Raw genomic sequence first — 72,089 nt, forward strand, 5'->3', positions numbered from 1 at the left:
AAAACCAATGGCAGGCAAACAAAAACACATAGAAACACATAGAAAACACCTTCAAAGGTGTCCAAAAGCTGACAAACTGCTCAGAAGACACAACTAACACATGGAAAAGTGACAAGTACATATAGTCATGAGAAAAGAAAAGAGGTGGAGGAGTAAAAGGAGGGGGAGACACAGATATAGGCATGTCATGCCCCTCTAAAATCCAAAAAGTGAGAAGCCGACACGTTCAGTCCGCTCCTGCCCGTGCCACCTCCTTGTCGCCGGGTTTGTGCCAGAGCCACGGTGAACCCTGACGGCCAGCCCCCCTCTCCCAATACTGGTGCCTGTCCGCTGGTGGGTCGAGCGAGCCCCCCTGTGGTGGAGGCAGCTCTAAGTTTTTTAATTTAAATTGTCTCTCTAATTTGAATGAATACACTTTAAATCCATTTACAAGGATCTATTGGAGGGCAAGTCTCATGCCAGCAGCCGCGTAATTCCAGCTCCAGTAGCGTCCACTAAAGCTGCTGCAGTTAAAAAGCTTTTATAAGGATCGAGCTCGGCTGTCCACCGCAAGGCATCCTACTGCCAGTCCCAGCCCCTATGCCTTGGGGTGCCTCCTGATGCTCTTCACTGAGTATCCCGTGGTCCCGAAGCATTTCCTTTGAAAAAATTAAGTGTCCAAACTACAGGTGGTGTAGCTTGCTTAACAGCCGGGATAATCCGCTGACTAGCAGACACTGCTACTAGGCACAAAGTATTTCCTGGGCTAGATGCAGTTAAAAATTTGTAAGTAGATACTCTCGTTGGATGCTGAGAAAGCATTCCATAGAGTCTCCTGGCACGCCATATATGATTCTCTTAAACAGCTTGGGGTAGGGGTCTAGGGGACCCTTTTATAGCCAAAATCACGGCCCTGTATCACAATACGTCACTTAGGCTGAAGATAAATGGAACTGTAGCACCCTGAGGGCTCGGTTGCTACAGACGTATTGCACCTCACCCAGAGGTGTGATATCTCACTCTCAGGTAAGGATGGAGTGTGGATCAGGACCCGACACCTGCATGCATTACACCACATTGCCGTGGGGCAGGGCGACCAATATGCCCCTGAGATGGGCACGACAGTCCCTGTCCCTGGCTGGAGTGGGGGAGGGAACACTGAGGAAGGGGAACCCTGTAGTGCAGGAGCAGGGAGGAAGCAGTTCCTGGGTGCATTGAGAAGGGAGTATAAAAGGTGGGCACCATCTTAGTTCAGTGCAGAGAAGTGTGAGCAGAAGTGGCAGGGAGCAGGGGCTCTGCATGAGCTCTGCTCCGGAGGCGGGCCTAGTAACAGAGGCCCAGGCCTGCAAGAGGGAGAAGGAAGGAAGAGGAGCGGAGAAGGCTCCAGGAACGAGGAATGAAGGGATCCCAGGGGTGCGGACGGGCGAGTCGCCACCGCACGCCCGAATCCACCTGCGTGGAGGGGTCAGGCCAAAGGGGGAGACCGGTCCCCGAACTAGTGGAGGCAGGAAACGACCCTCAGCTAGAAACCGGAGGCTCTGACATTTTATGTGGCGCAGCCCCTCGCTACACCCGCTAGGAAGGCACCACATAGGGTCAGGGAAACTGGCGCCAAGTTTACCAAGAGGAGGCCCGAGGCAGCCGGACAGAAGTGTTGGTAAGAAAGGCCAGACAAAGGACACACAAAGGGGGTCCTGTGAAGCACTCCAAAGTTATCTGGGAGTTGTCTGAGCCCCTCACCTGGTGAGCACAGTACGACGTGAGCAGCCGTTACCTGCAGATGTGGTCTGGATAATAAGAACTGTGAGTAAAGGCCCTGAACTGCATCACTGACTCCGTGTCGTTACTGCTGCTGCCCTGCACCATCACCCCCATCCTCCGCATACACTGCCCTGAGGCTATACTCCTCCCGTGGGGAGTTATGCTACGCTCTGCTGCACCCACAACACCAGCCTCAGCGGTCTGCCCTGTAGCGGCGGTTCACTCTGACCGCAATCTACGGGTGGCGTAGTCGGACATTTAAACATCAAAACCACATAAATAGTTCCGCCACTGGTTTGACCGCCCTGAGCCACGGAACCGGGTCGCCGCCACGAAGACTACAACCACCAGCATCCACCAAAAAGGGTCCGGCTCCGGGTGTCCCAAGGCCCAGGGGGTGCGTCAGAACATTTTCATCACCTTTCACAATCACCAATGGGACAAGGCAGGGATGTCCTCTGTCCCCTCTCTTATACATCCTAGTGACGGAGCACCTGCTCTCATCAATTCGCCATAACCCCAATATTAGGTGGATTGAGGTGGGAGGCACCGAGTACAAGTGCTCTCTATTTGCCTATTTGCTGATGATGTCCTAGTATATATCACTCAATCACATATATCCATCCATGCTGTTATGGCTGAAATAGATCACTTTGTTACATGGTCAAATTTTAAAATCAATGCAGCGAAGTCTGAGGCCCTCGATGTCTCCCTCCCCAAATCCATATAGGATTCCATCCAGTCCAACTTTCCCTTTGCCTGGCCCTCACAGGGTATCAAATACTTAGGAATTCCTATTCATAGAGACCTCTCCCATCTATGTTATCTTAATTTTGGGCCCTTTATTGAACAACTCCATACAGACCAGGGTTGGCAAGTTAGAACTGTAAGATTCACTACGTGAACCACTGGTGTTTTGTGGAAAAGCACAGGTACACTGCGTTCCAAATTATTATGCAAAAAGTGTTTAGGAGTGATAAGGGAAGAATTTGTTTGTTTGTCAGTTAAACTCATTGATGGTGATGTGTGTCAGGGCTCTTTATATCACTGTAAGCAATTGCAGACACCTGTGCTAATTATTTTGGCAGGTGTGTCCAATGAAAGGCAAGACTACTTAAGAAGGCTCTCTCACATTATTAAGCAGCCTACATTTTCTGCCAAAATGGGAAAGAAAAAGGATGTGTCGGCTGCTGAGAAGCATCAAATTGTGGAGTGTTTAGGTCAAGGCATGACTACAATCAACATTGTGCGATGATCAGGATGAAGTGTCTTGGCAATCAAGAAGTATGTAGCTGATTCACAGTACACACGTGTGCGTGCTGATAAGGGCAAATTGAGGACTCTTTCCTACAGGCAATTACGTCAGGTTGAAAGAGCAGTGGCAAAAAAGCCTTGTCATAGCAGCAGACAAGTTTTTGAAGCTGCTTGTGCCTCCAACCTCCCCCGAACAACAAGATGCAGGGTCCTTCAGAGGTTTGCAGCTGTGCATACGCCATCCTGTCGACCTCCTCTATCCACTTCACACAAGCAGAAACGGCTCCAGTGGGCCAAACATTACATGAAGACTGATTTCAAAACTGTTTTGTTCACGGATGAGTGCCGTGCAGCGCTCGATGGTCCAGATGGATGGAGTGGAGGATGGCTGGTTGATGGACACCCCACGCAAACACGGCTACAGCGCCAACAAGGAGGAGGTGGAGTAATGTTTTGGGCTGGAATCATGGGGAGAGAGATTGTCGGCCCCTTTAGGATCCCTGAAGGCGCTAAAGATGAACTCCATAATGTATGTGGATTTTCTCAAACAGCACTTCCTGCCATGGTTCAAGAAGAAGAACCGTGTATTTCACAGCAAGATCATTTTTCTGCATGATAATGCACCATCTCATGCTGCACATAAAACATCTGCATCTCTGGCTGATATGGGCATAAAAGGGGACAAACTTATTGTGTGACCCCCATGCTCCCCTGACCTCTACCCCATTCAGAACCTTTGGAGCATCATTAAAAGGAGTGTCTATGATGGCGGGAGGCAGTTCACATCTAAGCAACAGCTCTGGGAGGGTATTCTGTCCTCATGCAAAACAATTGAAGCAGAAACCATCCAAAAACTGACAAATTCAATGGACGAGAGAGTTCAGAAGCTCCTTTCGAACAAGGGGTCCTATGTGAAAATGTAACATCACCTAGAATAAAGTTTTGAGTTGAAAACTGTTTGATTTCAGTTTCTAACAACCTGCTAATGCTTATAATTTCAAAAATGACCATTTTTTTGGTCTTTATTAAAATGAAAAGGTTGATCGAAAAGTTTGGGGGATCTAAGAGTGTGGCAACCCAGTAGTCATGATTACTTCGAATTCTGACAATATGAGGGTCATGCTGCAGGTAGTGCAGCAAGAAGGCACTTATGTGTCTTGCGCATCTCGGAGCCCCAAAATTATTTTCCGGGCTAGATGCAGCTAAAAATTATTATTAATTTTAAATCTGGTGAAGCTTTAGTATAGATGGCCTAATAGGATCAGTGCTGCACACTGCTACAAAGCCCAAATTATTTTCCAGTCAAGATACAGATAAACATGATTAGTAATTTTAAATCTGGTGGAGCTTATTATAGATGGCCTAATAGAATCAGTGCTGCACACTGCTACAAAGCCCAAATTATTTTCCAGCCAAGATACAGATAAACATGATTAGTAATTTGAAAGCTTAAAACGGTTGGTAGGGTGATTTTAACCAATCATCAAGCTTTTACTCTCCCCAGGATGACACAGGGGTAGAAAAGTCATTTCGGATCCATGATTTGTTCATCTTTATGAACGTGAGTCTGTCTACATTATCAGTAGAGAGCCGCGTGCGCTTATCTGTCAGCACACCACCAGCAGCGCTGAACACACGTTCAGACAGAACGCTGGCTGCGGGGCATGACAAGATCTCCAAGGCGTAAGTGGCTAGCTCCGGCCATTTATCCAGATTGGAAGCCCAAAAAGAGCAAGGGTCCAGTGACACAGTCGTGGCTTCAATGTTTACTTGGAGATACTCCTGTACCATCGTCTCTAGGCGTTGACTATGTGTCAGACTTCTTGTCTCCTGTGGCCTTGCAAAGGATGGGCTAAAAAAGTGGTGAAATGATTCCGTAAAATTGATGTTACCAGCAGATACTGTGGTTCTGTTACGGTTTGAGTGCTGAACACTTGACGGTCCCATGGTTGGCAAGTTGGAACTGTGAGATTCACTACGTGCACCACTGGTATTTTGTGGAAAAGCACATGTAAGATTCTGCAACAGTCTCTGCTGATACTCCTGCATGCGTGCATCCCTTTCTATGGCAGGAATAATTTCTGCAAATTTACTTTTGTTCCGGGGATCTAACAGTGTGGCAACCCAGTAGTCAGGATTATTTCTAATTCTCACAATTCGAGGGTCATGTTGCAGGTAGTGCAGCAAGAAGGCACTCATGTGTGTTGCGCATCCAGAAGCACCAAGTCCCTGTTGTGTTGGTGGCGAGGTAACAATCATGCTTCCTTCCTCTGTCCTCTCCCCCCAACCTTGCACAACAGAAATGTGATCAAGGTCTCCCTCATCTGATGAGTCTTCCATCAGTTCGTCCTCCACTTCTTCCTGGGTTCCTGCACCTTCCTCACTAGTTTGGCTGCTACCATGCGCCCTGGTAAAACCATCTCCCCCACCCTCACATGCCTGCCGCCTTGGTGCTGCCGACCGTCTAGACCTTGCAGATGTTAGCCCTTCCGCATACAACTCCTCCTCCTCTACTTCCTCCACCTCCTCTTGTGCCACCACCTGACTCCGAATTCTGTTTAACATGTGCTCCAGCATGTAAATCACCGGAATAGTCATGCTGATAATGGCATCGTCAGCACTAAACATCTACGTCGCCATTTCAAAACTGTGCAGAAGGGTGCATAGGTCCCTGATCTGAGACCACTCCTCCAGCGTGATTTGCCCCACCTCTGAATCTCGTTGGCCCAGGCTATACGTCAGAACGTATTACACCAGGGCTTTTCGGTGCTGCCACAGTCGCTGCAACATGTGCAGAGTTGAATTCCACCGGGTAGGCACATCGCATTTTAGCCGGTGAAGTGGCAGGCCCAACGACTTCTGTAGAGATGTAAGTCGCTGAGCTGCGGGATGCGAACGGCGGAAGTGAGCACACAGCGACCGTGAAAGCCATCTACTCTGTGATAGTGGGCTAAAAATTGCTGGACAACCAGGTTCAACACGTGAGCCAAACAAGGCATGTGTGTGACATTGCCCCTTCGAAGGGCCGCACCCAGGTTTGCAACATTGTCGCACATGGCCTTCCCTGGTTTCAGGTCCAGTGGAGACAGCCATTCATGAAATTGGTTCTCCAGAGCTGACCACAACTCCTCAGCTGTGTGACTCACATTTCCCAGACATTTCAATGTAAAAACCGCCTGATGACGTTGAGCCCTACTGCCAGCATAGTAAGGAGGTGTGCAGGATCCCTTCTGCGCAGTTAGAAAGCTTGTGGCATGACCAGACAGGCTTTGGGTGCAGGTGGAGGACCGAGAGGAGGTTGAGGAGGCAGAAGCAGTGGAGGAACTTTGACATAAAGAGCATTTACGCACAACTCGTGGGGACGGCAAGACTTGGACAGCAGCCCCTTGTCCTGCTGTCACCATAGTTACCCAGTGCCCAGTCAGCGACATGTAACGCCCCTGTCCATGCCTACTCGTCCAAGTGTCTGTGGTGAAATGCACCCTGTCACACACAGAGTTTCTCAAAGAAGCGGTGATGTTGTGTGTGACATGCTGGTGGAGCGCAGGCACACCTTTCTTTGAGAAGTAGTGCTGACTGGGCATCTGGTACTGGGGCACTGAGACGGACATAAGGTCTCGAAAATCCTCTGTGTCCACCAGGCGGAAAGGCAGCATTTCTGTAGCCAAGAGCTTGCAGATGGTGAAATTCAACCTCTTAGCTTTCTCATGGCTAGGAGGAAATGGTCTTTTACTTGTCCACATCTGAGGGACCGAGGGCTGGCTATTGTGCTTAGACGGGGTTGATAAGGGTGTCCCCGGCAAACTGCCGGTCTGTGAGGAAGATGCAGGCGGACATGTTAGGTTGCCTTGATCCAAAGGTGGTGCTATCGATGTCGGACAGCGCTCAACACCAGCTGGTGTTACCACCTCCAAAGAAAATGATGACCTGCCAATCACGCTGGCTGTTGCGGGTAAAGAGGTGGCAGGTCTGCGCCCCAAAACAGGTGTGACTGCTGTCCCCCCAGTCACAGAGGATGAAGAGGCCGCGGATGCACAAGATTTGGCAGACGGTGGTTGGCCCGGCCGGCTAGGCCGCATTGTAGCACACTGAGCTTCCCACTGCAACTTATGCTTCATGTCCATGTGCCGGTTCATGCATGAAGTACTCAAACTATGTATTTTTTGGCCTCTACTTAGCTTTTGCTGACAAATGTTACAGATAACACGAGTTGGGTCATCTTTATCGATCTGAAAAAATGCCCAGGCTATGCAAGGCTTAGCACCCATGCGACCTGAAGAGCCACCACGACTTGGGGTGAGAGGCAGAGTTGTGTTTGAGGATGCAGTTGTTGACGTGCTTCCAGTACTACGTCTCTGTCCAGGAAGGCGCAACCTGACCTCGTCGTCACTAGCATCTTCCTCCACCTCCTCTGCTGACCTCATCTCTTGGCTGACTGTGGGTTGACAGTAAGTGGGATCTCCAACCTCATCATCATCACCCTGTGCGTTATCACACCCGTCGTCCTCAGAGCCAACCTGTTCCTGCCCTGACAAAAAACTAAAGTTGTCGCTCCAATCAGGTATTTGAGTCTTATCATCGTCTTCCTCATTGTCTCCACCAACAGGAGTTACAGTTTGGGAATGAGGGTCTACATTATGGTCAGAACCTTCTGCGTCTGGTCCTGGATCCGACTCATAAAGATTCTGGGCATCAGTGCAGATCATTTCCTCGTCTGGATTCACAGAAGCGCTGGAGTCGACCTCTGATTCCCAGGCTATAGTATGAGTAAACAGCTCTGCAGACTCAACCATCTGTTCTACCTCATACTCAGACGGGCAGCTGGAGATTTTGGAGCTGTGAGGAAGCAAGTGCGATTGGGGTGACACCTTTGAGGACTGGAGTATTTGTGATGTTGAAGTTGATGTGGAGGAGAGCCCACTTAAAGGAGCACTTGATATCCGTTGAAGCACCTGATGTTTTTGTGCCTCATCTGGAATTTGTAGCGATTGGCGTGGCCGTAAGAAAGGGATCTTATCACATTGTCCACTAAAAGAAGTAGACATTTTAGTTAGCTGGAAGATGGTCTTTCTTCTGAAGATGTTACTGTTGCTTTAACACCTACCCCACGGACACAACCTTTTTTCCCCTTCCCAACACGCCTATTCCCCTTTCCACCAGCAGCAGGCCTTTTTCCACTCATTTTGGTGGTTAACTAATTCACAACTCTGGAGTTGTTTGCACAAAAAAACAATGGATGGGAACCGAGCAGAGCTGAGTGGCCAAACTGTGGTATTAGGCCAAAACTATTGGCTGGGTTAGATGCAGAAAAAAATTATATTCAGTTTGCAACCTTATGGAGGTCAGTATAGATGGACTAATACAACAAGTCCCACACACAGCTAGAAGCCCAATATTTTTTCAGAGGTAGATGCAGAAAAAAATATATTCAGTTTGCAACCTGATGGAGGTCTGTATAGATGGATTAATAGAACAAGTCCCACACACAGCTAGAAGCCCAATATTTTTTTCAGAGGTAGATGCAGAAAAAAATTATATTCAGTTTGCAACCTTATGGAGGTCAGTATAGATGGACTAATAGAACAAGTCCCACACACAGCTAGAAGGCCAAATATTTTTTCAGAGGTAGATGCAGAAAAAAATTATATTCAGTTTGCAACCTTATTGAGGTCAGTATAGATGGACTAATAGAACAAGTCCCACACACAGCTAGAAGGCCAAATATTTTGTCAGAGGTAGATGCAGAAAAAAATTATATTCAGTTTGCAACCTTATGGAGGTCAGTATAGATGGACTAATACAACAAGTCCCACACACAGCTAGAAGCCCAATATTTTTTCAGAGGTAGATGAAGAAAAAAATATATGCAGTTTGCAACCTGATGTAGGTCAGTATAGATGGACTAGTACAACAAGTCCCACACACAGCTAGAAGCCCAATATTTTTTCAGAGCTAGATGCAGAAAAAAATTATATTCAATTTGCAACCTGATGGAGGTCAGTATAGATGGACTAATAGAATGATGCTATGCCCAAAAGATTTTACTTCACTAGGTGCAGTAAAAAAATTGGTATTCTATACACAGGTGGTATATCTTGCAACACAGATAGGCTACTCCACTGACTAACACACTCTGCAATAGGCCAAAAAGGATTAGCTTTGCTAGATTCAGCCAAATGCTGTGAAAAAAACTTGCACAGCACTGGCACAGACCTGCCTGGCAAAAACTGATAGGAACTGATGTAACCTAGTCTTGAAAAGGACTCCAATTACAATTAGTCTTTACTCCCACAATCTATCTATTTAAGAGCACAGACCTGCCTGATAAAAGTCGTAGGAAATGCTGTAACCTAGTCCTTAAAAGGACTGCAATCACAACTATTCCCTACTCCAAAGCTATCTGTAGATTTGTGCGAAAATTGGCTTGAAATTAACAAGGTATAGCGCACACAGCAACAGCGGTGCCGTCTAACACGCAGCTGCAGCAGTGAGAAAATGGTGGCGACGGGAAAATGGCTTGGTCTTATAGGGCAAGGACATGTGACATACACTGCCAATGACACATGCCCTTGCTTGTATGAAAAAAAGCACTTCGCTCCGTGTGTGCGCTGCTGATAGGCTGACAGATTGCACCTCCCCACTGCAAATGCGGGAAAGAGGAAAAAAAATGGAGATCTTCATTGTTCCTGCAGAGATCCATCCCCTGCTCCTCCCCCCACCCCGCTGTACACTCAAACTGCGTATTAACATTAATTTTCATCATTACTGAGAAAAAATCCAGTTATGATTTTGGTGCACGAACAGTTATCGAACATAACCTCGAACAGCCTAATTTTTCTCAAATTGTTCGTGTTCGCCGAACGGCTCGAACACCGCCCAAAACAGCTAGAATTTGAGATTGGCGAGCAGTTCGAGTAGAACAACGCTCATCTCTACTAGTAACTGTTCCCAAACGGTGGAGCCCGGGGTTGGAGGTGACGGTAGGAGGTCCAGGAGCAGGTCGGCGCACTCAGCGCCAGGGGCAGGGGTTTCACTCTTACCCGCTCCTGGGCTGGACGCGGCTCCTTGGTCTTCCTTCCTTTCCGCCTGGGCTGGGGCATCGCTGGTGGGGCGCGACGTATCTTTGCGTCAGGATGCAAGCTTCCCCAGTAGGTCCTCTCTCCACTCCGTGACCGCTTTCCGCTGGGCCTCCTCAACTCGCCGGGTCAGATCCTGCGTCTCTCTGCGGAGGTACTCGGCCTCCTCCGCTGTCAGGTAAATGCTGCATCCCTCCAGGGTAAGAGAGGTGGCTGCTGGTGGGTCAATGACGGAGGGTACTTCCTCTTCTCCTTCCATCGCGGCTGCCAGGGGTGATCTGTCTAGACTTGCCCAGGCCACACCTTGACTCCCTCTCTTTCTCCTCCTCTTTTGGGGGTGGTTCTGTGGCTGCTCGCAGACGGGCACTCCTTGGGATGTCCCATCCATCTTGACGGACACAACTATGCGGACAGTCTCTAAGGCAATGGGCGGTCTGAGCTTTTGGCGCCATTGGGGAACCTTGCCCACGATGGGAGGGCTTAAGTTGTTGTCTTCCCTGCACATAATGGCGACCGTTCTTCTTGGGCGGGCGCCACATTTAATGTGGAAATACAACCTTTAGGAAAGGCGCACAGTACCCGATGGCAATGGATATAGATTTCTGCCGTTGACACAGGCACGAAATCCTGTTCGTGACGCCAGGAAGAGATGATGCGCCCAAGGGATGGGGACGACTACTCGGCGCCCGGGCCTTGTTGTTGGTTTTGGGGGATGTCGTGGTGGCCGGCTCCCGGGACCGTACCCTGGGGTCACTCTTAAAAGCAAAGGGAAAAGGGGAAAAAAGTGTATGGGAAAGGGGGAATGTTCGTGACGACACCCGTGGTGTCTCGTGAGAGTCACCAGCGCTGCTACAGTACTCTGAGGCTGGTGTTCAGGCAGCTTAGTTGGTGCGGCTCCCCACAGGTGGAGCAGGGCCTCAGGGCAGCGTAGAGAGGGTTTGCAGAATAGAGCGTTGGCGTGTGCAGAACCGCGTAGGAAAGAACAGACAGAGGCAATAGTTGAAGTCATCCAAGTCTTTACTCACGGTGGTGCTTTCTCAGCTCAGAGCTTCTCTCTGCTGTCACACTGCAAGCTGCGGCCACCAGGTGGGGTTCAGCACACTCCAGGTAGTTCAGAAGTGCTTGACAGGACCCCCGGCTCTAGTGTGTTCCTCTCTGGTTAAACTTCTCCCGCCTTGTGTCCCCCACTGAGTCCCGTACGGGTACTGCGATGTCCCTTATGGGTAGCGTGTAACTCCCGGACTGACTGGGTGCCCTTTTTGGTGACTTGTGGTGAGAACGTGGCATAAGGCCGGGTCCTTCTGGATAAACTCAGATTAGGGCATACAGGTGGCGACTCCGCTCTGTCCGTATCCCCCTGGGATCCGCGTAAGCCTCCGGACTTTTCCGACAGAGACGTGAAGTGCAAAGTCAGATAATCGGGGACTGGTACCCCCTCATGTGGCAGGGTCTCTCTGGCAGGACCAGAATAAGGTATGAAGGTGGCGACTGCGCTCCGTCCGCACCCCCCGACATCCTTTCGCCTGTGGAGCCTATCTCCTCTGCTCCCCTCCTGGGCCTTCTTGGTTGGACTCTGACCGGGGACAGAGCCGGTTTTAACTCTGCCCCAATCCCCCGTCTCGAGGCCTGAGACCGGGAACCGTGGACCCTGAGGCGGCTGCAGCCTTGTGCTGACCTGCCGTCCCAAAGATTCTCGACCAAAGACCCGGTTATTAAAATGGCCTCCAGTTATATATGATTCTATTAAGTGCTAAAGTAAAGTGCTTCCTCCACCCTCACTCACTACATGGTTCCCCCTAACTCTGGTTCCCCCCAACTCCTCCATTCAGGCCCGGGGCAGTACTATGATGCTTTTAGGCCCCCTAAACAGAGCTGGAGTGGTGTAGTGTTGAGTGTGTGGTTGGGGTCCTGTGAGGCACTCCATCTTACCTGGGAGAGGAGATACCACACCTCATTCTGAGGTTCAGTACCCCTGTGGCGACTGAACCCTCAGGGGCGCCACAAGTACACCCCCCTGTATTCTCAGTACGTTATACATACAGTGCTCAGCGTGAGTACACCCCCTGTATTTTCAGTATGTTATATATACAGCGCTAAAAGTAAGTGAGTACACCCCCCTGTATTTTGAATACGTTATACATTCAGCGCTCAGCATAATTGAGTACACTACCTGTATTATCAGTACGTTATATATAAACAGCGCTCAGCAAAAGTGAGTACAACCCGTATATTCTAAGTACATAATGTATACACCATTCAGCGTGAGAACACCCCCCTGTATTCTCAGTACGTTATATATACAGCTCTCAGCGTAAGTGAGTACACCCTCCTGTTTTCTCAGGACGTTATACATACAGCGCTCAGCGTGAGTAGACCCCCATGCATACTCAGTACTTTATATATTCAGCGCTCAGCGTAAGGGAGTACACCCCCCTCTATTCTCAGATCACTATATATACAGCGCTCAGCATAAGTGAGTACACCCCCTGTATTCTCAGTACTTTATATATACAGCGCTCAGGGTAAGAGAGTAAAAAGCTCTGTATTCTCAGTACGTTATACATACAGCGCTCAGTGTGAGTGAGAACATCCCCTGTATTCTCAGTACGTTATACATACAGCGCTCAGAATAAGTGAGTATACCCCTGTATTATCAGTATGTTATACATACGGCACTCAGCGTAAGTGAGTACATCCCTCTGTATTCTCAGTGCGTTATACATACAGCACTCAACATAAGTGACTACCCCCCTGTATTATCAGTACGTTATACATACAGCGCTCAGGGAAAGTGAGTACACCCCCATGTATTCTCAGCGCATTATATATACAGCGTTCAACGTGAGTACACCCCCTTTATTATCATTACATTATATATATACAGCGCTCAGCAAAAATGAGTACACTCCGTATATTCTCAGTACATTATATACACAATGTTCAGCGTAAGTGAGTACACCCCCCTGTATTTTCAGTACGCTAAACATACAGGGCTCAGCGTAAGTGAGTACACCTCCCTGAGAGAATCACTGACTGGGTGGATCAGGGATATGCTGTAGATATAGAATATCTTAACTTTAACAAAGCATTTGACAAAGTATCTCACACCATCCTTATTGAAAAAATGACCAAGTATGGAATGGACAAGGCAACTGTTAGGTGGATTCATAACTGGCTTAGTGATCGGACTCAAAGAGTGGTCGTAAATGGCTTCACATCCAGTTGGATGAATGTCTCAAGTGGGGTACCACAGGGCTCTGTCCTGGGACCTGTATTGTTCAACATCTTTATCAATGATTTAGATGAAGGAATTGAGGGTAAACTGATTAAATTTGCTGATGACACAAAGCTAGGAGGGATAGCTAACACTAGAAAAGAGAGAGAGAGGATTCAAAAAGACCTAAATAAACTGGAGCAGTGGGCAGTAACTAACAGAATGGTTTTTAACAGGGAAAACTGCAAAGTACTACATCTGGGCAATAAAAATGAAAAAAGCATATACAAAATGGGAGGGATAGAGCTAAGCAACAGTACATGTGAAAAAGACTTAGGTATACTAATAGATCATAGACTGAACATGAGTCAACAGTGTGATGCAGCAGCAAAAAAGGCAAATACAATTCTGTGATGTATTAGCAGAAGCATACAGTCTAGATCACGTGAAGACATTATCGGACTTTTCTCCTATTTGGTCAGACCTCATCTGGAATACTGCGTCCAGTTTTGGGCACCACATTTAAAAAAAGACATCGACAAACTGGAGCAAGTTCAGAGAAGAGCGACCAGAATGGTGACCGGTCTGCAAACCATGTCCTATGAGGAACGGTTACAGGATTTGGGAATGTTTAGCTTGCAAAAAAGAAGACTGAGAGGAGACTTAATAGCTGTCTAAAAATATCTCAAGGGGTGTCACATTGAAGAAGGATCATCTTTAATTTAATTTGCACAAAGAAAGACTAGAAGCAATGGGATGAAACTGAATCGGAGGAGACACAGATTAGATATTAGAAAAAACTTTTTGACAGTTAGGGTGATCAATGAGTGGAACAGGCTGCCACGAGAGGTGGTGAGTTCACCTTCAATGGACGTCTTCAAACAGAGGCTGGACAGATATCTCTCTGAGATGATTTAGTGAATCCTGCTTTGAGCAGGGGGTTGAACCAGATGACCCAGGAGGTCCCCTCCAACTCTACCATTCTATGATTCTATGATTCTATGTATTCTCAGTACGTCATACATACAGCGCTTACCGTAAGTAAGTAAACCCCCCTGTATTCTCAGTCCTTTATACATACAGCGCTCAGCGTAAGTGAGTACACCTCCCTGTATTCTCAGTACGTTATACATAAAGCGCTAAAAGTGAGTACATCCCCCTGTATTTTCAGTACATTATACATACAGCGCTCAGCATAATTGAGTACACCCCCTGTATTATCAGTACGTTATATATACAGAGCTCAGCGTGAGTGCACCCCGTATATTCTCAGTACATTATATATACAGATTTCAGCGTAAATGAGTACACTCCCCTGTATTCTCAGTACATTATATATACAGCTCTCAGCGTAAGTGAGTACACCCTCCTTTATTCTGAGGACATTATACATACAGCGCTCAGCGTAAATGAGTACACCCCCCTCAATTCTCAGAGCACTATATATACAGCGCTCAGCATGAGTGAGTACGCCCCCTGTATTCTCAGTACGTTATACATACAGCGCTCAGGGAAAGTGAGTACACCCCCCTGTATTCTCAGTACAATATATATACAGCGCTCAGTGTAAGAGATTAGACCCCTCTCTATTCTCAGTCCGTCATACATACGGCGCTTAGCATAAGTGAGTACATCCCTCTGTATTTTCAGTACGTTATTCATACAGCGCTCATAATAAGTGAGTACACCCCCTGTATTATCAGTACGTTATATATACAGCGCTCAGGGAAAGTGAGTACACCCCCATGTATTCTCAGTGCATTATATATACAGCGTTCAGCGTGAGTACACCCCATTTATTCTCAGTATGTTATATATACAGCGCTAAACGTAAGTGAGTACACCCCTTGCATTTTCATTAAGTTATACACACAGCTCTCAGCATAAGTGAGTACACCACCTGTATTCTCAGTACACTATATATACAGTACTCAGCTTAAGTGAGTACACCCCCAATATTATCAGTACGTTATGCATACAACGCTCAGCGTAAGTGAGTACACCCCCTTGTATTCTCAGTACTTTATACATACTGCGCTCAGCGTAAGTGAGTACACCCCCTGTATTCTCAGTATGTTACATATACAGAAATCAGCTTAAGTGAGTACACCCCATGTACGCTCAGTACGTTATACATACAACGCCCAGCGAAAGTGAGTACACCCCACTTTATTCTCAGTACATTACATATACAGCACTCAGCGTCAGCGCGTACACCACCCTGTGTTCTCAGTATGTTATACATACAGCGCTCAGTATAAGTGAGTACATCCTCTGTATTCGCTCAGCGTTAGTGAGTACACCCCCCTGTATTCTCAATAGTATTATCACTACTTTATATATTCACACTCAGCGTAAGTACAGCTCTTGTATTCTCAGTACGCTATATAGACAGCACTCAGCTTAAGTGAGTATATCCCCATGTATTCTCAGTACGTTATTCATACAGCGCTCAATGTAAGTGACGCGCCTCCTGCGCCGTGGGGTACTCGGCAGCCGGGCCTCTGGTTTCTGGGGGATATCACGGTGGCTGGTCCGGTCCGTGACCCAGGGCGGTCAGTGAAAAGGGGGATAGATATGGGGGATTTGGACAGTTCGTGACGCCACCTGTGGAATGCGGCTAAGGGGTGCCGCCGCTGCGGAGCAGTCCTCTGGAGCTGGTGTTACGGCAGCAGGGATGGTGTGGCTCTCCACAGGTAGAGCTAGCTCCAGGGCAGCGTGGGGTGTAATGGATGGTGGTGCAGGGGAGAGACGGTAGGACGGTCCCGGAGGAAAGACGGACACTCACACAGGGGTAAGCTTCAGTACCTTTACTGGTGATGCTGCAGGCATGGTCCACGGTACTCCAGGTGAAGGGCGCACTTTTGGACTCTCCCCAGTGAGCGGGTATAGGGCTTCCTGATCCGTTGTTTTCTTCTCTAAGCTTCTGACCTGCCTGGAGCTAGGCCTAGCTTGGTTACTGTCTCTCTTAGCACCTGCTGACCTGGTGGTAGGGCCTTCTCTTTGGAGATCACTCTCCATGGAGGCTGGGACCTCCGTGACTCCAAGCCCTGGTACTGTAGCCAGCGTTTGTAGAACCTGGGACCTGTAGTCCTCCAGGGGTTCCGGTTGTTCCTACTGAGTATAAATGTCCCTGTAGGCGCAGACCCGGTGTCCGGTATATATATCGGGGTGAGCCTGGTATGCTCCTCTGCCCCCTTGCTACTTCTTCCTTCTCCTCTCGCCTTCTGCCCACTCAAGGTCCTCACTAGGCTTTCACACGTGCTGTAGGCCTTGGCTCGCCTAAGCACAGCAGCCAGCTCACTGCCTCTTCACTGCTCTTTGAGCGTCAGCACACTCTCTGCTCAACTCTGAGCTGTGTTCCTCTCTGTCTCTGAACACTGACTAACTCAGTTGCCTAGCTCCACCCTCCCTTTATATATCTCTAACAGGCTCCCTCTGCTGGTCTGAGGTGGTAGGGTGTAGGTGTGCGAATGTGTGAGGGCCTCTTGTGGAGAAGTCCATCCATGCACTCTTCTGGGTTCTGTGGCACCAATGCACAGCAGGACGCCACATAAGTGACTACACCCTCCTGTATTCCCAGTACGTTACACATACAGTGCTCAGCCTAAGTGAGTACACCCCTTGTATTCTCAGTACGTTATACGAAAGCGTTTAGCGTAAGTGAGTACACCCCCTGTATTCTCAGTATGTTACATCTACAGCGCTCAGCGTGACTACACCCCCCTGTATTCTCAGTACATTATACATACAGCGCTCAGGGTAAGTGAGTACACCCCCTGTATTCTCACTACATGTTATATATGCTGGACGCGTCCTTCTGTCTGAAGCCAGGATGGGTGGGGCCTGCTTAATGAGGCACCAGAATCAGCATGTGTGCATACCACACTACGGAGCCATTTATTGAAGGCAATGTTTATGTGAATTCGCAGACAATGTCTATAAAAAAAAAGTTGCAGCATAGCACGGTATGCACACGTGCTATCTCCGGCGCCATTAATAAAATTAAAATGTACCAATAAAAATGCTTTCCACCCAGGCATATAACGGGCTCAATAGCTAGTGTATTATATTGTACCATAGCTTTTAGTTTTTAAAGTATTCTTACTTTGCAGCATATTATCCACATATTGGCACAGCACAATATACATACATATATATATATATATATATACAGGTGCTTCTCACAAAATTAGAATATCATAAAAAAGTTAATTTATTTCCGTTCTTCAATACAAAAAGTTAAGCTCATATTTTATATAGAGTCATTGCAAACAGAGTGATCTATTTGAAATGTTTATTTCTGTTAATGTTGATGATTATGGCTTCCAGCCAATGAAAACACAAAAGTCATTATCTCAGTAAATTAGAATACTTTATAACAACAGCTTGAAAAATGTTTTTAAAATCCGAAATGTTGGCCTACTGAAATGTATGTTCAGTAAATGCATTTAATACTTGGTCGGGGCTCCTTTTGCATCAATTACTGCATCAATGTGGCGTGGCATGGAGGCGATCAGCCTGTGGTACTGCTGAGGTGTTATGGAAACCCAGGTTGCATTGATAGCAGCCTCTGCATTGTTGGGTTTGGTGTCTCTCATTTTCCTCTTGACAAAACCCCATAGATTCTCTATGGGTTTAAGAGCAGGCAAGTTTGCTGACCAATCAAGCACAGTGATACTGTTGTTTTTAAACGAGGTTTTGGTACTTTTGGAAGTGTGGGCAGGTGCCAAGTCCTGAAATTTCCATCTCCAAAAAGCTTGTCAGCAGAGGGAAGCATGATGTGCTTTCCTGGTAGACGGCTGTGCTGACTTTAGTCTTGATAAGACACAGATGTTATCTGCGTGACAGCGAGGCAAATCAGGGATGTTCATGGGCAGAGCCGATTTTTTGGCTCGAACAAGCCGGAACCATGAACACAAACCCGAATTTGAAATGCCGAACAAATTCGCTCAACACTAGTCATAATGCCAAAAAAAGTTAAATTTTAGTTTCATCAGACCACAGGACATGTCTCCAAAAATGAAGGTCTTTGTTCCTGTGTGCATTTGCAAACATTAATCTGTCTTTTTGATGTTTCTTTTGGAGTAATGGCTACTTCCTTGCAGAGTGGCCTTTCAGCCCATGTTGATACAGTACTCATTTCACTGTGGATATTGATACAATCTTACCAGCTTCCGTCATCATCTTCACAAGGTCTTTTGCTTTTGTCCTTGGGTTGATATGCACATGTCGGACCAAAGCACGTTCATCTCTGGGACACATAACCAGTCTCCTTCCTGAGCGGTTTGATGGCAGGACATTTCCACCTTGTTTGTACTTGTGTATAATTGTTTGTACACGTCCATGAGGCACGTTCCAGGTATCTTGAAATTGTACCCAAGGATAAGCCAGACTTGTGCAAGTCCACAATTATCTTCCTGATATATTGGCTGATTTTTTAGACATTCCCATGATGCTACACAAAGAAGCAGTGTGTTTCAGGTGTGCATTAAAATACATCCACAGGTGTGTCTCTAATTACCTCAGATGTTGCCACGAAACCTATGAGAAACTTCCAAACACATGACATCATCATATGGGCAGTCCAGAATTGTTTAAATGCATAGTAATCTTAGGGCATGTAAACTTTTGACTTTGCAGTAAGTAATAAAAATGCCTTAAAACATTCTATCTCCCTCTCATTATTCTGGCATTTGGCAAATATTAAAAATTATGGTAATCCTAATTGACCTAAAACAGGAAAGGTTTATTCTGATTTCATGTCAGATATTGAGAAAAACAAGCAGATATGTATTTTTATATAGTGTATTTAAACATCTGGTTTCAATTGTATGTTATGGCTATAGCAATATTAGTTTCAAATCTCAAAGCCCCAGAAAACAAAGATCAATATGCCCTTTGAATTGTTATTCTAGCCTCATAGACTAAAATTTTAGGAAATGTGATCTAGGTGACTGAGTTAAACAAACATAACATGGAAGTTGTAGAAAACAACTATACTGTTTGTGCAATTTCATTCTCTGCTGTGCAAAGGTCATCACAGTAGAAACATGCTGGCCTACACATAACATAATTCCTTTTTTTTTCTTTTTTTATGCAATATATATATATTTATAAATATGTATACTTATATATTTTTATATATTGTTGCAGCATGATGCATATGTAATGTCCAGCTAAGTGGTCTAATCAAAAGGAAAGCCGCCAATGTCGAAAGGAAGACAGGTCAAATAATAATAATAATTATATTATAATTTATATACACTGCTCAAAAAATAAAGGGAACACTTAAACAATAGAATATAACTTCAAGTAAATCAAACTTCTGTGAAATCAAACTGTTCACTTAGGAAGCAACACTGATTAACAATCAATTTCACATGCTGTTGAGCAAATGGAATAGACAATAGATGGAAATTATTGGCAATTATCAAGACACACTCAATAAAGGAGTGGTTCTGCAGGTGGGGACCACAGACCACATCTCAATACCAATGCTTTCTGGCTGATGTTTTGGTCACTTTTGAATGTTGGTTTTGCACTCACACTCGTGGTAGCATGAGACGGACTCTACAACCCACAGAAGTTGCTCAGGTAGTGCAGCTCATCCAGGATGGCACATCAATGCGAGATGTGGCAAGAAGGTTTGCTGTGTCTGTCAGTGTAGTGTCCTGAGGCTGAAGGCGCTACCAGGAGACATGCCAGTACACCAGGAGACATGGAGCGGGCCATAGGAGGGAAACAACCTAGCAGCAGGACCGCTACCTCCGCATTTGTGCAAGGAGGAACAGGAGGAGCACTGCCAGAGCCCTGCAAAATGACCTCCAGCAGGCCACAAATGTGCATGTGTCTGCACAAATAGTTAGAAAGCGACTCCATGTGGGTGGTATGAGGGCCCGACATCCACAAATGGGGGTTGTGCTCACAGCCCAACACTGTGCAGGAAGCTTTGCATTTGCCACAGAACACCAGGATTGGCAAAGTCGCCACTAGCGCCCTGTGCTCTTCACAGATGAAAGCAGGTTCACACTGAGCACATGTGACAGACGTGACAGAGTCTGGAGACACCGTGGAGAGCGATCTGCTGCCTGCAACATCCTTCAGCATGACCGGTTTGGCAGTGGATCAGTAATGGTGTGGGGTGGCATTTCTTTGGAGGGCCGCACAGCCCTCCATGTGCTCGCCAGAGGTAGCCTGACTGCCATTAGGTACCAAGATGAGATCCTCAGACCCTTTGTGAGACTATATGCAGGTGCGGTTGGCCCTGGGTTCCTCCTAATGCAGGACAATGCCAGACCTCATGTGGCTGGAGTGTGTCAGCAGTTCCTGCCAGATGAAGGCATTGAAGCTATGGACTGGCCCGCCCGTTCCCCAGACCTGAATCCGATTGAGCACATCTGGGACATCATGTGTCGCTGCATCCACCAATGTCATGTTGCACCACAGACTGTCCAGTAGTTGAAGGATGCTTTAGTCCAGGTCTGGGAGGAGATCCCACAGGAGACCATCCGCAACCTCATCATGATCATGCCCAGGCATTGTAGGGAGGTCATACAGGCACGTGGAGGCCACACACAATACTGAGCCTCATTTTGACTTGTTTTAAGGACATTACATCAAAGTTGGATCAGCCTGTAGTGTGTTTTTCCACTTTAATTTTGGGGATGACTCCAAATCCAGGCCTCCTTTGGTTAATTTGGTTAATAAATTTGATTTCCATTGATGATTTTTGTGTGACTTTGTTGTCAGCACATTCAACTTTGTACAGAACAAAGTATTCAATGAGAATATTTAATTAATTCAGATCTAGGATGTGTTATTTGAGTGTTCCCTTTATTTTTTTGAGCAGTGTATATATTATAATAATAATAATAATTTCCTCCTTCCTCACACCACTTTCCTCCCTCCCTTCTATTAGTATTAATGATATTGTTTTGTATTGGTGTTAGTGATAAGCGAGCACTAAAACGCATGGGTACATGTTGCTCGGGTCGAGCAAATTGGAATGATGGAGTGCTCGGTCCGAGTAACAAGCCCAAGTCTATGGGAAACTTGAGCATTTTTCCGGCAGCCCCACCCAGTGGTCTGCAGAGTGCCTAAAAATTGCCCAAAGCGATGGGAACAGTGCTCAAATGACATGGGAACAGCATGGGAAAAACCCCTGGAAGCATTTCTGACTCCCAGGTCCCTGCTGTCAACAATGTTGTCAGAAGTATTACGTCACTCACAATAAAGCATATAAAAGCATGTTCGTGTCCGGAAGAAAAACGCCGGACACGAACATGCAACCAGAGAACATACTAATGAAAGATATGAAGTGTGACAAAGAAGGTCCAAGACAAGATACTTGGAAGGGAGGTAAGAAAATTTCTAATACAATCCACAGGGAGAAGATTGGAACAAAACAAAATTGTGTAAACTGCGTGCTAGCAAATGCCAGGAGCCTGACAAACAAGATGGATGAACTGGAAGCAGAAATATCTACAGATAACTATGACATAGTGGGAATAACCGAGACATGGTTAGATGAAAGCTATGACTGGGCAGTTAACTTACAGGGTTACAGTCTGTTTAGAAGGGATCGAAGAAGTCGTAAAGGGGGTGGAGTCTGTCTATATGTAAAGACATGTCTAAAGCCTACAATACGGGAGGATGTATGGGAGGGAAATGAAGAGGTCGAGTCCTTATGGGTGGAGATACATGGGGCAAAAAACAATAATAAAATTATCATAGGAGTCTGTTATAAACCACCAAATATAGCAGAAGCCACGGAAAGTCTATTAATGAGACAAATAGACGAAGTAGCAAAAAATAACGAGGTGATTATTATGGGGGACTTCAACTAACCCGATATAGACTGGGAAACCGAAAGCTGTAGATCTCAGAAAGGAAACAGGTTTCTGTCAATTATCAAAGACAATTATTTGTCACAACTTGTGCAGGAACCAACTAGAGGGACGGCCCTTTTAGACTTAATATTAACTAACAGGCCAGACAGAATAACTGAGGTGCAGGTCGGGGGGCACCTGGGAAATAGTGACCACAACATTATACAATTCCACATGTGCTTCAGTAGGGTGCCCAGCAAGGGAGTCACAAAAACACTGAACTTCAGGAGGGCAAAGTTTGATCAGCTAAGAGATGCCCTTCACCTTATAGACTGGGATAGTATCTTTAGTAATAGGAGCACGGATAGAAAATGGGAAATTTTCAAAACAGTCCTACATAGTCACTGTAGAAGGTACATACCTTATGGGAATAAAAGGGCTAGGAATAGGAGGAAGCCAATGTGGCTAAATAAGGAAGTCAAGAGGGCAATGAAAAACAAAAAAAGGGCTTTCGGTAAACTTAAACAAGAAGGCAGCGAGGAAGCGCTAATATCTTATAGGGAAAAAAACAAAATCTGTAAGAAACAAATAAGAATAGCAAAAGAGGAGACAGAGAGACTAATTGCCAAGGAAAGTAAAACGAATCCCAAACTGTTCTTTAACTATATAAACAGTAAAAGGATTAAAACTGATGGCGTTGGCCCATTGAAAAATAACCTGGGTAAAATCATAGAGGGCGATGAGGGTAAAGCAAACCTACTCAATAGCTTCTTCTCCACTGTTTTCACAAAAGAAAACAATTTATCGGAGGAAATGTAGAGTGATAAATTAAACCCTCTGCTAAATATCACCCACCTAACCCAGGAGGAAGTTCAGAAACGCCTAAATAATATCAAAATAGACAAGTCACCAGGCCCAGATGGCATACACCCCCGGGTACTAAAAGAATTAAGTAATGTGATAGACAGACCGCTGTATCTTATATTCAAGCACTCTTTATGGACAGGGACTGTCCCACTAGACTGGCGCCAAGCAAATGTGGTATCAATATTCAAAAAGGGGTCTAAAAGTGACCCTGGGAACTATAGACCAGTAAGCTTAACGTCTGTTGTGGGTAAATTGTTTGAAGAATTTCTTAGAGATGCTATTGTAGAATATCTTAATGATAATAACTGTCTAACTCCATATCAACATGGATTCATGAGGGATCGCTCCTGCCAAACAAACCTGATCGCCTTCTACGAGGAGGCGAGCTCACAGCTGGACCGGGGAGAGTCAGTGGATGTTGTATACCTTGACTTCTCCAAAGCGTTTGATACCGTGCCACACAAAAGGTTGGTATATAAAATGAGAATGCTTGGTCTGGGGGATAATGTGTGCAAGTGGGTAAATAGCTGGCTGAGTGATAGAAAGCAAAGGGTGGTTATCAATGGAGTAAGCTCAGGGGGTGTCAGGGTTACTAGCGGGGTGCCTCAAGGGTCTGTCTTGGGCCCTATATTATTTAATATATTTATTAATGATCTAGTGGAAGGGTTGCATAGTAAAATAGCAATATTTGCAGATGATACTAAACTTTGTAAAGTAGTTAATACAGATGAGGATAGGGCACAGCTACAGGAGGATTTAGATAAATTGGGGAGTTGGGCTAAAAAATGGCAAATGGGGTTCAATGCCGATAAATGTAAGGTCATGCACATGGGAAAGAAAAACAGCAGTCACCCATACATATTAAATGGGAAACCGCTGGCGAAATCTGACATGGAGAAGGACCTGGGCATCTTGGTTAATAGCAAATTAAATTGGAGTGCCCAGTGTCAGGCAGCAGCTGCGAAGGCAAATAGAGTCATGGCATGCATCAGAAGAGGAATAGGGGCATATGATGAGAACATTGTTCTTCCTCTGTATAAAGCGCTGGTAAGGCCGCACTTAGAATATTGTGCACAGTTCTGGGCTCCGGTGCTCAGGAAAGACCTATTGGAGCTAGAGAGGGTACAAAGGAGGGCGACTAAGGTAATAAAGGGAATGGAGGGACTAGAATACCCAGAGAGGCTGTCAAAATTAGGCCTATTTACATTGGAAAAGAGAAGGCTTAGGGGAGACCTCATAAACATGTATAAATACATCAGGAGGCAGTACAGAGATCTCTCCCATGACCTGTTTATACCAAGGATGGTGACAAAGACGAGGGGGCACACTATGTGTCTGGAGGAAAGGAGGTTCCTGCCCAGTATAGAAGGGGATTCTTTATGGTCAGAGCCGTGAGACTCTGGAACTCTCTGGGAGAGGAAGTGGTGATGTCCAACTCACTTAATGAGTTCAAGAGAGGCCTGGACGCCTTTCTTGAGAATAATAAAATTACATCTTATGCTTAGTTAATTAATCCAGGGATTTAATCTGACTGCCAGATTAGTGTCGGGAAGTGAATTTTTCCTCAATGATGTAAATTGGCCTATACCGCATGGTTTTTTGTTGCCTTCCCCTGGATCAACGCTGCGGAATAGCTGCAGTGCACAAGAAATAGGCTGAACTGGATGGACGCTTGGCTTTTTTCGGCCTTATAAACTATGTAACTATATGTAACTATGTTACTATGTAACAAAACCAAAATGAATTTTCCTGGGAAATATGTTAAGGAACATCCTTTCCAGGGTAATGACTTGTATGTAAGGCAAAATAAATAACCAAAGACAAAAATGCTCCTCCACATCTTGGGCTATGCTCACATATAGCATTTTTGATGCATTTCTCCACTTTTGCATTGCTTTCAACCATGAAAAATGCATTCACCAGGAAATGTCATTTTAACATTTACTACCTTATCTAGCCATGTGGTGTTTGAGATATCATCAGACACATTCATACAGTGCTGAAAAGACATGGGAATACAGTGCATTGTGAAAGCATTTCGCCCCCTTGAACTTTTCTAACTTTTGCCACATTTCTGGCTTCAAACATAAAGATATAAAATTATAATTGTTTTGGGAAGAATCAACAACAAGTGGGACACAATCATGAAGTGGAACAAAATTTATTGGATATTTTAAACTTTTTAAAAAAAATAAAAAATGAAAACTGGGGCGTGCATTGAGTTAATACTTTATAGCACCACCTTTTGCTGCGATTACAGCTGCAAGTCGCTTGGGGTATGTCTCTATCAGTTTTGCACATCGAGAGGCTGAAATTCTTGCCCATTCTTCCTTGCAAAACAGCTCAAGCTCATTGAGGTTGGATGGAGGGCGTTTGTGAACAGAAGTTTTCAGCTTTTTCCACAGATTCATGATTGGATTCAGGTCTGGACTTTGACTTGGCCATTCTAAAACCTGGATACGTTTATTTTTGAACCATTCCATTGTAGTTTTTGTTTTATGTTTGGGATCATTGTCTTGTTGGAAGATAAATCTCCGTCCCAGTCTCAGGTCTTTTGCAGACTTCAACAGGTTTCCTTCCAGAGTGGTCCTGTATTTGGCTCCGTCCATCTTCCCATCAATTTTAACCATCTTCCCTGTCCCTGCTGAAGAAAATCAGTCCCAAACGTGATGCTGTCACCACCATGTTTGACAGTGGGGATGGTGTTTTGACAGTGATGAGCTGTGTTGCTTTTACGCCAAACATATCGTTTTGCATTGTGGCCAAAAAGTTCGATTTTGGTTTCATCTGACCAGAGCACCTTATTCCACATGTTTGGTGTGTCTCCCAGGTGGCTTGTGGCAAACTTCAAACGAGACTTTTTATGGATATCTTTGAGAAATGGCTTTCTTCTTGCCACTCTTCCATAAAGGCCAGATTTGTGCTGTGTACGACTGATTGTTGTCCTATGGACAGACTCTCCCATCTCAGCTGTAGATCTCTGCAGTTCATCCAGAGTGATCATGGGCCTTTTGGCTGCATCTCTGATCAGTCTTCTCCTTGTTCGAGATGAAAGTTTAGAGGGACAGCCAGGACTTCGTAGGTTTGCAGTGGTCTGATACGCCTTCCATTTCAATATGATTGCTTGTACAGTGCTCCTTGAGATGTTTAAAACTTGGGAAATCTTTTTGTATCCAAATCTGGCTTTAAACTTCGTCACAACAGTCTCTTGGACCTGCCTGGTGTGTTCGTTGGTCTTCATGATGCTCTCTGTACTTGAAACAGAACCCTGAGACTATCACAGAGCAGGTACATTTATATGGAGATTTGATTACACACAGGTGGATTCTATTTATCATTACCAGTCATTTAGGACAACATTGGATCATTCAGAGATCCTCACTGAACTTCTGGAGTGAGTTTGCTGCACTGAAAGTAAAGGGGCTGAATAATATTGCACACCCCACTTTTCATTTTTTATTTTTTTTTTAAAGTTTAAAATATCCAATAAATTTTGTTCCACTTCACGATTGTGTCCCACTTGTTGTTGATTCTTCCCCCAAAAAATATAATTTTATATCTTTATGTTTGAAGCCAGAAATATGGCAAAAGGTAGAAAAGTTCAAGGGGGCCAAATAGTTTCACAATGCACTGTAGCATGGGGAAGACCCCTGGAAGCATCTCTGTCTCCCAGGGCACTGCCTAAAACTGTGATCATCTCATCAGACATGATCCTATATTACTGCGGTAATAATACAGACATTTTTGGCAACGTAACAAATCTTAAACTCTATGTACGGCATGGTGACCTGGCCCGATTGGACCAATGACATACTATTAGGTCATATGGCGATTGCACCCACACACAAGCGGTGTGGGGCGATCACCACCGGGTGTCAGCTGATTGCGACAGCTGACACCCGGTACTATGTGCAGCGAGTGGTCCTGCACCGCTCCCTGCACATTAACCCCCACAATGCTGCGATCGAAGTCGATCGCAGCATTGCGGGGGCAAGGGGAGGTGATCGCTGATACTCACCTCTCCTGCCGGCATCCAATGCTGTTTGCCGCGGCTCCCGGATGTTGCCATGATGACCCGATGTTGTCATGACAACATGCGGGTCACCAGACAGCAGGAAGATACTTTGGCCATGCGCAGTGCATGACCAAAGTATCTTCTCCCTCTGCAGCAGTGACAGCCTGTATAGCACAGGGAGATGCTGCTGCTCTCTATGCTATACAGGTGATCTGAAAATAAAATGTGAAAATCCTATAGTGGGACAAGGTGTAAAAGTAAAAAAAGAATCAGAATGTGAAAAAAAAATAAAAGAAAATTGTAAAAATATTAAAAAAATCCAAAAAATAAAAATATATTGTACCCATAAATAAATATTATTGTGGAAAAAAAACAAAACAATAAAAATACCCATATATGATATCGCCATGTCCAGAACGACCTGTCCTATAAAACTTTCCCACTAGTTAACCCCTTTAGTGAACACGGTAAAAAAAAAGAAAAAAACAAAGCAAAAAAACATGCTTTATCATCATACCGCCAAACAAAAAATGCAATAAAACGCGATCAAAAAGATGAATGCAAATTAAAATGGTACAGCTGACAATGTCATCTTGTCCCACAAAAAATAAGCTGCCATACAGCTCCATCGGCCGAAAAAAAAAAGTAATAATTTTTTTTTTATAAAATAGTTTATATTGTATACCACTGTAATCATACTGACCCAAAGAATAAAGCTGCCTTATCAATTTTACAACATGTGGAACGGTTTTTGTTTATTCTCCCTCCCAAAAATCGGAATAGAAAGCGATCAAAAAATGTCATGTGCCCAAATATGGTACCAACAAAAACATCTTGTCCCACAAAAAACAAGCCGTCACATAACTCTGTCAGCCGAAATACAGAAAAAATATAGCTCTCAAAATATGGCGATGCAAAAACTAGTCTTTGCAAAAAAAAAGCATCTTTTAGTGTGTGACAGCTGTCAATAATAAAAACATGATATGAATCTGTTATCTCTGTAATCGCACCGACCCAAAGAATAAAGCAGTCTAATCACCCGCACATGGAACGGCGTAAAAAATAAACTCTCGGGTTAGGGTTGTGTTAGGATTAAGATTTTCTCAAAAGTAAAGAAAAAAAATTACAACAATATGGCGACTAATGTTGAGTGCAAGTGCTCGCAACTTGAGTTTGCATCGGGTGATCGAATATGCACCGAGTATCGCGGGTGCTGGAGTGACATGCTCGAGTCTCCTCCCCATATGTTTTGCAGCTGTTATACAGCCAAAAAAAACTCGTGGGGATTGCCTGCCATGCATGAGCAATCCCTGCATATTGTTTTTTTTTGGGTGTCTAATAACTGTGAAACATGCGGGTGGGGACTCAAGCATGTCACTCGAGCACCCGCGATAGATGGTGCATACCCAAATACCCGATGCAAACTAAAGTAGCGAGCACTTGCGCTCAAGACTAATGACAACTTATTCAATATCATGACCTAATGTTATCAAATTCTGTGTCATACCTCTGGGTCCAAAATATTCAGTATACCCCTTGATAAAATCCTTGAGGGGTCTAGTTTCCAAAATGGGGTCACTTGTGGGGAATTTCCACTGTTTAGGCGCATCAGGGGCTCTCCAAAAGCAACATGGCATCCGCTAATTATTCAAGCAAATTTTACATTCAAAAAGTCAAATGGTGCGCCTTACTTTCTGAGCCCTACCTGTTAAGGGGACGGTTGCAAACAACTTTATTATAATGGAACGCAACCGACCCCGGGATCCGCAATGCAGCCTGGTGGACTGCTGCCGAACACTTTCCGGGTGAGAAGGAAAGCAACCAACTTAAATGATAAACCCTTACGTGTTACTGCACACGGGAACGGGTATAGCGGTTCGCTCAATCTCCGTTAACAGCACGGGAGATGTGCAACCGGGAAAGTAGCTGTAGCCCAGTTAATTACACAGGGACTATGCTGTGGGCGCTAGGATGCATGTGTGACTCACGCCGGCGTGTAAGTGCTCTCAGCCGGCATGCTGCCGGACTGAGGAGAATCACACCTCGTGGCTCACAGGCGGTAATGGGAATACGGCATCTGCAGACTGTTCGGGGTGTATGGCGACCCCCTAGTTGGAGCCAGTCTGTACGGCCAAGCTACCTGCCTATTTCCACTAGCCTGCCTATTTCAACTAAAGCACACGTGGCGCTCTATAGGCCAAGCGTCCACACAACAGCATCACTGCTCAATGATCAGAGCGCGCCGCCATGTTTGTGGGTGGGCCTTTTAAAGATTAAGCCCTGCCCACCATTGCACCATTGGTGACGTCACCCGCGACCAATCAGGCAGTGCCAGGTCACCGGATCAGCTGACTCCTAAACCACCAATCACGGTCCGCGATGTCACGGGCATGCTCAGTATGGAGAAACCTGGACTTAGACTTTAACAGCCCTGTCTCCCTCCGCAACCTATGCTTCCTGTTGCTAGGCATAAATGCCCAAGCGATATCCTGTACTTCTCGTGGACCAGCTAGGCGTTGGGACTGACAATGTTTCTGAGCAGCATAAGCTCTGGCTAGACTGGAATGGAAGACCACAGAAGGTTCTGGACCAATTTCAAATCCAGCAAACGCCTGACACCTAACACTACCTTGCGCCCAAACAGTGGTTTTTTCCCCACATATGGCATGCTCAGAGGAATTGTACAACAAATTGCATGGTGCAAATTCTCCTGTTACCTTTATGAAAATGCAAAATTAGAGGCTGAAAAACATTTTTGTTGTGAAAATATTATTTTTAAAGCTCAATGTTCTAAACTTCTGTGAAGCACCTGGGGGTTCAAGGTGCTCAACAAACATCTAGATAAGTCTAGAGGGGTCTAGTTTCCAAAATAGTGTCACTTGTGGGGGGTTTATACTGTTTAGGCACATCAGGGGTTCTCCAAACGCAACATGGCGTCTGCTAATTATTCAAGCAAATTTTACATTCAAAGAGTCAAATGGCGCTCCTTCCATTCCGAGCACTGCCGTGCCCCACATATGGGGTATTGGCGTGCTCAGGAGAAATTGCACAACAAATTTTGGGGTCCATTTTTTCCTGTTACAGCTGCAAAAATAAAAAATTGGGGTCTAAATTAACATTTTTGTGAAAAAAGTTAAATGTTCATTTTTTTCTTCCACATTCCAAAAATTCCTGTGAAGCACCTGAAGGGTTAATGAACTTCTTGAATGCGGTTTTGAGCACCTTGAAGAGTGCAGTTTTTACAATGGTGTCACTTTTTGGTATTTTCTGTCATAAAGGCCCCTCAAAGTCACTACAAATGTGATGCGGTCCCTAAAAAAATGGTTTTGTAAATTTTGTTGGAAAATTTAGAAATCGCTGATCAAATTTTAACCCTTAAAGCTCCCTATCAAAAAAAAATTTTGGTTCCAAAATTTTGCTGATGTAAAGTAAACATGTGGGAAATGTCATGTATTAACTATTTTATGTGACATATCTCTCTGATTTAAGGGCATAAAAATTAAAATTTTGAAAATTGCTACATTTTCAAAATTTTCGCCAAATTTCCATTTTTTTTCACAAATAAACGCAAGAGTTATCGAAGAAATTTTACCACTATCATGAAGGACAATATGTCTCGAAAAAAAAAATCTCAGAATCAGGGAGATCCGTTGAAACATTCCAGAGTAATTACTGTAGCGTCGGCGTCCCTGCCTCCTGCTAGGCAGGGACGCTGTTCCCCTCACCTCTCTGCTCCGTGCCCGGCGGATTCCTCCCACTCTGCCTGCAGCGCCCGCTCTCCCCCGGTCACTATGCTTAGGGCGCGCGCGCGCTCCCCCTCTCTTAAAGGGGCCGCGCGCGTCACCATACGGAGTCCCCGGCCAATGGCCGGAGGATCCCTCCATATATAAGGCACCTCCTCCAAAATGGAGGTGCCCGAGCAATGTTGTTGCACTGTTCACTACTCTGCTTCAGCCCTCAGGTCCCGTTGCCTGTTACCTGCCTGTTACCTGCCTGTTACCTGCCTGTTACCTGCCAGTTGCCTGCCAGTTGCCTGCCAGTTTCCTGCCAGTTTGCTGCCTGATTCCTGCCTGTCATCGGCTTTCCTGCTTGCTAGCCTGAGGTCCAACAGTCTGCCTTCCGACACCTGTCAGTCTGTCTATGGACCAGCTTGCCCGCTCACCTGGGAGCGCTCACCTGCTACCTGTCTGCTAGGCTACCTGGAGGCTCCGCCGTCACGTGCTGTGACCACCTGCCAGTCCAGAGACTCTTGCCTGCTCACCTGGGAGCGCTCATCTGTTACCTGCCTGTTAGCCTACCTGGAGGCTCCGCCGTCACGTGCTGTGACCACCTGCCAGTCCAGAGACTCTTGCCCGCTCACCTGGGAGAGCTCATCTGCTACCTGCCTGTTAGCCTACCTGGAGGCTCCACCGTCACGTGCCGTGACCACCTGCCAGTCCAGAGACTCTTGCCCGCTCACCTGGTAGCGCTCATCTGCTACCTGCCTGTTAGCCTACCTGGAGGCTCCGCCGTCACATGATGTGACCACCTGCTTATCCTGAAACTCTCGCCTGCTCACCTGGGAGCACTCATCTGCCATCTGCCTGCTAGCCTACCTGGAGGCTCAGCCATCACAGGTCGTACCTGCCCGTTTACCCAGAGACTGTCCCGGTCACTTGCTGTGACCTCCTGCCCGTTTACCCAGAGACTGTCCCGGTCACTTGCTGTGACCTCCTGCCCGTTTACCCAGAGACTGCCCCGGTCACTTGCCGTGACCTCCTGCCCGTTTACCCAGAGACTGTCCCGGTCACTTGCTGTGACCTCCTGCCCGTTTACCCAGAGACTGTCCCGGTCACTTGCTGTGACCTCCTGCCCGTTTACCCAGAGACTGTTCCGGTCACTTGCCGTGACCTCCTGCCCGTTTACCCAGAGACTGTCCCGGTCACCTGCTGTGACTGCCTACCTGTCTTCCCTGGTCGCCACCCGCTTCCTTACAAGGACCACCCCCTTGTATAAGTTGCTCAGAGGTTCCGCCTCCCAGTCCCGTTACAGTTTGCTCGGGCCATGGAACCCGGTGGCACCCAAGCTCCCTCGCTCTCGGACCTTTGTCATGAACTGTCCCGACAGAGGTCCCAACAGGAGTCCATCCTGGGTCACCTGTGGAATGTCAATACTCGTCTGGACACTTTGACTGCCCCACCAGCAACCACCGCTAGTGTCATGACTCGCAGTCCGGCTGCTCCGCTGCCCACCAATACCATAGTATCCTGCTCTGGAATCCGGCTTTCTGCACCTCCTCGCTTCGGAGGCGACTCCGCTCAAGCTCGGGGCTTCATTAACCAGTGCACCCTGCACTTTGAACACCAGTCCCACCAGTTTAATTCCGACTGGGCCAAAGTAGCCTTCATCATGTCCCATCTCACAGGAGAGGCACTGGCTTGGCTAAATCCTCTATGGGAGAGAGGAGACCCTCTGGTGTCCGACCTGCCAGCCTTTCTCACGGCTTTCCGGAAGGTCTTCGACGAACCCGGACGGAGGACCTCATCTGCCTCATCTCTGCTACGCCTCCGTCAAGGGAGTCTCACCGTGGGCCAATATGCCATACGGTTCCGTACCCTTGCTTCGGAGCTGGCCTGGGATAACGACGCCCTGGTGTCCGTCTTCTGGGAGGGTCTGTCCGGCCGTATTAAGGATGAACTCGCCGGTCGGGACATTCCTACCACTCTCGACGACTTGATTACACTTGCCACCCGGATTGACATCCGGTTCCAGGAGCGCGCTAGGGAGGTCACCCGTGAGAGGAGGATTCCACGTCTAGTCCCTACCTTCCAGAGACCCGTCACTCCCTCTGTTACTCCCCAGGCACACTCACCTGAGCCTATGCAGGTCGACCAGACCAAGATGGTCAAGACCCGTCAAGACTTACGTCGTGCCGAGGGGAGCTGTTTCTACTGTGGCAGTAAGGAGCACCGGATCCGTTCCTGCCCTGAGAGGTCGGGAAACGCTTGTGTCTAGGATCGCTCAGAGAAGTCGCCCTAGACAAAAGTAAACCCTCTCCATCCCTGATGCTGTCTGTTTCTATCCTCTGCGGAGAGAACTGCTATTTTGAACTGGCTCAACTTGACTCTGGAGCTGCTGGAAATCTCATCTCTCAATCCCTGGTAGAAAAATACCACATTCCCACCAAACCTCTGGCCGTACCTATATCTGTCGCCGCCGTGGATGGGGGTCTCTTACCACATCCCATCCAACTCATCACCGAATCTCTGACTCTACAGGTGGGAATTAGTGTTGAGCCACCCCCGTAGTGTTCGGGTTCGGTTCGGTTCGTCGAACACCGGGATGTTCGAGGAACTGTTCGTCGAACTGTTCGTCGAACACCTTAGAACACCGTCGAACACCGTTAAAACCAATGGCAGGCAAACAAAAACACATAGAAACACATAGAAAACACCTTCAAAGGTGTCCAAAAGCTGACAAACTGCTCAGAAGACGCTCTCTTTAAAAAAGTCGGCCAGCAATTCAGCAGCGGCATACACCGGTACCCGACAATTTAGACAAGAAGGAATAGAGCATCACACATAGATTAGATAGATAGAAACATGTCAGTCACATATATATGAAGTACAGTGACAGTGTTGCTTACTGTACTTGTCATTTAGTGTAAAGGATTTATTAAAAAAAATAATACTGTTTTCGTGCACCGTCTCTTTAAAAAAGCCGGCCGGCAATTCAGCAGCGGTACCCGACAATTTATAACAGAAAGAATAGAGCTTCACACATAGATAGATATAAACATGCCAATCACATATATAATAAGTACAGTGATAGTGTTGGTTACTGTACTTGTCATTTAGTGTAAAGGATTTATTAAAAAAAATAATAGTGTTTTCATGCACCATCTCTTTAAAAAAGCCGGCCGGCAATTCAGTACCCGACAATTTAGAATAGAAAGAATAAAGAATCACACACAGATTAGATAGATAGAAACATGTCAGTCACATATATATGAAGTACAGTGACAGTGTTGCTTACTGTACTTGTCATTTAGTGTAAAGGATTTATTAAAAAAAATATTAGTGTTTTCATCCACCGTCTCTTTAAAAAAGCCGGCCGGCAATTCAGCATCTGTACCCGACAATTTATAACAGAAAGATAGAGCATCACACATAGATTAGATAGATAGAAACATGTCAGTCACATATATAAGAAGTACAGTGACAGTGTTGGTTACTGTACTTGTCATTTAGTGTTAAAATAAAGAATTTATTAAAAAAAAAATTGGCGTGGGGTTCCCCTTAATTTTAGTCTCTAGCGGAGGTTAAGCAGACAGCTGGGGCAGATGTTTGAAGCCTGGGAAGGGGGTAATACCCACGGAGCTTCCCAGGCTACTAATATCAGCCCCCAGCGGAATACCTAGCCTTTACTGGCTATTAAAATGGGGGACCCCCCCCAAAAAAATGACGTGGGGTCCCCCCTATTTTAATAGCTAGCAAAGGCTAGGCAGACAGCTGGGGGCTGATATTAATAGCTCAGGAAGGGAGCCATGAATATTGGCCCCCTCCCAGGCTAGAAACACCAGCCGTCAGCCGCCCCAGAAATGGCGCATCCATAGGATGCGCCAATTCTGGCACTTAGCCTCGCTCTTCCCACTGCCCTGTAGCGGTGGCAGGGGGTAATAGGGCTGGGATTGATGTCAGCTTATAATGCCAGCTGACATCAAGCCCAGGTTAGTAATGGAGAGGCGTCTATAAGACACCCCCATTACTAACCCCATAGTCAAAGTTACAAGAAAACACAAACACCCAGAATAAAGTCCTTTAATTGAAATAAAGACACAATCCTTTATTGTTCTAAATTAAACCATACTTACCACCACTCTCATTCCAGCTGAAGCCAACGATCTCCTGCAATAAAAATAAAATAATAATGCAACATCATCCTTACCTTTCCATGGTTCCCACGACAGCTCCAGCTCTGCTGCATCGAGATGACAGGCTGGACCGCAGCAGAACGCTGCCATGCCGCATAGACTGAGAATCGCAGGCATGCTTGCGCTCCTCAGTGTCTCGCTGTGACGGCATCCAGATGAGCCGACAATGAACTCGGCTCACCTCATGCACGTCACTGACAGCGTGGGAGAATTCTCACGCTGAAGCGCTGAGTGCAGGAGAATTTTCCCACGCTGTCAGTGACGTGCATGAGGCTGATATTTAAATTTGGCGCACAAATCGGTGATTGGTCGCGGGCAGCGTCCGTGACCAATCACCGATTTGGGCGCCACATTTAAATATCGGCCGCGACCAATCAGCACAGCGTTGTTTAAATGTGGATCCAAGATCGGTGATTGGTCGCGGCCGATATTTAAATTTGGCGCACAAATCTGTGATTGGTCGCGGGCAGCGTCCGCGACCAATCAGCACAGTAGTGTTTAACTTTGGCGGCAAGATCAGTGATTGGTCGCGGTCAAGACGGCGACCAATCACCGATTTGTGCGGCACATTTAAATAGCGGCCTCGACCAATTGGATGTCAGCGCCACTCCCCGATCCTCCCTTGACACCCTAGCCGCATGGATGTCAGCGGCGCTGCCTGTGCGGATACTTCCGCTGCGAGAACCCTGGACATGAGCGTCTGCTCGCAGCAGAAGTATCCCGACCCGCAGCGCCGCTCCCCGGTCCTCCCTTCACACCCTAGCCGCTGATGTCCCCACAGTATCCGCATGGTGTTACAAAGGTCCGGACATTTGTGTTAAAAATCGCTGATTGGTCGCTGGCGCTGCCCGCGACCAATCACCGATTTGGGCGCCAAATTTAAATATCCTCCGCGACCAATCACCCATCTTGGCTCCACATTTAAACACCGCTGTACTGATTGGTCGCGGACGCTATTTAAATGTGGCGCCAAAATCGGTGATTGGTCGCGCCCAGCGTCGGCGACCAATCAGCACAGCGATGTTTAAATGTGGAGCCAAGATTGGTGATTGGTTGTGGCCGATATTTAAATTTGGCGCCCAAATCGGTGATTGGTCGCGGGCAGCGCCAGCGACCAATCAGCGATTTTTAACACAAATGTCCGGATCTTTGTAACACCATGCAGATACTGTGGGGACATCAGCGGCTAGGGTGTCAAGGGAGGACCGGGGAGCGGCGCTGCGGGTCGGGATACTTCTGCTGCGAGCAGTCGCTCATCTCCCGGCTTCTCGCAACGGAAGTATCCGACCAGGCAGCGGCGCTCCCCGGTCCTCACCAATACGATTAGCTGATTGGTCGCGCTCTCCGCACGCGACCAATCAGTGATCTTGGCGCTAAAGTTAAACACCGCTCTGCTGATTGGTCGCGGAAACTGCCCGCGACCAATCACCGATTTGGGCGCCACATTTAAATAGCGGCCGTGACCAATCAGCGAGCTTGGCGCAAAATTTAAACAACGCTCTGCTGATTGGTCGCGGACGCCAGACGCGTCCAATCAGTGAGATTGGCGCCAAATTTAAACAACGCTCTGCTGATTGGTCGCGGACTCCAGCCGCGACCTATCAGCGAGATTGGCGCCAAATTTAAACCCCGCTCTGCTGATTGATCGTGGTCGCCGTCCGCGACCAATCAGTAGTATTGGCGCCAAATTTAAACCCTGCTCGGCTGATTGGTCACAGTTGCCTTCCGCGACCAATCAGCGATTTTGACGCCAAATTTAAACACCGCTCTGCTGATTGGTCGCGGCCGGCGATTGCGACCAATCAGCATTATTGGCGCCAAATTTAAACCCCGCTCTGCTGATTGGTCGCGACCGCCGGCCGCGACTAATCAACATTGTTGCCGCCAAATTTAAACACCGCTCTGCTGAATGGTCGAGGTCGTGACCAATCACCATTATTGGCGCCAAATTTAAACACCGCTTTGCTGATTGGTCGCGACCACAACCTATCAGCATTATTGGCGCAAAATTTAAACCCCGCTCTGCTGATTAGTCGCGACCGCCGGCCGTGACCAATCAGTGATATAGTCGCCAAATTTCAACACCGCTTTGCTGATTGGTCGCGGTTGCTGGCCGCGACCAGTCAGCGATTTTGGCGCCAAATTTAAACACCGCTCTGCTGATTGCGACGGGTCTGCCGCATACATATTCTAGAATACCCAATGCGTTAGAATCGGGCCACCATCTAGTTTCATGAAATAATTTAAAAAAAAATTGACGTGGGGCTTCGCACTATATTTGTGTCCAGCCAGGTACAGCAGGCAGGAACGGGCTGCCCCCAACCACCAGCTGCCTATTTGTACCTGGCTGGACACAACAATATAGGGAAGCCCTTTTTTCCTTAATTATTTCATGAATTTCATGAAATAATTAAAAAAAAAATACGTGGGGCTTTGCCCTATTTTTGTGTCCAGCCAGGTACAACTAGGCAGCTGGGGGCTGGAATCTGCAGCGCAGGGAGGCCCAAGCTTTCTGGGTCACCCCAGCTGCAAATTGCAGTCCGCAGCCACCCCGGAAAATGGCGCGTTCATAGAAGCGCCATCTTCTGGCGCTGTACCCAACTCATCCAGGGCCCTGGTGCGGTGGCTCACTGGGTAATAAAGGGGTTAGGGCCAGCTTGGCATTTACAGCTGGCCCTAAGCCCGAAATTCATGGGGTCACGCCAATATTAGACATGACCACTATGAATTTCTACTAAAGTATTTAAAAAAAACACAACACCCAGAAAAAAGTCCTTTAATTGAAATAAACACACAATTCTTTATTGTTCTAAATTAAACCATACTTACCATCACGCCCATTCCAGCTGAAGCCAACGATCTCCTGCAATAAAAGAAAAATAATAAAGCAACATCATCCTTACCTTTCCATGGATCCCATGACAGCTTCAGCTCTGCTACATCGAGATGACAGGCTGGACCGCAGGAGAACGCTGCCATCCAGCCTGTCATCCCGCAGACACTGAGAAGCGCAGGCATGCTTGCGCTCCTCAGTGTCTCTCTGTGACGGCATAAAGATGAGCCGAGTTCATGTCCAATGAACTCGGCTCACCTCATGCACGTCACTGACAGCGTGGGAGAATTCTCCTGCACTCAGCGCTTCAGCGTGAGAATTCTCCCACGCTGTCAGTGACGTACATGAGGTCAGCTGAGTTCAATGGACATGAATGAGCTCACCTCATGCACGTCACTGACAGCGTGGGAAAATTCTCCTGCACTCAGCGCTTCAGCGTGAGAATTTTCCCACGCTGTCAGTGACGTGCATGAGGTGAGCTCATTCATGTCCATTGAACTCAGCTGACCTCATGTACGTCACTGACAGCGTGGGAGAATTCTCACGCTGAAGCGCTGAGTGCAGGAGAATTCTCCCACGCTGTCAGTGACGTGCATGAGGTAAGCCGAGTTCATTGGACATGACCTCGGCTCATCTGGATGCCGTCACAGCGAGACACTGAGGAGCGCAAGCATGCCTGCGCTTCTCAGTGTCTGCGGGATGACAGGCTGGATGGCAGCGTTCTGCTGCGATCCAGCCTGTCATCTCGATGTAGCAGAACTGAAGCTGTCGTGGGAACCATGGAAAGGTAAGGATGATGTTGCTTTATTATTTTACTTTTATTGCAGGAGATCGTTGGCTTCAGCTGGAATGGGCGTGGTGGTAAGTATGGTTTAATTTAGAACAATAAAGGATTGTGTCTTTATTTCAATTAAAGGACTTTATTCTGGGTGTTTGTGTTTTCTTTTAACTTTGACTATGAGGTTAGTAATGGGGGTGTCTTATAGACGCCTCTCCATTACTAACCTGGGCTTGATGTCAGCTGGCATTATAAGCTGACATCAACCCCAGCCCTATTACCCCACTGCCACCGCTACAGGGCAGTGGGAAGAGCGAGGCTAAGTGCCAGAATTGGCGCATCCTATGGATGTGCCATTTCTGAGGCGGCTGACGGCTGGTGTTTCTAGCCTGGGAGGGGGCCAATATTCATGGCACCCTTCCTGGGCTATTAATATCAGCCCCCAGTTGTCTGCCTAGCCTTTGCTAGCTATTAAAATAGGGGGGACCCCACGTCATTTTTTTGGGGGGGTCCCCCATTTTAATAGCTAGTAAAGGCTAGGTATTCAGCTGGGGGCTGATATTAGTAGCCTGGGAAGCTCCGTGGGTATTACCCCCTTCCCAGGCTTCAAACATCTGCCCCAGCTGTCTGCTTAACCTCCGCTAGAGCCTAAAATTACGGGGAACCCCACGCCAATTTTTTTTTAAATAAATCCTTTATTTTAACACTAAATGACAAGTACAGTAATCAACACTGTCACTGTACTTCATATATATGTGACTGACATGTTTCTATCTATCTAATCTATGTGTGATGCTCTATTCCTTCTATTCTAAATTGTCGGGTACAGATGCTGAAATGCCGGCCGGCTTTTTTAAAGAGACAGTGCATGAAAACACTATTATTTTTTTTAATAAATCCTTTACACTAAATGACAAGTACAGTAAGCAACACTGTCACTGTACTTCATATATATGTGACTGACATGTTTCTATCTATCTAATCTATGTGTGATTCTCTATTCTTTCTATTCCAAATTGTCGGGTACCGCTGCTGAATTGCCGGCCGGCTTTTTTAAAGAGACAGTGCATGAAAACACTATTATTTTTTTTGATAAATCCTTTACACTAAATGACAAGTACAGTAAGCAACACTGTCACTGTACTTCATATATATGTGGCTGACATGTTTCTATCTATCTAATCTATGTGTGAAGCTCTATTCTTTCGGTTCTAAATTGTCGGGTACCGGTGTATGCCGCTGCTGAATTGCCGGCTTTTCATGTTTCACTGTTGGCACTGTTCCAATCGATTTGGGCAATCACTGTAATGCCACAACCACCATGGCTGTGGCATTACAGTGAGTGGCAGACAATTCCTGCATGATTGGTGCTCTAAATAGCGCCAGACATTCAGGACACGCTTTTGGTGCACGAACAGTTATCGAACATAACCTCGAACAGCCGAATTTTTTGCAAATCGTTCGGGTTCGTCGAACAACTCGAACACCGCCCAAAACAGCTCGAATTTGAGATTGGCGAACAGTTCTAGTCGAACACCGCTCATCTCTAGTGGGAATGCTGCATTCTGAGAGCATCTCCTTTCATGTTCTGCCTGGACTCTCTCACGCACTATTGCTTGGCCTGCCTTGGCTCCAGAAACATGCACCCGTGCTTGACTGGCAGACCGGAGAGGTCCTTCGCTGGGGACAGGACTGCCATAAGACTTGTCTAGTTCCCGTTCATCCTGCCCGTCCTTCTCCTACCCCAGCCAATCTGCCCGGTCTTCCGGTTCCCTATTGGTCTTATGCTGATGTCTTCAATAAAAAAGAGGCAGAGACTTTACCTCCTCATAGACCATACGACTGCCCAATCGACCTGATGCCCGGCTCTACTCCTCCTCGTGGGCGAATCTACCCTTTGTCCGTTGCTGAAACCCGGTCCATGTCTGAATATATTGAGGAGAACCTGGCCCGGGGATTTATCCGGAAATCTACCTCCCTGGCGGGAGCAGGCTTCTTCTTTGTCAAAAAGAAGGACGGCTCACTCCGTCCATGTATAGACTATAGAGGCCTAAACCAGATTACTGTGAACAATAAATACCCCCTTCCGCTTATTCCTGAATTATTTGACCGTCTGAGGGGGGCTAGAATCTTCACCAAACTGGATCTCCGTGGGGCATATAACCTGGTCCGTATCCGTCAGGGGGATGAGTGGAAGACGGCATTCAATACCCGGGACGGCCACTATGAGTACCTTGTGATGCCCTTCGGTCTCTGTAACGCTCCTGCCGTCTTTCAAGAGTTGGTCAATGACATCTTCCGTGATCTTCTCTACTCCTGCGTGGTGGTGTACCTGGACGATATCTTGGTCTTCTCTCCGGATCTTCCTACTCACCGGAGGGACGTTCGTCAGGTCCTGCTCAGGCTCAGGCAGAACCACCTCTACGCTAAATATGAGAAGTGCATCTTTGAGCAGACCTCTCTTCCATTTCTGGGCTACATAATCTCTCAGACTGGTCTACAAATGGATCCTGAGAAACTGTCTGCCATCCAGAAGTGGCCCCGACCAGAGGGGTTGAAGGCTATTCAGCGGTTCCTGGGCTTCGCCAACTATTACCGCCTGTTCATACCGCACTTCTCTTCCCGGACCGCCCCTATCTCTGCTCTCACCCGTAAAGGTACGAACCCCAGAGAATGGCCGCCCGAAGCAGAGGAGGCATTTCTTTCCTTTAAACAGGCCTTCCTCTCCGCCTCGGTGCTGCATCGTCCGGACGGCAACAAACAATTCTTCCTAGAAGTTGACGCCTCCTCCTCCGGAGCTGGGGCGGTACTTACCCAAAAATCTTTTTCCGGAAGGAAGGTAACCTGCGTTTTTTTCTCCAAACTTTTCTCCTCTTCTGAGCGCAATTATTCTATAGGAGACCGAGAACTGTTGGCCATTAAGATGGCACTGGAGGAGTGGCGTTACCTGCTCGAGGGGGCGCTCCACCCGGTAATAATTTACACTGACCACAAGAACTTGGCATATCTCCAGAGCGCCCAGAGACTTAACCCGCGCCAAGCCCGGTGGTCTTTGTTTTTTGCCCGCTTTGATTTCATTCTTCATTTTCGTCAAGCTGACAAAAACATCAAAGCTGACGCCCTGTCCCAATCCTTTCTGGTGTCTGATCTTGAGGAGGAGCCTAAACACATCATCAATCCCGCCAGAGTAATGCAGGTAGCCCCCGTGGGCCTAAATCGTCTCCATCCTGGTAAGACGTTCGTAACGGAGTCCGATCGGGAAAAGATTCTACAGTGGGGTCACTCATCTAAGCTAGCTGGGCACGCCGGTCAGAAAAAAACCCTCCAGCTTATTACCCGGCACTACTGGTGGCCTGCCCTGCACAAGGATGTAATTGACTTTGTTTCTGCCTGTGTGTCCTGCGCCCGCAACAAAGTTCCGAGACACCTGCCTGCCGGCCGCCTTCTTCCTCTGCCTGTGCCTGCTGCTCCGTGGCAACATATAGCTATGGACTTCATAACAGATCTCCCCGTCTCTGCCGGTTGTACGGTCATTTGGGTGGTCGCTGACCGCTTTTCCAAAATGGCTCATTTTATTCCCCTGCCAGGCCTCCCGTCTGCTCCCGAGCTAGCTAAGGACTTTATCCGCCACATCTTCCGTCTCCATGGTCTGCCTCTCCACATCGTGTCGGATCGTGGGGTTCAGTTCACCTCACGCTTCTGGAGAGCCACATGTAAACTGCTCGACGTCACTCTGGACTTCTCCGCTTATCACCCACAGTCCAATGGTCAAGTGGAGCGGATCAATCAGAATTTGACCAGTTACCTCCGGCACTTCGTTAATGCCCACCATTCAGACTGGGTGGATCTCCTACCATGGGCTGAGTTCTCTTACAACAATCACGAGAGCGAATCTTCTTCTAAATCCCCGTTTTTTGTAGTCTTCGGTCAGAATCCTCGGATCCCTTTTCCTGTCTCCACCTCTGTGGACAACCCGGCCGCGGAATCTCTCGTTAGCAAATTTTCCTCCACTTGGGAGACTACCCGATCCGCACTCCTTCAGTCGTCCGAGCGGATGAAGAGACACGCCGACAAAAAACGCCTGGATTCCGCACAATTTCGTCCCGGAGATAAAGTCTGGCTCTCATCCAAATATGTCCGGCTCAAGATTCCTTCCTATAAGTTAGGGCCTCGGTTCATCGGCCCACTGGAGGTTATCAAACAGATCAACCTGGTGGCCTATAAATTGAAACTCCCGGCCAACTTACGGATCCCTAACTCCTTCCATGTATCTCTTCTCAAACCCGTGGTACTTAACTCCTTTTCCACGTCTACAGGTACGACTCCTGCTCCGGTTTCTGCTGAAGATGAGTTTGAGGTAGAGAACATTCTGGCCACCAAAAGGGTAAGAGGAAAGACCTTTTTTCTAGTGGATTGGAAGGGGTTTGGTCCTGAGGAGAGAACATGGGAGCCCCGGGAGAACATCCATGCCCCTCTCATCCTTGCTAAATTTCTGTCTGGCCTAAAAAAGGGGGGGCCTAAAGGGGGGGGTACTGTAGCGTCAGCGTCCCTGCCTCCTGCTAGGCAGGGACGCTGTTCCCCTCACCTCTCTGCTCCATGCCCGGCGGCTTCCTCCCGCTCTGCCTGCAGCGCCTGCTCTCCCCCGGTCACTGTGCTTAGGGCGCGCGTGCGCTCCCCCTCTCTTAAAGGGGCCGCGCGCGTCGCCCTAAGGAGTCCCCGGCCAATGGCCGGAGGATCCCTCCATATATAAGGCACCTCCTCCAAAATGGAGGTGCCCGAGCAATGTTGTTGCACTGTTCACTACTCTGCTTCAGCCCTCAGGTCCCTTTGCCTGTTACCTGCCTGTTACCTGCCTGTTACCTGCCTGTTACCTGCCAGTTGCCTGCCAGTTGCCTGCCAGTTTCCTGCCAGTTTGCTGCCTGATTCCTGCCTGTCATCCGCTTTCCTGCTTGCTAGCCTGAGGTCCGACGGTCTGCCTTCCGACACCTGTCAGTCTGTCTATGGACCAGCTTGCCCGCTCACCTGGGAGCGCTCACCTGCTACCTGTCTGCTAGCCTACCTGGAGGCTCCGCCGTCACGTGCTGTGACCACCTGCCAGTCCAGAGACTCTTGCCCGCTCACCTGGGAGCGCTCATCTGCTACCTCCCTGTTAGCCTACCTGGAGGCTCCGCCGTCACATGCTGTGACCACCTGCCAGTCCAGAGACTCTTGCCCGCTCACCTGGGAGCGCTCATCTGCTTCCTGCCTGTTAGCCTACCTGGAGGCTCCGCCGTCACATGCTGTGACCACCTGCTTATCCTGAAACTCTCGCCTGCTCACCTGGGAGCACTCATCTGCCATCTGCCTGCTAGCCTACCTGGAGGCTCAGCCATCACAGGTCGTACCTGCCCGTTTACCCAGAGACTGTCCCGGTCACTTGCTGTGACCTCCTGCCCGTTTACCCAGAGACTGTCCCGGTCACTGGCTGTGACCTCCTGTCCGTTTACCCAGGGACTGCCCCGGTCACTTGCCGTGACCTCCTGCCCGTTTACCCAGAGACTGTCCCGGTCACTTGCTGTGACCTCCTGCCCGTTTACCCAGAGACTGTTCCGGTCACTTGCCGTGACCTCCTGCCCGTTTACCCAGAGACTGTCCCGGTCACCTGCTGTGACTGCCTGCCTGTCTTCCCTGGTTGCCACCCGCTTCCTTACAAGGACCACCCCCTTGTATAAGTTGCTCAGAGGTTCCGCCTCCCAGTCCGTTACAATTACCTCATAAAATGACAGTGGTCAGAATTGAAAAAATTGGCCCGGTCATTAACGTGCAAACCACCCTCAGGGGTAAAGGGGTTAAAAGGGCAAGGTATGTGTCAAGGGACGCGGAAGTGGACGTTATGGTGATGGTGATAGTGCATGCAGAGGTCATGGGCAAGATGAAACTGTGACTGCTGAGGGAGCGCAACAAACACCCACGTCATGTCGAACTTCCTGTCCCAATTTCTAGGGGGCTGCGGAACACCACTATTGAAGCCAGAGCAGTGTGAAAAGGTTGTTGGTTGGATAGCACATAAAGTTTCCAGACAGTTTTCCACCACCACCACACTGTGTTCCACATGGTCCAGTCTCAGTAGATGTGAGTCTGGATCAAATTATTATTAATACTTTATCAACATTTATTCCATGGCGCTTTACATGTGAAAAAAGGGTATACATCGTAAAAACAATTACAATAATCTTGAACAAAAATGTGACAGCGAGAGGAGAACAGAGGACCTTGCCTGTGAGGGCTCACAGTCTAAAAGGAATGGGTAAGAATGGGTACAGTAGGTGAGGATAGAGCTAGTCGTGCAGCCGTATGGTGAAGTGAGGTTACTGCAGGTTATACGCATGTCGCAAGAGGTGGGTCTTCAGGTGCTTTTTGAAGGTTTCAACAGTTGGCGAGAGTCAGAAATGGTGGGGTAGAGAGTTCCAGGGAAGGGGGATGCACAGGAGTAATCTTGTATGCGATTATGGGAAGAGGAGATAAGAGGGGAGTAGAGAAGGAGATCTTGTGAGGATAGGAGGTTACGTGCAGGTAAGTACCCGAAGACTAGGTCACAGATGTATGGAGGAGACAGGTTGTTGATGGCTTTGCATGCCAAGGTTAGGGTTTTGAACTGGAATGAATGGGCAATGGTGAGCCAGTGAAGGGATTGACAGAGAGGAGAGGCCAGGGAATATCGAAGGGACAGGTGGATTAGTCGGGCAACAGAGTTTAGGATAGATTGGAGGAATCCGAGAGTGTTAGAAGGGAGGATATGTGGTTTGAAAGAGAGATTAGAGTCCAGGGTTACTCCAAGAGCTGTTCACTTTTCCATCGATAAATTCGAGCCTCTCGACCAGCCAGCTTCTAGCAGGGCAACAGAAGATCGCATGTAGCGATTTCAGCAGCCATGGTCACCCAAATGTGACGGTGGGAAAGTGTAATTACTGTCGCAAGAGGTGGATAATGATGAGACACAATGGACAGAAAGTCAGGAGGAGGACCAGGGTGCGGAAGTGGAATACGAAGCAGTGGACGATGAAGTCACTAACCCAACCTGGCATGGGGACATGTAGAGAGAGGACAGCAGCATACAGGGGGAGGGAGGTGTAGCACCACAACAGGCAGGAACTAGCAGTGTGGTGGCCACAGACACAAGGTGGGCAGCTAGTTCTTTTTTTAAGACTAGTTCTTTTTTTAAGTCTAGTTCTTTTTTTAAGACTGTTTAGATAACCCCAAAAAGGCCATTTGCAACATCTGCCAGGCCAGCATCAGCAAGAGCACCAAAACTACCAGCCTGACCACCACCAGCATGCTTAGGCACATGACAGTAAAGCACTAGACTAGCTGCGCGGAGCACCAAGGTCCAGAAACAATGTCTGCGGGTGACACCACTGCCTCTTCCGCTGTTATGCCTGCATGCCAATCTCCTGTCCATGGCGCATGCGAAGATCCCTCCCACCCTGCAACTGTCATTGCGGACTTGCAACCATCACTGTCCACATTCTTGTCCCTTTGTAGCATTCAGTTGTCCCTACCACAGTCCTTGGAATACAAGCGCAAGTATGCAGCCAGCCACCCACCCACCCACAGACTGCAATACTAAACTGCCACATTTCTGGACTGCTTGCACTTGAAATGTTGACTTTTAGGCTCGTGGAAGTAGAAGCTTTTCACAACCTCATGGCGGCGGCGGCGGCCCGGTGTCCCCAGCCACCACTATTTCTCCCGGGATCATCTCCGCCTTCCACAAGCGCGTGTCCCAGAACATTACCCGTGTTCTCCCCAGTGCACTTACTGGGAAGGACCGCCTAACCACAAACACATGGACAAGTGAATGTGGCCAGGGATGGTACGGAGCCAGTCCACAGTAAAAAAAAAAAAAAAACAGCCATAGAGTGTCTGGGAACCTTCGCACACACTTTTCTTAGCCATGGCTGCTTCTCGGCATGGAAACGGAGGTGTGAGGTTCTGATTAAGGAGGATGTCAGTCTTAGATCAGTTGCACAACGGAAAGCACAGGAGGGGTGATACACAGAAATGAGGGAACAGATATAAGCCAGTGCAAAACTGTGGACAGCTTGGTGGGTGAGAGAGATGAGTTTGTATTGTATTCTGTAGTGATTGTTTAACCTAACCCGTGCAATGACTGGCACTGGTGGGTAGAGGCATTGGTGAAGCGGCTTGATCGAAATACGACCCTGGCTGCTGCATTCAGAAGGGATTGGAGAAGAGACAGTTTGTTTAGAGGGAGACCAATTAGAAGAGAGTTGCACTAGTGAATAAGAGCGACAGTAAGAGTTTTTACAGTATCAAGGTTAGAAAAGGTCCACTTCCGGAGAAGTTTTTAAGCTGCAGGTGACATGAGCGAGTGAGTGATTTTCCACATTGAATAAAGGAAAGTGGTGTGTCAAATATTACGCCAAGAAAACAGGTGTGCCGAGTGGGAGTTATGGTGGCAATACCTAAAAGAAATTGCAAAGTCAAGTATAGGTAGGTCAGTAGAGGGAGGAAACTGAAGGAGCTCATTTTTGGAGATATTAAGTTCAGGCTCTTGTTGAAGAATTCTAACAAAAAAAAATTCCCATCTGACAATGCTGGCGACAGAGGTCACAGTCAGACGGTTCATTGGACAACCAATGAGTACAAGCGAGGCAGACACAAACCTGATGCGGCTGAGGCAGGAGAACGCTGTCAAAGGTATGGGGCAGTTTTCTCAGCCCCTCCCAGCGTCCAGGCCCTGATACACATGGTACTCTGACAGGGAGGGAAAAGATTTGGAAGATGCAAGCTGGACACGTGCCATGATCTGTCTTTCTACGCCTTGGAGATCCTGGCCACTAGCGTTTTGTCAGAGATGGGTTTTAGTGCCGTCGGGGGCATTATAACTAGAGTTGAGCGGTGTTCGAATCGAACTGTTCGCCAATCTCAAATTCGAGCTGTTTTGGGCGGTGTTCGAGCCGTTCGACGAACCCGAACGATTTGAAAAAAATCCGGCTGTTCGAGGTTATGTTCGATAACTGTTTGTGCACCCAAATCGTAACTGGATTTTTTCACAGTAATGCTGATAATCAATGTTAATACACAGTTTGAGTGTACAGCAGGGCGGGGGTAGGGGCATGGGATGGATCTCTGCAGAAATAATGAAGATCTCCAACTTTTTTCTCATTCCCGCATTTACAGTGGGGAGGTGCAGTCTGTCAGCCTATCAGCAGCGCACACACGAAGCGAAGTGCTTTTTTTCACACAAGCAAGGGCATGTGTCATTGACTGTGTATGTCACATGTCCTTGCCCTATAAGACCCAGCCATTTTCCCCGTCGCCACCATTTTCTCACTGCTGCAGCTGAGTGTTAGACGGCACTGCTGCTGCTGTTAGCGCTATATTGTGTAACTGAATTGCAAGCGAATTTTCTCTTAAATAGACAGAAAGGTTTAGGGAGTAGGGACTAGTTAGTAACTGCAGCCCTTTTGAGGACTAGGTTACAGCAGTTCCTAGCACTTTTAGCAGGCAGGTCTGGGCTCTTAAATCGACAGATAGGTTGGGAGTAGTGACTAGTTGTAATTCCAGCCCTTTTGCCAGGCAGGTCTGTTTTAGTGCTGTGCAAGTGTTTTTCACAGCATTTGGCAAAATCTAGCTAAGCAAATCCTTTTGGGGCTCTTACAGTGTGTGTTAGTCAGTGGAGTAGCCTATCTGTGTTGCAAGCTACACCACCTGTGTATGTATTACAAATTTTTTACTGCACCTAGCCAAGTAAAACCTTTTGGGCCTGTAGCAGTGTGTGGTACTCAATCTATTAGGCCATGTATACCAAGTTCCACCAGCTTTGAAATTAATAAAAAATTTTAGCTGCATCTTGCCTGGAAAACAATTTTGGGCATAGTAGCAGTGTGTGGTACTCATTGTAATATGCCATCTATACCAAGCTCCACCAGCTTTGAAATTAATAATAATTTTTAGCAGCATCTTGCCTGGAAAATAATTTTGGGCATAGTAGTAGTGTGTGGTACTCATTGTATTAAGCCATCTATACCAAGCTCCACCAGCTTTGAAATTAATAATAATTTTTAGCTGCGTCTTGCCTGGAAAATAATTTTGGGCATATTAGCAGTGTGTGGTACTCATTCTATTAGGCCATCTATACTAAGCTCCACCAGCTTTCAAATTACTAATAATTTTTAGCTGCATCTTGCCTGGAAAATAATTTTGGGCATAGTAGCAGTGTGCGGTACTCATTGTATTAGGCCATCTATACCAAGCTCCACCAGCTTTAAAATTAATAATAATTTTTAGCTGCATCTTGCCTGTAAAATAATTTTGGGCATATTAGCAGTGTGTGGTACTCATTCTATTAGGCCATCTATACCAAGCTCCACCAGCTTTGAAATTAATAATAATTTTAAGCTGCATCAAGCCCGGAAAATAATTTTGGGCATAGTAGCAGTGTGTGGTACTCATTCTAATAGGCCATCTATACCAAGCTCCACCAGCTTTGAAATTAATAATAATTTTTAGCTGCATCTTGCCTGTAAATTAATTTTGGGCATATTAGCAGTGTGTGGTACTCATTCTATTAGGCCATCTATACCAAGCTCCACCAGCTTTGAAATTAATAATAATTTTAAGCTGCATCAAGCCCGGAAAATAATTTTGGGCATAGTAGCAGTGTGTGGTACTCATTCTAATAGGCCATCTATACCAAGCTCCACCAGCTTTGAAATTAATAATAATTTTTAGCTGCATCATGCCTGTAAAATAATTTTGGGCATATAAGCAGTGTGTGGTACTCATTGTATTAGGCCATCTATACAAAGCTCCACCAGCTTTGAAATTAATAATAATTTTTAGCTGCATCTTGCTGGAAAATAATTTTGGGCATAGTAGCAGTGTGTGGTACTCATTGTATTAGGCCATCTATACCAAGCTCCACCAGCTTTGAAATTAATAATAATTTTTAGGTGCATCAAGCCCGGAAAATAATTTTGGGCATATAAGCAGTGTGTGGCACTCATTCTATTATGCCTTCTATACTATGCTCCACCAGCTTTCAAATTACTAATAATTTTTAGCTGCATCTTGCCAAGAAAATAATTTTGGGCACAATACCAGTGTGGTACTCATTGTATTAGGCCATCTATACCAAGCTACACCAGCTCTGAAATTAATAATTATTTTTAGCTGCATCTTGCCTGTAAAATAATTTTGGGCATATTAGCAGTGTGTAGTACTCATTCTATTAGGCCATCTATACTAAGCTCCACCAGCTTTCAAATTACTAATCATTTTTAGCTGCATCTTGCCTGGAAAATAATTTTGGGCATAGTAGCAGTGTGTGGTACTCATTGTATTAGGTCATCTATACCAAGCTCCACTAGCTTTGAAATTAATAATAATTTTTAGCTGCATCTTGCCTGGAAAATAATTTTGGGCATAGTAGTAGTGTGTGGTACTCATTGTATTAGGCCATCTCTACCAAGCTCCACCAGCTTTGAAATTAATAATAATTTTTAGCTGCATCTTGCCTATAAAATAATTTTGGCCATCTTTGCATTGTGTGGTACTCATTCTATTAGGCCATCTATACTAAGCTCCACCAGCTTTCAAATTACTAATAATTTTTATCTGCATCTTGCCTGGAAAACAATTTTGGGCATATAAGCAGTGTGTGGTACTCATTGTATTAGGCCATCTATACAAAGCTCCACCAGCTTTGAAATTAATAATAATTTTTAGCTGCATCTTGCTGGAAAATTATTTTGGGCATAGTAGCAGTGTGTGGTACTCATTGTATTAGGCCATCTATACCAAGCTCCACCAGCTTTGAAATTAATAATAATTTTTAGCTGTATCTTGCCTGTAAAATAATTTTGGGCATATTAGCAGTGTGTGGTACTCATTCTATTAGGCCATCTATACCAAGCTCCACCAGCTTTGAAATTAATAAAAATTTTTAGGTGCATCAAGGCCGGAAAATAATTTTGGGCATATAAGCAGTGTGTGGTACTCATTCTATTAGGCCTTCTATACTATGCTCCACCAGCTTTCAAATTACTAATAATTTTTAGCTGCATCTTGCCAAGAAAATAATTTTGGGTACAATACCAGTGTGGTACTCATTGTATTAGCCCATCTATACCAAGCTACACCAGCTCTGAAATTAATAATTATTTTTAGCTGCATCTTGCCTGTAAAATAATTTTGGGCATATTAGCAGTGTGTAGTACTCATTCTATTAGGCCATCTATACTAAGCTCCACCAGCTTTCAAATTACTAATCATTTTTAGCTGCATCTTGCCTGGAAAATAATTTTGGGCATAGTAGCAGTGTGTGGTTCTCATTGTATTAGGTCATCTATACTAAGCTCCACTAGCTTTGAAATTAATAATAATTTTTAGCTGCATCTTGCCTGGAAAATAATTTTGGGCATAGTAGTAGTGTGTGGTACTCATTGTATTAGGCCATCTCTACCAAGTTCCACCAGCTTTGAAATTAATAATAATTTTTAGCTGCATCTTGCCTATAAAATAATTTTGGCCATATTTGCAGTGTGTGGCACTCATTCTATTAGGCCATCTATACTAAGCTCCACCAGCTTTCAAATTACTAATAATTTTTATCTGCATCTTGCCTGGAAAATAATTTTGGGCATATTAGTAGTGTGTGGTACTCATTGTATTAAGCCATCTATACCATGCTCCACCAGCTTTGAAATTAATAATAATTTTTAGCTGCATCTTGCCTGTAAAATAATTTTGGGCATATTAGCAGTGTGTGGTACTCATCCTATTAGGCCATCTATACTAAGCTCCACCAGCTTTCAAATTACTAATAATGTTTTGCTGCATCTTGCCTGGAAAATAATTTTGGGCATAGTAGCAGTGTGTGGCACACATTGTATTAGGCTATCTATACCAAGCTCTACCAGCTTTGAAATGAATAATAATTTTTAGCTGCATCTTGCCTGTAAAATAATTTTGGGCATATTAGCAGTGTGTGGTACTCATTCTATTAGGCCATCTATACTAAGCTCCACCAGCTTTCAAATTACTAATAATTTTTAGCTTTATCTTGCCTGGAAAATAATTTTTGGCATAGTAGTAGTGTGTGGTACTCATTGTATTAGGCCATCTGTACCAAGCTCCACCAGCTTTGAAATTAATAATAATTTTTAGCTGCATATTGCTCGGAAAATAATTTTGGGCTTAGTAGCAGTGTGTGGTACTCATTGTATTAGGCCATCTATACCAAGCTCCACCAGCTTTGAAATTAATAATAATTTTTAGCTGTATCTTGCCTGTAAAATAATTTTGGGCATATTAGCAGTGTGTGGTACTCATTCTATTAGGCCATCTATACAAAGCTCCACAAGCTTTGAAATTAATAATAATTTTCAGCTGCATCTAGCCCGGAAAATATTTTTTCTTCCCAATAGTGGTAGCAATAGAAATATGGGGTACGCGCCTGGCTAACAAAAATATTCATAACAAAAAACACCAGCCTAGCGCACTGCATTAATAAGATGACATCATTGCCTCTCCCAGTGCTAGGCCTACTACGCCGTCTAGCATTCCTATGCATAAAACACAATGTATGTGTCCGCGCTAGCCACGATGCTGAGGGGTCTAAAGCTGCTGCTAACGCTTTATCACAATTCAATTGGCAGATTTTCACAGAGCTCCTCCCCAACGCCCACCCATCGGTCAACAGTTGCCCACCCTCCCAATGGGATCTAGTGGCGAATAGTTGATGCCATTAATCAGAGCGTCAGTTGCCCCGTCGACATGGCAAGCAAACGGTAAGGCATGGGAAGAGTGGACATGACTAGTAGCAGGCAGACGGGTTGACCAATGTGAACAAGCCAGATTACAAGTCACCAAAGAATTTCTCCACCAGCTAATGATGAGGGGCATATCAGGGGCATCAGCGCAGCGGTGTCTGACCGGAGTAGCATTTCACTTCCAACTACTGAATTGGGGAGATGTGACAAAGAGATTCATCATCAGACAATCCATAAAAGGGTGGAAAAGGGGTCAGCCAAGTCAGGAGTGTAGATGTCCCGTCCGGTGTCACTAAAACTGATTTCTCACATCATATCCCTAACACCATTAACACTCACAATTTGAAGCAACACTACTGTCTACTGCATTTGCGATCGCCTTCTTCGGTGCGCTATGCATCAGCGAATTAATCCCTCAATCCAAAATTACCACCAGTGGAGGCTTATTACACCAGGACGTAGTCATAGCCAATAATGCAATACGTCTACGCATAGGCCAATCGAAAACGGTTCCAGCGGGCAGGGGCACTTGGGTACTTCTACAACCCTCAAATGGTACACTGAGTCGGGTAACAATAGTAAAAACATATATAACCATCAGATCACAAAGTAATTTCTTCCTATCACACATTGATGGCACTCCATTATCAAGATACCAGTTCCAAGCTATATTTAATAAATGCATAACATCGGCAGGGAACCACCCCAAAGATTACTGGACACACTCATTATGCATAGGCACGGCCATGGAAGCAGCAAGAGCAGGACTGTCAGAAACGGAAGTTCAGAGGATAGGGAGATGGCGATCCACGTGTTTGGTGAGATACATAAGAACGGACTTGTTATCCTAACGTGGTTTGTTTCTTTTACAGGTGACGCTAAGCCAACAGTGTGGGTGATAGGCCACTCGTATATATATTGGGCAGAAAAAAGGGCGAAAGTGCACCCAGGTGGGAGGAAATTAGAGTTTCATAACAAATATTTCAACTGGAGAGGTATTAGAGGTCTGCTATGTCCACAGGTACTAATGGAGGTAATCAATGTAGGGAGAGAGGCAAGAGGTCCGGTCATCTTAGTTATACAGGCCAGGGGAAATGACCTAGGTCATCACAAGCGCGCATAACTAATGGCAATAATGAAACTAGACACTGAGCGCTTCAGAGAATTTTTCACAAAACTAACTATAGTATGGTCAGAGATTGTGCCGATAGCGGTATGGCAAGGTGTGCGAGACATCATGGCCATCGAACGGACAAGGTGGGTAATAAATATTTGGATGGCAAAATTTAGAAGAGACAGAGGCGGTGTAGTGATACAACACCAACAACTGGAAGGAGATAAAGCAGGCCTCGTACGGCCTGACGACGTTCACTTAATGGATATTGGACTGGACATATTCCTGTCAGGACTCCAGGACGGAGTGGAAGAAGTGTTAAGAGTGATGGATGGGGGTCGGAGTCCTGCATACGAGTACGCAGGATCCTCCGTAGCCTGGAAATAGAAAGGACATGTTGGAGAGTTACACTTGTTGGTCAACTTGCCGGTGTGGAGACCCAGGGCATGCTGTAACAAGCTGAATTATTTTAGAAATAAAATGCCTTTCTAATGGAATGAGTATAAAGAGTTAATAAAGCTGTGACCGATCCTCTCCCATCCAGTTGTAAGAGTTACATTATTGTATTGTCAAGGAAAGGGGGGCGGTAGGGGGGCTGAGCGTCTGGGTTTGGTTGGGGGTCCCCACAGTCTGCCTAGGCTAGATGCATTTAAAAATTCTTATTATATACACAGGCAGTGCAGCTTGCTTCGCAGCTGGGCTACTATGCCCAAAGTATTGCCTAGGCTAGATGTAGTTAAAAATTCTACGCTGACTAGCAGACACTGAAGCTTTGGAGCAGACCTCTGAGTAAACAGCTCTTCAGACTCAACCATCTGTGTTACCCCAAGCCATAGTGTATGTACAGTAGTTTCTTACAGTTAAAAGGGGGGGGGAGCGACCCAACCCACCTGGAATTGACGATGCCAACGTCACGTAAAACATAGCAAGGGGATTCCAAAAAGAGTCTCCATTTTTTCCAAAAATTGTGGCACAGACACCACTTAAGTGGCATCAATTGCCCCAGAGTTGCTTAAAACGGTTGGTGAGGTGATTTTACCAAATCCTCAAGCTTTTAGTCTCCCCAGGATGACACAGGGGTAGAAAAGTACTTGCGGATCCATGATTTGTTCATCTTTATGAACGTGAGTCTGTCTACATTCTCAGTGGACAGCCGCGTGCACTTATCTGTCAGCACACCAGCAGCAGCGCTGAACACGCATTCAGAGAGAACGCTGGCTGCAGGGCATGACAAGATCTCCAAGGCGTGAGTGGCGAGCTCTGGACATTTTTCCTGATTGGAATCCCAAAATGAGCAAGGGTCCAGTGACACAGTCATGGCTTCGATGTTCACTTGGAGATACTCCTTTACCATCCTCTCTAGGCGTTGACTATGTGTCAGACTTCTTGTCTCCTGTGGCCTTGCAAAGGATGGGCTAAAAAAGTGGTGAAACGATTCCACAAAATTGCTGTTACCAGTAGATACTGTGTTACTGTTACAGTTTGAGTGATGAAGACTCGACAGTCCCACGGTTGGCAAGTTAGAACTGTGAGATTCACTACGTGCACCACTGGTTTTGTGGAAAAGCACATGTAAGATTCTGCAACAGCCTCTGCTGATACTCCTGCATGCGTGAATCCCTTTCTATGGCAGGAATTATTTCGGCAAATTTACTTTTGTACCCGGGATCTAAGAGTGTGGCAACCCAGTAGTCGGGATTACTTCAAATTCTGACAATCCGAGGGTCATGTTGCAGGTAGTGCAGCAAGAAGACACTCATGTGTCTTGCGCATCCAGGAGGACCAAGTCCTTGTTGTGTTGGTGGCGAGGTAAGAATCATGCTTCCTTCCTCTGCCCTCTCCCCCCAACCTCGCACAACAGAAATGTGATCAAGGTCTCCCTCATCTGATGAGTCTTACATGCCCATCGCCAGTTCATCCTCCACTTCTTCCTCGGCTCCCCCACCCTCCCATGCCTGCCGCCTTGGTGCTGCTGACCGTCTGGACCTTGGAGATGTTATCCCTTCCGCATACGACTCCTCCTCTACTTCCTCCACCTCCTCTTCTCCCACCACCTGACTCTGAATTCTGTTTAACGTGTGCTCCAGCATGTAAATCACCAGAATAGTCATGCTGATAATGGCATCGTCGTCAGCACTAAACATCTTCGTCGCCATTTCAAAACTGTGCAGAAGGGTGTGTGGTGCCCCTGAGGGTTCAGTCGCCACAGAGGTACTGCATCTCACCCAGAGGTGTGGTATCTCACCCTCAGGTAAGGAAGGAGTATGGCTCGGGACCCTAACACCTGCATCCAACACATACCCGCAGTGGGGGTAGGGGGAAATTGCTCCTAAGGGAGAGCACAGTCCCAGGTCCCTAGCTGGTGGGAGGGTCCTATGTAGTGGCTGTGGGTGGAGAAAGCAGCTTAGGGGAGCACATGACAGGGAGAGTATAAATAGGAAGCCATCTTAGAAAGAGCAAGCCAGTCAGAGGAGGAGAAGTGACACGAGCAGAGGCTCTGCAGGAGCTCTGCTCCGGAGGCGGGCCTAGCCTGGGAGGCCCAGGACTGAAGGAGAGAAGAGAGGAGTGGGAGCAGGAAGGCTCCAGGAACCGAAGGGACCAAAGGGGTACGGGCCGTGCAGAAGGCCACCCGTACGCCCGCTGCTACCAGGAGGTAGAGGGGTCAGGCCAGATAAGGGGAACCGGTCCCTCAGCTAGCGGAGAAAAAGCAAGGCTCAACTAGAAACCGGAGGCTGCAGCATTTCATGTACTGCAGGCCAAAGTCCACACCAGTCTCACTAAGAAGGTAGCCACATAGAACCCAGGGGACGGAACACACGTCGCCCGCCAAGGCCCGAGGATACCGGATAGAAGTGTCACTGGGTGTGAGGTGCAGGGAGAAGGCCAGAGAAAGGACACACAGAAGGGGGTCCTGCTAAGTACTCCGGAAACCTATCTGGGGGTGGACTGAGCCCCTCACTGAATACGCACAGCACGACGGGGGAGATTGCTCTGGTACCTGTAATCTGGACTGCAACAACTGTGAGTAAAGATCTTGGGACTGCATCACACGGACTCTGTGTTCATTACTGACTCCCTGTACTACAACCACCATCATCCACCCACACTGCCCTGAAGCTACACTCTTCCTGTGGGGAGTAATAATACCATTGCTGCAAAACCACCAGCTTCAGAGGACTGTTCTGCAGCGGCGGCCCCTTTGGCCGCACTCCACAGGTGGCATAGTTGGACATTATAAAACCGATATATAGAAATTACACTTGGATAGACCACCCTGGGTCACGGACCGGGTCACTGCCACAGTGACTACAACCCCCAGCGTCTACCGGCCCAGCTCCGGGTACCCCACGGCCCAGGGGGCGCGTCAACTTCATAGGCCCCTGATCTGAGACCACTCCTCCAGCGTGATTTGCCCCACCTCTGGATCTCGTTGGCACAGGCTATATGTCAGAAAGTATTGCACTGGGGCTTGTCGGTGCTGCCACAGTCGCTGCAACATGTGCAGAGTTGAATTTCACCGTGTCGGCACATCACATTTCAGCCGGTGAACTTGGCAGGCCCAGCGACTTCTGTAGAGATGTAAGTCGTTGAGCTGCGGGATGTGAACGGCGGAAGTGAGCACACAGTGACCATGCCCTCTGCAGAAGGCCAACTAGTCCGGGATAGTGGGCTAAAAATTGCTGGACAACCAGGTTCAACATGTGAGCCATACAAGGCACGTGTGTGACATTGTCCCAACGAAGGGACGCACCCAGGTTTGCAGCATTGTCGCACATGGCCTTCCCTGGTTTCAGGTCCAGTGGAGACAACCATTCATGAAAATGGGTCTCCAGAGCTGACCACAACTCCTCAGCTGTGTGACTCACATTTCCCAGACATTTCAAAGTAAATGTGTCACCCTGGCCTGGATGCCACAAAATGTAATAAAGCTGTGTTTGAGAGCAAGGGGGAGGTTCTCTAGTCAGGGGAACATTAGCATGCAGTACCTCCTGTCTCAGGCCAGTAGGGGGAGCAGGCTGCCCCTATAAAAGCTGGTGCTGGGGGCAGGGTTAGAGAGAACTTGAAGGCCTGTCTCAGGACTGAGACTTGTCCCAGAGCAGAGCAGGGACAGACAGTTGTATTGCACCTAAGAGGAAGTGTGGCAGCAGGAGAGTCACAAGCCAGAGACAAGAGGCGAAGAGAGCCTGTTTTGGCAGATAACGGACTTAACTTTACCAGACTTTGGTGTCTGAGGCTGGGAAGATTCTACATCCTCCAGCAGATAACCAGTCCACAAGGGACTGTATATTCCTTGGCCTAAGAAGCCTGGAGGCCCTGCCACAACAGAAGGGACCAGTAAAGCCGTACAAGGCTGGGAGCAGAAAGGAACCCACATCGCAGGCCATACAGGCGAGAATACACGGAAAGCTCGGAAACGTGGGCTGTTACCCTATAACGAGGAGATAGCCAGGAGGAGCGCAGAAAGCACGGTAGGCCTACATCCTCACCCTGACCAGGGCCAATTTCCCCGTTGCTCTCAGACATCCAGGTCCCCTCCTAGCTGGGACTGTTTGTGGGTCAATTTACCTGTTCTAGTAAAGACCCTGGACTGCAACCTGTTGTCTGCATTCTCCTTGCTCCTCCAGCACTATCAGCACTGGGACTCTCACTACCATTACTCCCAACATCCATTATACTGCCCTGGGGCCGCACTCTTCCCGTGGGGAGTCACACTACCCTAGCTGCACACATCATCAGCCCCAGCGGTCTGCATGCAGCGGTGGTTCCTAATAACCGCAATCCACGGGTGGCGTAGTCGGACATAATCAACAGCACATAACGGACTACCACTGGTCTGACCACCCTGAGCCACGGAACCGGGTTGCCACTGCTACTCCCACCATTTCCTTATTGCCCGGATCCGAGTGCCCCACGGCCCAGGGGGTGAGTCATAAACACAGCCTGATGCCGTTGAGCCCTGCTGCCAGCATAGTAAGGAGGTGTGCAGGATTCCTTCTACGCAGTTAGAAAGAGGGTGGCATTACCAGACAGGCTTTGGGTGCAGGTGGAGGACCGAGTGGAGGTTGAGGAGGCAGAAGCAGTGGAGGAACTTCTAGATAAAGAGGATTGACGAACAACTCGTGGGGATGGCAAGACTTGGACAGCAGTCCCTTGTCCTGCTGTCACCATAGTTACCCAGTGCCCAGTCAGCGTTATGTAACGCCCCTGTCCATGCCTACTCGTCCAAGTGTCTGTGGTGAAATGCACCCTGTCACACACAGAGTTTCTCAAAGAAGCGGTGATGTTGTGTGCGACATTCCGGTGGAGCGCAGGCACACCTTTCTTTGAGAAGTAGTGCCGACTGGGCATCTGGTACTGGGGCACTGCGACGGACATAAGGTCTCGAAAATCCTCGGTGTCCGCCAGGCGGAAAGGCAGCATTTCTATAGCCAAGAGCTTGCAGATGGTGAAATTCAACCTCTTAGCTTTGTCATGGCTAGGAGGAAATGGTCTTTTACTTGTCCACATCTGAGGGACCGAGGGCTGGCTGTTGTGCTTAGACGGGGTTGAGTAGGGTGTCCCCGGCAAACTGCCGGTCTGTGAGGAAGATGCAGGCGGAAAAGTTAGGTTGCCTTGATCCAAAGGTGGTGCTCTCGATGTCGGAGAGAGCTCAACACCAGCTTGTGTTTCCACTTCCAAATGAAATGATGACCTGCCAATCACACTGGCTGTTGTGGATAAAGAGGTGGTATGTCTGCGTCCAAAAACACGTGTGACTGCTGTCTCCCCAGACACAGAGGATGAAGAGGCCGCAGATGCACAAGATGGGGCAGACGGTGGTTGGCCCGGCCCGCTAGGCCGCATTGTAGCACAGTGAGCTTCCCACTGCAACTTATGCTTCATGTCCATGTGACGGTTCATGCATGAAGTACTCAAACTATGGATTTTTTGGCCTCTACTTAGCTTTTGGTGACAAATATTACAGATAACTCAAGTTGGGTCATCCTTATCGATCTGAAAAAATGCCCAGGCATTGCAAGGCTTAGAGCTCATGCGACCTGAAGAGCCACTACGACTTGTGGTCAGAGGCAGAGTTGTGGTTGAGGATGCAGTTGTTGACGTGCTTCCAGTACTCCGTCTCTGTCCAGGAAGGCTCAACCTAACATGCGCTTGGCATCACAGATCCTAGAAGAGTGCATTGATGGAATCATCCACAAGAGGCCCCCCTAAAAATTCACACATCTCCACCTTCCACCTCAGACCAGCAGAGGGAGCCCATTAGGGATATAAATAGGGAAGGTGGAGCTAGGCAGTTCAGTTCCTCTGAAGAATTCCGGCAGTAGAGAAGCCTAAGAGAGGTCAGTCGGCAGTGGAGCTCAGTCTAGTCTAGAGAACTCAGTTAATAGTTCAGCAGTGGAGCACGAGGCTCCTGCTAGCTAGATTCAGGGAGCCCAGTTAGAGCTTAAGGTGTGCCGGTGCCATAAGATCGGTGAAGCGCGGCAAGCTGCCGTTAGTGTGTATAGCCTAGTGAGGGCCCGAGTAGGTCGAAGGCGAGTGGAGAGTTAGTACATAGGGGGTAGAAGAGCTTAATCAGCTCACCCCGAAGAATTTACAGGACACCGGATCCGAGCTTACCGGGATCTCTATGACCCAGTAAGGCATAACCGGAATCCCTTGAGAACTACAAGTCCCAGGATCGCTAAGGTGCTGATACGTAACAGAGCCAGGAGATGCTTAGGCCCCGCATACTGGGAGCGTGAACTCCAAGAGAAGGCCCTACCACAAGGTCAGCCAGCACAGGACAGAGACAAAGTTAGGCCTAGCTTCAGGCAGGTCAGAAACTTACTACGCGGAGGCAAGAAACAGGAGGCCCTACACCTGCTCATTGGGGAGGATCCTGATATGCACCCTTCACCCTACAGTGCTCCGGGATGTGCCTGAATTTCCACCAGTAAAAGGTACTGAAGTGACTACCGTGTCCGTTCCCGCTCTTGCTCTGACCCAGCTGGGTCTCGCCTGTCCAGCATTCCCCCTGCATACACTTTTCTGATGCCTAGCTCCACCTGTGGGGAGCTATACCATCGAGCTGCCTTATCACCGGCCTCAGTGGACTGCTGCAGCGCTGGTGCTTCTCACCAGATACCACAGGTGGCGTCACAAACTCTTATAAAATTAACAATTATCCACCCTTTTAAAGATTGACCCCAGGGTTCGGGCCCGGGAGCCGACCACCGCGACATCCCAAAGGCCAAGCAAAGGCCCGGGTACCGAGTCATCCCCATCTCCTGGGCTAGTCACATCCTCCTCCACCTCCTCTGCTGACCTCATCGACTGGCTGACTGTGGGTTGACAGTAAGTGGGATCTCCAACCTCATCATCATCACCCTGTGTGTTCTCACACCCGTCATCCTCAGAGCCAACCTCTTCCTGCCCTGACCAAAAAGTCAAGTTGTCGCTCCAATCAGGTATTTGAGTCTCATCATCGTCTTCATCATTGTCTCCACCAACAGGAGTTACAGTTTGGGTACGAGGGTCTACATTATGCTCAGAACCTTCTTCATCTGGTCCTGGATCCGACTCATAAAGATCCTGGGCATCAGTGCAGATCATTTCCTCATCTAGATTAACAGAAGCTCTGGAGCAGACCTCCATTTCCCAGGCTATAGTATGAGTAAACAGCTGTGCAGACTTAACCATCTGTGTTTCGCCTTACTCAGACGGGCAGCTGGAGACTTGGGAGCTGTGAGGAAGCAAGTGCGATTGGGGTGACACCTCTGAGGACTGGAGTATTTGTGATGTTGAAGTTGAGGTGGAAGAGAGCCCACTTGAAGGAGCACTTGATATCCGTTGAAGCACCTGCTGTTTTTGTGCCTCATCTGGAATTTGTAGCGATGGGCATGTCCGTAAGAAAGGGATCGTATCACATTGTCCACAAAAAGAAGTAGACATCTTAGTTTGGCTGGAAGATGGTCTTTCTTCTGCAGATGTTACTGCCCCCCACCGTGGGGGGGGCTCGACCCACCAGCGGACAGGCACCAGTATTGGGAGAGGGGGGCTGGCCGTCAGGGTTCACCGCGGCTCTGGCACAAACCCAGCGACACGGAGGTCGCACGGGCAGGAAAGGACTGGCCGTGTCGGCTTCGCACTCCAGCATAGTCCCTCTGCCCGCTCGCGCCCGTAACCTCAAAGGGATGCTCAAGCGGCTTTTCTTCCAAGGGCTGTTCCCCGCCCAGCAGGAATGTAGGGGAGCTCAGGTCGGCCTTCCACTGTACTCCCTTAACTCCCTCGCCCTCTTTCCTTCTTCCGTGCTCCATCTAACCCCTCGGCTCTGTGGTATCCGCTCTCCCTCCAGCTTTCTCCTTCTCACAGGTGGACTACCGCGTGTATTCACACTGTGACGAATCTTTTGGGCCCAGGCATAAGAAGTTGTCGAGGTAATGGATAATATTTGCCCCCTTAGAAGCATCCATTACAACCCATTCGAGGAAGCAACTAAACACCTCAAATAGTGAGCAGGATCTGGAGCACCCCATGGGCAAACAGCAATCTATATAGTATGCTCCTTCCCTGAAGCAGCCCAATAGGTGGACACTATTCGGAGGCACAGGTAGTAAGTAACCGGAACGCCGCATCAAGGTCTGTTTTGGCCATTAGGGTCACCCTTCCCAACTTCTTGATCCGCCTGATTGCCTTGTCAAAGGATGTACAGTATATACTACTGTACTTGGTTCCGCGTCGATGTTGTCATTTACTGACCTGCCCCTTGGATATGACAAATGGTGGATTAGTCCGAATTTATTGGGTTCCGTTTTTGGCACAACTCACAATGGGGATACCACTACGTCTTGTAAGGAAAGTGTTCTGAATGGAACCGCCATTCTACCTAAAGATATTGCTTTTTTTAATTTTCTTGTCACGACATATGGGTGTTGGTAGGCTGATTTTAGATTTTTACTCCAGCCTTTCTTAATTTTAGAAGGGCATGACATGCCTATATCTGTGTCACCCCCTCCTTTTACTCCTCCACCTCTTTTCTTTTTGCATGACTATATGTACTTGTCACTTTTCCATGTGTTAGTTGTCTCTTCTGAGCAGTTTGTCAGCTTTTAGACACCTTTGAAGTGTTTTCTATGTGTTTTCTAGGTGTTTCTATGTGTTTTTGTTTGCCTGCCATTGGTTTTAACGGTGTTCGAAGGTGTTCGACGAACAGTTAGACGAACAGTTTGGCGAACATACGGGTGTTCGACGAACCGAACCGAACTCGAACACTACGGGGGTGGCTCAACACTAATTATAAATGATAAAACTGATAGGCGCATCTGCCTGTCAACTGAAATTGGTGACAGGTTGACTCTTATAAAAATGAACAAGGGCTGGATTGGACCAGACATCTCAACACCACCAGATGATAGCATCAAACATAAACTCAAATCCAGTAGTTATTTTTTTGATTGCTCTATTCCCATGCACCCCTTCATACCCAGACATGGATATGCCCTTCAGAAATTGTTCTATTTTATGTCACCCTGCTTCTTCTTTTCATTCTCCACCACCATATCACCAGGGAGACCGTGATGCAACACCCACATCATTCTTTTAAGGGTGTTTCTGAGTAAAGTTGAGCGAATATTTAAATATTCGTTTCGGATTAAAATCACCGTTTTTGCAATATTCGGCAATGTAATTGTCGAATATTCACAGAACATTGCCGAACGCCATTGGATTTAATGGGTACCAAAACCAAACATATACACAACACCTTTAAATGGCACCAAAAGATGCCCAAACACATCAATTTAGGGGTAGTCACCAGGAAAGTACCATCAATTGACCCAGAGTGCAAGTAGTATTATTATTATTTATTATTATAGCGCCATTTATTCCATTGCGCTTTACATGTGAAAACAGGTCACTGACTTGTACAAGAGCAGAGAGGACCCTGCCCGTGAGTGCGCACAAACAGTCTATAAGAGATGGGGGGGATACAGTAGGTGAGGATACAGCTGGTCATGCAGCAGGATAGTGGAGCGAGGGTTACTGCAGGTTGTAGGCTTGTCAGAAAAGGTGGATCTTCAGCTTCCTTTTAATGGTTTCAACAGTAGGCGAGAGTCTGATATGTTGGGGTACAGAGTTCAATAGTAGAAAGGATGCACGGAAAAAACTTGTATATGATTGGGGGAAGAGGAGAGAAGACGGGACTGGAGATCTTGTGGGGATCGGAGGTTGCGTGCAGGTATGTACCAGGAGACTAGGTCACAGATATATGGAGCAGACAGGTTGTGGATGGCTTTGCATGTCATGGTTATGGTTTTGAACTGAAGTCTCTGGCCAATAAGGAGCCAGTGAAGGGATCATAGATTGCAATCTTATAAATTGCTGGTGCCAGTCCACAGTGAAAAAGCAGCCATAGAGTGTCCAGGAACCTTCCCACAGACTTTTTCTTAGCCAGGGCTTCTCGGCAGGGTTGGACTGGCCCACCAGAGAAATGGAGACTCTTCTGGTGGGCCCTGGCTTCTCCTTCAGGAAAGTCCATAGTGCCGAGGTGAGGTTGTGATGATGATAGAAGCCATCATCTCCTTAGTTTGCTGCTGGTACTTTTCTATGGGAATCAGCTTGGCTCCAACCAGCCTGGAATATTTCCAGTGAACTATAGCACGACTCTTTGGTATTAGCAGTGCCCTTAGTACCAGTGGCGAAGCCATCCACAATTTCCTTCTCAGGATTTTATTTGCTAGACTGAGTGGCTGCCCAAATACATTAGTTTCTCACAAAGGAGCTGAAGATACTGAGTGGCAGTAGGTGCAAGTTTCTCCAGGATGTTAGATATCAGAGAGAGAACAGAGAGGACAGCACAGTGGTCCTGGGTTCAAATCCCAGCAAGGACAACATCTACAAGGATTTTTTATGTTCTCCTCATATTTGCGTGAGTTTCCCTATCAGTACAAAAGCAGTCATAGAGTGTCCAGGAACCTTCCCACAGACTTTTCTTAGCCAGGGCTGCTTCTCGGCAGGGTTGGACGGGTCCACCAGAGAATCCTTGGGTGGACCCTGGCTTCTCCATCAGGAGAGTTCATGATAGCGCAAACTTTGCAGCCTCTATGGGGCTCTTGAGAGGGGAAGAGAGGTGGGCCCTCAGAATCAAATCCTCTGCTGGGCCCAATGATTTTCAGTCTGACACTGTTTCTCGGTGAGAGTTGTATTTCACCACAACCATATTCTTTAGCTCAGTGAAAGGACTGGCATAGAGGGAAACCATATCTACTGCGGCTGTCATTTCTCCACCACCAGGTTCCGCCGATTGTCACACATGACCATGCCTGACTGTATGTTCAGCGGTGAGAGCCACAGATCAGGCTGCTGTGTTACAGCTTTCAACAACTCTGCAGCGGTGGGCAGTTTGTCACCTAAGCATTAAGTATATTATCTTCAGCACAGCCTGTTGCCGCTTGGCCAAGGCAGTGCTGCATTGCTTCCAGCTTGTGACTGATGTGGTCATTTCGGAGATGGAAGCCTAACTGGAGGAGGAGGAGGTGCAGGATCTGAACAATGTGATTACATTGAGGTTACATTGGCGAGTCTGGTTTTTATACTAAAAAGATCCTACTGTGTTTTTATTTATTTTTTTTTTTTATATCTCTTCAAATGTGTATTGGTGTTCATCCTAATTTTTGTCAGATCTTGAAATTGCTGCATATGCAATTACAGTATAGGAGACACATTCCTTAATAATGGGAAGGACAACTCAAATAGATTCTATATTCTAGAATATTAACTGTCTTATCTGAAATTCTTTTACGGGTGAGGTATCGCAGTATGGATAGCGTATCACATCGATCCAGCCAGGTGTTATTGCCTTATACTGCGTGCTGCTGGTGCCCAAAAAATTTTAAAATCTATTCTTTTCCCTATCGATAACGTTATTTAATGAAGTTCATAACTTTATTTTTTTTATTTCTTTGGCCTTATATACAAGTCATTACCCTGGAAAGAATGTTTCTTAACATTTTTTCCATTTTAGCTTGTTGTTTGTATGGGTTTATTTTTGTCAGTCCGCAAAAGTGGCAAAAATTGTTCACAGAAATGCTATTTGTCAGAGGCCAACTGTGAATAGGTTTGAACCCACAACTGCAAACTTTACATGGAGAGTAATATTTGACACGCTCACAAAAAATTGCTGGATTATTAGGGCAGTCATATGGGATAACGTCTGATGGCCACGGTTTCAGGCAGCTGCCTAATAGTATGGTATTTGTCAGCGACCAAGTGTCAATTTGTTCAACAAAACACAGGTGGCTGGCTTTAAATGGAGAAAAATATTTCCCACGCTCCACAAAATTTCTGTATTATTACGGCAGTCATATGGATCACGTGCGTCTGATCATTGAAAAAAGTTCCTCTGCTTTCACAATACAGTAACATGAATAAAACTAAAAAAAATCTGGCTGTAGTCTGTGAACAAGCAAATGTAGCTTTAAAATGGTGTACACTGACACACTGCTGCAATCTATAAATGGAGGACAATATTTTCCATGTTCACTACAAATGGCTGGATTTGAATCGCAGTTATATGTGATACGTCTGACAGAGAACCACAGTTTTAAATAGCAGGCTTGTAATTTACTAATACTATTCTTCACAGCGACCTAGTATGAATAGCTTGACCGACACACTGCAATGAAATGGAAGGCAGAAATGGCTGATTTTGGAATGCTGTTATATGTGATATGCCTGTGATATGTCTGACAGAGAACCACGGTTTTAAATAGCAGGCCTATAATTTACTAATACTATTCTTCACAGAGACCTAGTGTGAATAGCTTGACTAACACACTGCAACGAAATGGAAGGCAGAAATGACTGATTTTGGAACGCTGCTATATATGATATGTCTGACAGAGAACCACGGCTTTAAATAGCAGGCCTGTAATTTACTAATAATATTCTTCACAGTGACCGACACTGCAACAGAATGGAAAAGGGGGCCAATATTTCCACGTTCAGTTCAAATTTCTGGATTTTTATCGCTGGAATATGAACAGATCTTGCTATATTCTGCAGTGCTAACAAGCAAATAGAGCAGAAAAATGGTGTACTCTGGATTGCTTTTTAAGCAAATAACCAGGATAAAGTAAAAAAAAAATTGCCCTGGCCCCTGATATATGGGGCTATGTCTACAAATATATGTAAGAACAGCAGCAGCAATAACATGCTATGGACGCTCTTGCATTATATGCACTGCAGTCTGCCACATACACTGCCTATCTGCTATCACCACTGAATATATGCAGCTGGATTAGTCCTCAGAGGGACTGTTAGTTCAGATTGATAAATAGATATGCTGTGGAATACTTTTACTAACTATAAACAAGCAATTCTCTCCCTGACTCCCTGACAGTGCATGGCAAGCAATCCCCGCATGTTCATTGGCTCTATAAAGAGCGCCAAACATGCAGGGCGGGGACCCGAGTTCCTGCCCAAGCAACCAGGAAATACTCGCCGAGTGCCGAGCTTGCCAAGCTTGTCGAGCACCATGATGCTCGGGCAAGTACCTAGCAGTGGTGAGCACGTTCGCTCATCACTAATTCACTAATTCAAGTTGAAATTTTCACCAAACTTGTGGTGGAAGATTTTAAAAAAATCTCTAGGCACATCAAACATGACAACATACTCCACCTCAAGGCAAAGCACTGAAGGAGCTGAATATGCTTGATGATGTGGTGATTAAGATGGCTGAGAATGGTGGAAATGTAGTAATTTGGTCTATGGGGAAATATAAAAAATAAGCCTTTAGACAATTATATAATAAAGAAACTGAATGCAAACTGTATCATAATCCCATCCCGGCCCATATGCAAAAACTTTATTCAATTTTACAAAAAGCGTTAGATAAATGTATTATTCCCAAAAAAATCTTTGATGGATTGATGACCAGCTGACCAAAAATTCCTACTTTTTATTTGTTACCAAAAGTCTACAAGGACCCACCACACCCTCCTGGCCGTCCTATAGTGTCTGGAATTGGGGGCCTATGTGACCCAGTGTGCAAATTTATTGAATTCTATCTCAAACCACTGGTGGAAAATTTGCCCTCTTATGTTCATGATACGACAGATGTTCTCACAAAACTTGATGGAATCTCTGGAGCCTGATATGTGGTTAATTACTGCTGACATCGAATCATTGTACACTTGTATCTCACACTCTGATGCTTTGGAAGCGGTCCACTTCTTTCTGGGGACTGCCAACCGGGACGGCCAATTATGTGAATTGATCTTGAAACTCCTTGAATTCATTCTTACATATAACATCTTTGTGTTTAAAGATAGATTTTTTCTTCAAAAGACAGGCACTGTGATGGGGGTGGCCTGTGCGCCATCCTATGCTAATTTTTTCCTTTGTTATTGGGAATGCTCTATCTTTCACAGGGATGAGGTGCAAGTCGCTGACCAGGCGCAGTGTTGGTTGAGATACATTGATGATGTTTTGATCATATGGCAGGGCACTGAGAGTGACCTTGCCCGATTCATCAGTGATCTCAACGGGAACTCATTCAACATCAAATTCACATTTCAGACTAGCCGACAAACAATTTAATTTTTGGATGTTTCCCTTGAAATAGGTGTGGGAGGCGTAATACATACTGATGTATACCGAAAACAGACTTCTGTTAATTCTCTGTTGTATGCCTCTTCCGCACACACTTATTCTACCATCAAGCCACTTACTTAAGATCCAGGTTCCAGCAGAGAGGCTACAGTAACCGGTGTATTAGCCCCTTTATGACCTTGTCAGTAATAATACGTAGCTGCGCCCTGGGTCTTATGGGCCATCTACATACTATTACATGCTCTGGGATTGTGACTGCACACAAGCGATGCAGGGTGATCGCCGCCGGGTGTCAGCTGATTGTCACAGCTGACACCCAGTGCTATGTGCCAGGAGTGGTCCTGCACCACTGCTGGAACATTAACCCCTGAAATGCTGAAATCAAATTCAATCTCAGCATTGCGGGGACAAGGGGAGGTAAGCACCGATTCTTCCTCTGTCGGTGTTCTGTGCTGTCTGCGGCGGCTCTCAGATGTTGTCATGGTGACCTGATGTCGTCATGACAACATCCGGGTCACCAGACAGCAGGAAGTTACTTTGGTCATGCGCAGTGCATGACCAAAGTAACTTCTCCCTGTGCAGCCCTGACAGTCTGCATAGAATAGGGAGCTGCTGCTCTCTATGCTATACAGCTGATCAGGCTGCAAAAAGTGACATAGTGGGACAAAGTTTAAAAGTGAAAATAGTGCCAGAAAGTAAAAAAAAAAAAAAGTAAAAGATAAAAAAAAATGAAAAAATAATCCCGCAAAAATAAAAATATATTGTACCCATAATATTTATTTATTATGAAAAAAAAAAATAAACCAATAAAAGTACACATATTTGGTATCATCGCATCCGTAATGACCTGACCTATCAAACTGTCTCACTAGTTCACCCCTTTAGTGAACACGGTAAAAAAAATAAAAAACAAAGCAAAAAATAATGCTTTATCATCATACCGCCAAACAAAAAATGGAATAACACGCTATCAAAAAGGCAAATGTAAATAAAAATGGTACCGCTGAAAACGTCATCTTGTCCTGAAAAAACAAGCCACCATACAGCTCCATCATCCGAAAAATAAAAAAGTTATAGCTCAGAATAAAGCGATACAAAAAAATTATTTTTTCTATAAAATTGTTTTTATTGTGTAAAAGCGACAAAACCTAAAAAAAAATATAAATGTGGTATCGCTGTAAACGTACTGACTCGAACAATAAAGCGACCTTATCAATTTTACCACATGCAAAACGGCATAAAAAAAAAAAAAAAAAACAATTCCTGAATTGTTGTTTTTCGTTTATTCTGCCTCCCAAAAATCGGAATAAAAAGCGATCAGAAAATGTCACGTGCTCAAAACTGATACTAATAAAAACATTAACTTGTCCCGCAAAAATCAAGCCATCACATGACAAAATATAGAAAAATTATAGCTCTCAAAATATGGCAATGCAAAAACTAGTCTTTGCAAAAACAAGCGTCTTTTAGTGTATGACAGCTGTCAATAATAAAAACCAGATATAAATCTCGTATCGCTGTAATCGCACCGACCCAAAGAATACAGTCCTCTAATCATTCATATCACATGAGGAATGGCGTAAAAAATAAACTCTAGGGTTAGGTTTGTACTAGGGTTAGGCTTGTGCTAGAGTTAGGGTTAGGTTTGTGCAAGGGTTAGGGTTGCACTAGGTTTAGGGTTGTGCTAGGGTTAGAGTTAGTATTGTGCTAGGGTTAGGGTTATTCTAGGGTTAGGGTTAGGATTGTGCTAGGGTTAGAGTTGTGCTAGGTTTAGGGTTGTGTTAGGGTTAGGGTTGTGCTAAGGTTAGGGTTGTGCTAGGGTTAGGGTTTTGGTTGTGTTATGGTTAGGGTTGTGGTAGGGTTAGAGTTGTTTTAGGGTTATGGTTGTGCTAGGTTTAGGGTTGTGTTAGAGTTAGGGTTGTGCTAAGGTTAGGGTTGTGCTAAGGTTAGGGTTGTACTAGGTTTAGGGTTGGGGTTGTGCTATGGTTAGGGTTAGGGATGTGCTAGGGTTAGGGTTGTGTTAGGGTTGTGCTAGGTTTAGGATTGTGCTAGGATTAGGGTTGTGTTAGGGTTAGGGCTGGGATTTTTTCAAAAGTAAAGAAAAAAAAATGATGACGATATGGCGAACAGTATTGAGCACATGTGCTCGCTACTTCAGTTTGCATGGGGGGCTCGGGTATGCACCGAGTATCGCGGGTGCTTCAGTGACATGCTTGAGTCTCTGCCCCATAGCTTCGTGGTCAAAAAAAGTTACATGGATTGCCTGCCATGCACAAGCGATCCCCTTATGTTTTTTTGGGGGTTGTCTAATAACCATGAAACATGCAGGGTGGGGACTCAAGCATGTCACTCGAGCACCCACGATACATGGTGCATACACGAGTACCCGATGCAAACTCAAGTAGAGAGCACTAGTGCTCAAGACTAATGACAACTTATTCAATATGATGACGTAATGTTATCAAATTCTGTGTCGTATCTCTGGGTTCAAAAAGTTCACTATACCCCTTAATAAAATCCTTGAGGAGTCTAGTTTCCAAAATGGATGGGGGTGCAGGATGGGGGGCACAGGATGAGGGCAGCAGATGACAGGATGGGAGCAGCACATGACATGATGGGGGCAGCACATACCAGGATGGGGGTGCACATAACAGGATGGGGTCACACATAACAAGATGGGGGTGCACATAACAGGATGGCGGAGCAGGATGGTGGAGCATGGACCAGGTCGGAGACCATATACCAATAAAGCCACCCGGGCGTAGAACAGGTTCAATAGCTAGTATATATATATATATATATATATATATATATACAGTACAGACTAAAAGTTTGGACACACCTTCTCATTTAAAGATTTTTAGTTTGGACACATCTTGTCATTTAAAGATTTTTCTGTATTTTCATGACTTTGAAAATTGTACATTCACACTGAAGGCATCAAAACTATGAATTAACACATGTGGAATTATATACTTAACAAAAAAGTGTGAAACAACTGAAAATATGTCTTATATTCTAGGTTCTTCAAAGTAGCCACCTTTTGCTTTGATGACTGCTTTGCACACTCTTGGCATTCTCTTGATGAGCTTCAAGAGGTAGTCATCGGAAATGGTCTTCCAACTATCTTGAAGGAGTTCCCAGAGATGCTTAGCACTTGTTGGCCCTTTTCCCTTCACTCTGCGGTCCAGCTCACCCCAAACCATCTCGATTGTGTTCAGGTCTGGTGACTGTGGAGGCCAGGTCATCTGGCGTAGCACCCCATCACTCTCCTTCTTAGTCAAATAGCCCTTACAAAGCCTGGAGGTGTGTTTGGGGTCATTGTCCTGTTGAAAAATAATATTATATTATCATTATCTTATTATCATAAATTAGCATATTATGATAACATGTTTTTTTAAATTCATGGCATTTTATTCAATTGTGCTAAGAATTGTTGAATTTATGCTGTTTTATTCAGCTGTGCTCAAATTATGATGTTTTATTAAATTTTGGTTACAATTTTTAAATTGACGGTGTTTTATTTAATTGTGCTTAGAATTGTTGTGTTTTACAATTTTGTGAACAATCGTGCAGAATTTCTGTTTAGTAGGGGATTCGTCTTTGTTTGCACCACTTGTATATTTTAAATTTCTGTGGATTACTATATATGTTTAGTCATGAAATGCAGTACTCCAGAAATGTAATGTTGATGATGTTTTTACAGATAAGGTATACTGTGGCACCGTTTTTCATTGTTTTTTATATTTGAACTTGAGCTTTTGGGAAGAATGGAAGCTAATAACTGTTTTAATGAAAGGCTGCCTTGGATACTGGATCTATTGTGCTATCAATAAGGTTGTGTCTGATTTATCACTACTAGATAAGGTGAGCGGGGAACTGGCTGTGTGTGGTGGGAATTGATTCCATGATCATCGGAACATATTAAGCTATAGGGGGACTGCTTTTTTTTTAGTTTTTTTTCATTTAGAAAGTATTGGAATGAATCCATTAGATAGTATTAAGGAAGGGGAATCAATCCATGTATGGTTTATCTCACTTTTAGGCAACGGCCCCACTATCCGTATTTGGTCAGTATTAGGTCAGTATTT

This window comes from Phyllobates terribilis, unplaced genomic scaffold (genome assembly GCF_046119375.1).
Source record: "Phyllobates terribilis strain yellow unplaced genomic scaffold, ASM4611937v1 Scaffold_2__4_contigs__length_985480577, whole genome shotgun sequence".
Lineage (NCBI taxonomy): Eukaryota > Metazoa > Chordata > Amphibia > Anura > Dendrobatidae > Phyllobates > Phyllobates terribilis.